The 65,580-nt window shown below is 45.4% G+C and overlaps 2 protein-coding genes across 2 annotated transcripts; one reads left to right on the top strand and one right to left on the bottom strand.

The window, feature by feature from the left end:
* Positions 1-25,186: 25,186 nt before the first annotated feature.
* On the top strand, positions 25,187-36,008 carry GGT1 (gamma-glutamyltransferase 1; the record flags this gene model as incomplete). Its single annotated transcript, XM_080628828.1, has 12 exons — positions 25,187-25,350; positions 25,993-26,120; positions 26,353-26,442; positions 27,467-27,659; positions 28,899-29,056; positions 29,927-30,076; positions 30,567-30,703; positions 31,576-31,763; positions 32,569-32,696; positions 33,549-33,661; positions 34,743-34,856; positions 35,865-36,008. The coding sequence occupies 12 exons, from the start codon at positions 25,187-25,189 to the stop codon at positions 36,006-36,008; spliced, it is 1,707 nt and encodes a 568-aa protein (XP_080484954.1).
* Positions 36,009-37,688: 1,680 nt separating this feature from the next.
* Positions 37,689-53,801, bottom strand: GGT5 (gamma-glutamyltransferase 5; the record flags this gene model as incomplete). Its single annotated transcript, XM_080628302.1, has 12 exons — positions 37,689-38,873; positions 39,070-39,177; positions 39,721-39,830; positions 40,237-40,328; positions 40,739-40,941; positions 41,531-41,664; positions 42,070-42,219; positions 42,652-42,809; positions 43,043-43,232; positions 44,333-44,422; positions 45,994-46,124; positions 53,641-53,801. 12 exons carry the CDS (start codon positions 53,799-53,801, stop codon positions 38,727-38,729), a joined length of 1,674 nt encoding a protein of 557 aa, XP_080484428.1. The 3' UTR covers positions 37,689-38,726.
* Between the last annotated feature and the right edge of the window lie 11,779 nt (positions 53,802-65,580).

Raw genomic sequence — 65,580 nt, 5'->3', positions numbered from 1 at the left:
TCTAGCAAACTGGCAAAACAGCCATGGGGATGCAGATGCACCCTGGAGCTACCCAATAGCAGTGAGGTTTGTGGTTTTGCTCTGTCTCCTAGCACTCACTTTGCCTTTTTGATTGCTTTTGAGCCCTGGGCTGATGCTTTCGTTGACTGCTCTTGGCTTGCTCTTGCCATTGCACAGCATGCTTAGCCCCCTGTGTTTCACTTGGCCTGTCAGTAGACTGGGAAGGGCACAGTTACTGCTCACTCCTTACGAATTCACACTGGCAACCATGGTCAAAGGTTGTCAAAGCCTCTCATTTTTTTACTGTCTCATCCCTGTAGTCTCTGTGGTGTATGCAGTGTAGGCTGGGAGCTGGGGCTCATGTGCTATGGTGGGGCAAGTTGTGGCTTCCTCCCTGACACAACTGGAGGGTTGCCTTGAGTGTGCACTGTATAACATGCCACCACCCTGCCTGGGGAGTGCTAAGCAGAGCACTGCAGAGCTGGATCGCTGCAGCCAGAGCTCTGTCACTGCCCTCTCCCTTGAAATAAATACCCTGTGGTGCTCCCAGTGTGACCGCAATTCCCATTGCCTCTGCCTGGGAGGAACTGGCTTCACTCACACACCTGCGTGCTTGCTGAGGCTGTTCTGATTTGTATGCTGCTCAAGCTGGATTCGAATCACAATCCTAATTATGTTTGCCTTGTATATGATGAAGGTTACATTTTTGACTGTTGTTGCTGGGTTGGAAATGTAATTGATTAATGTAGTACTTAAGAAGGGAAAGAGGATTAAGGCAGTGGTGAGGCTGTGCTGCCAGACTGCCTCATACTTTCACAGCTTCAGCTTTTGTTTGCCTGCTTGTCTGAGCTCCCAACTTGTTATTTCTCATGGCAGATCCCTCAAAGCCAAGCCTCCTGCAGGGAAGGGAGCTACTGCCCTAGAGAGTTACATGCAAAGAGCTAGTCCCCAGTCTAGGTTTAATTCCCCTATATACAAAGGCAAATGCACTTGCTATTTAGCTGTGATCTGTTCAAGGGGAAATGTATGTAGGAAGCTTCATAGCCCAGATACCTGTAAATTATTGACTGAACAAAGCAGCACAGCCTGGAGAAGGTCCACCTGTCGATGACACTGCAGTTTTGGGGAAGAAATCCTCTTAATGCTTCTGCAGAGTGCATGGAGGTGGGGAGATAAAAGATGAACACAGCAGGCACACAGACAAGCACTGCTGAGACTGCACTTGATGGAGAAATGTCAGCAATAACCCATGCAATATTAAATAGGTCTTAAGGCTTTTGTTTCTTGCAGCTGAGGCTCTCTTTACAGCCCATGAGGCACCTTGGTGGTGGTCTGGGTCTGAGGCACGCATCTGTGCAGGGATGTGGCTTAAAAATGGCAGAGTTCTGCTAAGTAACTATGGACACAGGTCCACCATTACTGGGGAAATCAATCAAGTTCTAGCAGGGCCCATAAAAGCAGATTTGTTGGCCTGTATGTTGCCTGAATAGAGGATCTTAACAGCTTGTGATCTTGTGGTCACAGATAAATTGGATAACATTGCTGGAAGCACAGGGAATGTCACCAGTCCACTCAGTGACACATGACATTAACTTGACTTCTTAGCACAAGAGAATTCTGAGCTTCCACTGCTTTCATGATGAATTAATTCAGAGTCTGAGGTACATGGAAGATTTCTGTTACCTCCGTTCTGGAAGCATGCTGCACCTATTTCATTTAGATTAATTTTATCTTGACTAAATGAAGCCATGTGTAAAACTAGATATGTGAGGTTTGGACACACAGTCTTGCACTGAACCACTGCAGAAGCTGCAGTGCCCTGCAGAAAGGCAGAATTAGCAGATCTGAAAGCACCACCAGAGACACCCATCACCGCTCTGGAAGCACTGGGGCTAGCCAGGCTCAGCACAAAGCCCTTACCTTCCTGACTTGTCCTGTGCCACTCAGGAAGTGTATCACACCTCCAGCATGGGGTATCTCTTCCAGCCCTGTGCTGGCTTTCAGAGGGAGGTGGTGGGAAGCCCTGACTCTTCCCTGCTCTTTCCTTCCACCTCGTCCACTTCTCTATTGCTGCCTGCTCCTGTGCGTGCTTTCCAGACACCTTTTCTGACCTCCCCAGCTCTCTGCTTTCCCCTGGCAGACACACAGACCCTCAGGAAACCCTACAGAAAGGTAAGGGAGAGTTACTGTGACTGGCAGGAGGCCTTTCAAGGCAGCAGCACAAGGTCCCCTTTGTACCCCCCTGTGCTTTTGATCAGTCCGTAGAGGGGGACAGTACAATTAAAAAACAAAGGCAGAACAACTGCAGTTACTGAAGCAAACGCCAAGAAGTGGCACCTCCAGAGACAGTCTGTGGTCCCAGGCGGCAGCTTTACTGTTCAGCCACCTGCCTTTGGGGCACAGGGGTGGCTGCTTGCCTGCTGATGCTTGCACTAGGCTGATGGGAGGTGTAGCAGAAGGCCCTGACACCTCTCCTGGGATTACCATACATTAGACCATTTGAAAGGATGGTTTAAGGCAGAAGAAACAGTGGAGGAAAGCTGTGCAAGGACTTAAATTGTATCTTGCTATGGGGCTGTCACATTTCCAGCCTTCAAGAAGCAGAAATATTTGATATATTCTTCAGAGATATATATATATTATATAGATATATATTTCTTTATATAACTTTGACATATACATATAAATTGATATGTTTATAAATTTTATAATATGTCCCTCTGGGATCCCTTTTTTCTTTGTGTCTCATAAAAATATATCTAAAGAACTTTTAGAAAACCTGGCTTAGAAAGTACCTTCACAGTTTCAGGCTATGGGCTGCAGTTACAGTTCATAACAGAATTAAGCCATCTTAAACCCATACAGGAGAGGCTGAAGGCAGCTCCTGATGCTGCTAAACTGCTTTTTGAGTTTGAAACCTGTAAGTGCACAGATTAAGCTCTTAACAGCAGTGCTAAGCCACTGAAAGCAAACACAGGCCTCCGGGGGAGTATGTGGACAAGACAGCCAGGCTGTAAAGGTATGACCTGAGCAGGCATGGAGCATGACAGTGCTGGTGGCTCATTTGAATGGTGTCTGCATGGGAAGCTCGGTGCTCTCCCCATCACTGCCTCTGGCAGAGTGAAGTGAGTGCAGCCATCAGGATGACACATAAGAAACCCTCCTGCTGGGGAAGCTGACTCCACTGACTAAGACTTTCATGTTCTCCAAGGATCTCAGTACTTTTAAAACCTTGTTTACAGTTCATGGCAAGCCTGGCAAAGTGACCAGCTGATTTTATTTCTTTCCAGCTCGACTAGTTTTTCTCCATCTATATCCAAAGATAGAAAGACATCTCTCACCAAAAAAACCCCAAGTACTTAAAGGCTAGTAGAAGAGTACAAGAAGCAGGGCTTAAAGTGGGAATTGGAGCATAAAAGCATTCTCTGAAGCATTTCCTCCTCTGCCAGGAGCCTTTCAGAGCCAGATTGTTACACACCAGTGACACAGCATTTAGACTTAGATGGGTGATAAGAAACAGGTCTCTAAGTCTGTGGGTGAATACCCAGTGTTGAAGGGCTTCTCTGGCTGTTCTGTCCTGCTCAGCTAGCCTCTGGACACTGGACTGGAGCTGCCTCCTGGAGCTAGCATGAGTCTCCCTCAAGCTTGTGCCCCAGTCAGCAGTGTCACCCACTCCAGCCTTTGAAAGATAACAGCCACTGTGCCAAACTGACCTACTGTCCTGCTACACCATAGATGAATTTGGATCTTAAACTTCTGGCATCTGATTTATGTTTTTTCTCTCACCTAAGACACCCTGAGGGATTTGCCCTGAGGGATTTGAACTTAGGAGATCCCCAGATCCACTTCAGTGTGTAGGGCAGTGCCACGAGCAAACAGGAAAGGGCAGTACTGCTCACCTCGATCTTTTCCAGAAGGCTGCAATGTAGCCTGTCTGGTGCTACTGGAAAAGCAAACAGGCTTTTCCTAGGAGTCTTGTCTGTGTCACCTGGCACTACCGAGCTGCTCCGCACAAAAGCTCTTTTGGGCTTTGCCAAGGTCAGGTTTGGTTTGGATAACACCATGTGTGCCGCTTCTGCCTTGTACACAAAGCTTGCTGCTCACCTCAGTGCCATCCTGCACATGCTATACCTTGTGCAGTGCTGCAGATGGAGCCTTTCCAGATAGGCTGTCAGAGCATCATTAGAGATATTAACCTTGTTAACCTTTGAAGCAAAGTGAATTTCTAATGTCAGCACAGCAGAGGCCAACATACAACCTTCCTCCTTCCCCTGCTTTTTGTCTCGACATAAAAAATGTTTTGGCTTTTTCTGTGCTTACCACAGCAGTTCTGTGTGGCTTAGCCCATGTTTGCCTCATTGCGTCATTCTACACAGTTCACTTGTAATGAATTTCATCCACACCTTAAAGAAATTGAGGAAGATGAGGTTGTGAAGGCTTTGGGGCACAGGTCCTGCGTCAGTGATTGCAGGCAGCAGTGCTGAAAAGGAAGAAAACCAGAGGGAAGAGTGGACTGCTTTAGAGGAGCTACCTTGTGAAAAATGCTTTGAAGAGCAGTGACCAAGTGCCTCCCTGCTTTGTGCCATCATCCCACAGGGCAAAGGAAAGGTGCCGGGGTGCCATCCCCAGACCTCCCCTGAACCCAGAGGGACGGACTGCTGATGGGGTACTTGGCCCTGCACTCACTGGTGTCCAGTGGTATTTATTACTCTGCAGACTGATGCCCTGTTCAGGCATCAGTCTGGATGATTCCAGGACAGTTGATTCCAACTAGGAGGCAAGGGCATGATTCCTTTTAGGATTATCTAGCTTCAGCGCAGCATAGGCGACACTTTGGCTGAAAGGGACAGGATGGAATGCTGAGGGGATGCAGCAGGGCAGTGGCGAAGGGAGCACCCCATGCAGGGGACACCCTCGCGGGACGCTGCTGCTGGCAGCGCATCCTCATGGCAGCTTCCTCCTTTGGGTAACTGGCAGACCCCCTTGTCCCAAACGCCACAGATCGCAGGCTGGCTACCTTGAATTTCCTCCCATCTGTGCCATCTAGTGCCCAGTACAAGAACTGGGACTGACCCAGCCTCTCACCCACAGGGGAACAGCCCGGCCGCTCTGGAGAAGAGGCTCTCCTCTCCCTGGGCCAGGCAGGGATGTGCTGGGAGGACCCCTGAGATGCTGCACCGCCTGCATGGAAAATCCCACTTAGTTCCAGGTAGGATCGCAGCGCGCAGGTGTGTCTGTGGGGCGGATGGAGCGGGGAGAGTGACTCTGTTCCGAGGCTGGAGGTGAGGTGAGGCTGGGTGATATTATGCTGTCAGAGGCTGCAGGTAGGGAGAGGAGGGCTTGAAGCTCTCGGGAATCCTGCCTTTGCTTTTCAGGCATTGCGTTCCCATGGCATGCTCTGACGCTGCACACGTGTTTTAAGGAACAAAAGTACTGACCTCTCACTGGAATTCTCCTTTTTGGATAGATTTCAATGCTGTTCCAAGAGGAGCTACAGCTAGCTTTACTTAAGTGAATGCCCTAGATTGTAAAACACTCTTTTTTTTCACCAATGTAAGTATAGGTTGTTTGGGCATAATCTTTGTTACGCCATTTCTTAGGTAAGTTCCTTCTACTAAGTTGCTATTTTTGTCAAAAAGATTCTATAGCTGTAGCTTGGTTTGCCAGCTTTGGTTCTTAACTGTGCCCTGTCCTCTTTATCCTTTTCAAAGGAATACTCTTCCTCTTTACAGACCCAGTTTATATAAGCTCTAAATAAGAGGGGATAAATCAGGAGCTAACAAATTCTTGCTTCCTTCTTGCTGCCTTTTTTTTTTTATTTTTTCCACAAATCTGTATAAGAGAATTAATGGTGTTGAAAAGAGCGGCTAACTCAAGCCCATCAGTATCCTTCATATTGGTTTATCACAGACAGACTCATATTTCTCGATATTGAATTTCATCTACTCTTATTTGCCCTGTTTCTCAAATATTTTCAAGTTTTTCACAAGCTCTTAGAAATTTTCCTGATGTCCTTTGCTACCTCCATGTTATCTTCTGCCGCTTCATTACTGGGCCACCAGTATATATTTATTATCTATTATATATTTTATATATATTGACCATGCTGCCTCTAGCAGCCATAGGGTACCCTGCTTAGCTTTTTCCATGTGACATTTTGATCATTCCATTTTCACTGTAACTTGTATTGGATTAAAAATTATTATCTGATACCTGCTTCCCAAAACTTCTTATTAGCAGCTTCTGAAGTTAGTAGTAAAGTCATTCAAGGAGGAGACAAATGTATTTTTGTCCTCGGGATCACATCCAAGAGTCTGTGAGCTCTGTTCCTCTTTGCTTGTGAACTATGTCTGCTGGTTTGTTCCCCATGGAGCTCTGCAGGTTTCCCTCTCCAGGACACACTGCACAGGCAGGTCATGCTGTTTCTGAAATGTAAATTTTCCTACTAATTTACTTTCATGATACTTAAGCAAGCCTGATTGCTTAGGAAGTCTCAGTTGCCTTTTCAAATGTGAAAAGGTTAAATTGCCCCTTAGCACCTGATAAGTAACTGGTTGTAGTGATAGCTCAATGGTTTTGGAACTGGCATGCTCAGAGCTCTCCTGGGGCTGCTATTGATCTTGGCATGTTATTGCTTTTTAAGGGACTGATCTTTGAAACCAAGGCTCCAGGAAGTCATTTAAGGATGTGTTTGCATCCTGCTGTGCAGTGAAACTGTGAGGATTTCAGTGGGAAGGAAACTCATCTTGAAACAGATGCAGTGTTTATCAGCTTTCCCTAATTACTGCTCCATCTTCCTGGAGGTGGTATTCTCCAGAGCATCCCCTCACAGCAGGAGGCCAGTGCTGGTGTCAAGTCCCCACTGGCCCAAAGCTTACTTGGTCCCAGCTGTGCTCTGGACAGCTCTTTTCTGAGGCTCTGGCCTCGGGCAGGTGCTGGGCTGTGCTGCCTGCGTGGCTGTTTGCACACCTGCACTTGCTCTTTTCCTGGGATCGAGCGCTGTGGGGGTGCGGTTGGTTCTCCAGCGAGCTCCTGGTTTCTCACAGGTCTGTAAGCTCCTTTACTGCTGTCTTTGTTTCAGACTAGGGCTTCATGCCTTCCTCTGTGTAATTCACTCTCAAGTCTGCTGGTGTGCCACAGTCTACATAGGCTTTAAAGTGTTTGTGTGATATGGGTGTCAGGAAGAGTCCTTTCTGGAGTTTATCACCAGAGCCTCTTGACAGGGAAGCCCAAACTCTGTTTTACTTGCAAGGAAATGGAGGCTCAGACAGGCAATGTGGTTTATTGCAATAATTTAGCAGTAGAAAGAGGAGTAAACCCCTGTTCGCCCCCCTAACCTCAGCACTATAACCCCAAGGATACATGTTTCCCTTCCCCAGCCCCTACCCATGCAGCAGTTGTAACCCAGGGAGGTTGGTTCAGGGGTCTCATTCCCCTGTGCTGAGGAGATGCTTGGCCTTACATGCATCATCTTCCTTCGTGGCATGGCAGCAGCTGTGCCGGGAATGTCGGGGGCCGAGTCCTGGGCAGGGCTGAGCTCGTTGCTGTGGCTAAGCCTGGCTCTGGCTGGCCTGGCTGGTTAGAGTGGTGGAAGGCAGGGGCTGTGTGTGACAGCTGGGCTCCCAGCTCCCCAAACATGCATCCCAGCCTTAATTACAGTGGGTGTAATTAGCACTTGAGAAACTATGAGTGTGATTTTAATAAGCTGAGAGTAATGCAGTTTGTCTATTCTGGAAGAGATGCTTTGCAAACAAAAACTGTAATTAAAAAGCACATGCAGAGAGCAAACAGCAACTCTGCATTTAGTGCCTTACTGCTCTATGTGCAGCACATCTGGCAAGCGATCTGACCTGGCACCTGAGTCCCCCTTTGGGTCAGTCTTCATGATAGGGTTTCTGGGGGACTAACATGTGAAAACTACAGGATTTGGCTCAATTGTGGGTTTTATAAAAGGCTCTTCCCTGTCTTCACAGCTCCCCTTTGATATAATGTTGTTACTTGATAAGGATGAGTCTCCTGAGTGTCATTCACTGCCTTTCATTCCTGTCACCATTGTGTTTCTGTGTTCTCTCCCATGAGCCCAAATTAGCTCAAGGCTGGTGGAATCTCTGTGGCAGGGGCCAGTGAGGCATCCAGGGTGGCATAGGGGAAGGCAGGAAGCCCTTTCAAGAGCAGCCAGTGTTTCTGGTAGCCTCAGATCTGAACAGCCAGGCTGAGCCCTGAACTGATCCCTTCTCCTTCCTGCTCTCTTAAGAATACAAAAAAGAGGTCTCTTTTATCTAGTCTTCTGTCTCTGCACAAGCCTGCCTGGCACCACTGGATTTCAAAGTTGATTTCTGGCCAAGGGAGCTCTCATGGGAGAGCAGCTTCATTGAGTCCACAATATCTGTTTCACCCAAACCCCATTTCACACCAGACTGACCTCACCAGAAAATCATCCCTCTTTCCCAATTCTGAGATGGAGGGGCGAGGCCACTTGCCCCCCTGCAAATGTCCATTTGGGCCTGATGGCACTGGCTGCTGCAGCTCTTGTAATATAAGGGGTGCCTATGTTTGTAGTACACCTCCTCTTGACCTGTGGGAAACACCCTGACCTTTGAGAGCGCAGAGCCAGAGGAATGCCTGTTATTTCCTATCTGTTATTTCTCTCTGCCTGGGACCAGTGGTCAGGGGTCCCAGGTTGATAAAGGATGGGGTAAAAGCAGCTTGCTCATTCATACCCTTTGTGCTCTGCTATGCAGGTGTGACTGGCCTGCTGCCTGCTCTACCAGCTAGCTGCAGCCCTGGCACATTGGGAAAACAAACAAAGCCTTCCCCAGGGATCAGGTTGAAATGTGGTAAAGGGATCTGTGATTCCCACTGGAGTGGAAAGGGCAGCAGGTGTGGGCTCAGCAGATGGGAAAACACCAAGCATGTGGCCTATCCCAACAGAAAGAGGCTGTGGCGAGAATTCAGAGCAGCCCATCTGTGTGGGTTGGAGAGGCCGAGTTCACGTGCCAGCTGGGCCTCTGTGCAGCACTCTCTACCCAGCCTCTGTGGCATGCATGCTGCTCCCAAAGCCATGGCAAGTGGGTCTTCCCTGGAGCCATGATGGTACAGCCTCTGTCTCCAGCCCACTTGGATGTTCACAGTTTCCACAACAGGTTGCTAGTGCTTTGAGGCAGAAGCCTGTGATTCTGGTACCTCAAAAGCAATGGCCATTTCTGTGTCCTTTGCAGCACCAAAACAAACAAGCCTAAAGAGCAGGGGCCAGATAAACCAGACAGGGACTGTTTTCTGACATCTAGGGCTTTGGAACCTGTACTTGAGATGTGAGTCTTGTTTCTCTGATAGCAGGTTGCCTCTCTCAGGATGGGAGACCTGTTGGTATTTGAGCACTTATCCATTCCAATGTTATGCTCTGCCCAGAGGAGGAGATGCTGTGAACATCAGACCTGCCAGGTTTCTGCACTCAGATGCAGAGGCCTTTCCAGTCTCTGTGGTCCTTTTGGATGTAACCATGTGACCACCATCCTGGGAAAGCACAGACTCATCTAGGGATTTCAGTGTGTACCCTTGAGCTGGTGGAAGGTGAACATGCTTGACTGCTTAGCTGAAGCATGGGCTGTGACAGAAGCCATTGTATAATAGTGTCCATCCCACATATGGGCTGTGGCTCAAGAAAGTTTTTATCAAGATTAAACCTGTACAGTATGTTTTCCTCTTAAAGTCAAAACTACTGGGTTGCAAATGGGCACACACAGATGAACTGTTACTGAAGTCTTAACTGTGAGCCTGAAGGACTAGGAGAATACTCCGAGCTACGGGGAGTGACATCTTTAGAAAGGAAAATCATTTCTTTCTCAAGGCTGTCATTTTGGGGAGCAAATGGAGTGTGAGGTGCTGAGAACTGCTGAAATTAAAAAAAATGCAAGTCCAGATTCTCCACTATGGCATGAGCTGTCTGGCATGGATGAGACCTTCCTGTGTAGTGCTATGTGAATTACCTGTACTGCTGCTCTGTGTCCTCCTCACCTGCCCACAGCAGGAAAAAGGGCCCTGGTGTAAATCAGAGCTCCCCTGCCCATGAAACTCTTTTTTTTTTCACGTGATGGTTTTGGCCTCTGGAGGCTGGCGGAGGTGCAGTCAGAAAGTACTTAGCTGCTGCACACACTGGGTGCAAATTAGCTCTTTATCTAAAGCCTTCTTGGGAACTCAGTAGAAATTCTTCCGACAGAGTAATTTAACAGCCATCAGTGTCTCTTTGCTCCTGCAGCACCCTTGGAAGATGGGTTGGTTCCCACTGCCACGTCACCTGAGTGCCCCAGGCAGGCACCAACAAGCCTGGGGATGCGGATTGACAAGTGGGGATAACAAATCTGGGGATGCTGCACTGCTTCTGGCCTCTGCTGCTTCTCCCTCTTTGGGAGGTTCCAACCCTGCCCCTGCTATGGGGCAGGAGCTATTAATTGGTCCAGTTGAAAACTTGCAATACTAAGGTAACCCAGGGCTGATTCTGGCTTACCAGGATGTGCTGAATTTTATGCTGAGAGGTTTCATTTATTGTTCCGACACTGGCAGAGCTGGTTCTGCAGCAGAAACAGCTGAGAAAGGGAGAAGTTGTGAGACTTCCTAAGAATTGCAGCTCTTCTAAGGTGAAGTTTGGGTGGGCTGCACACACAGATCTCTGTGGGGCTGAGCCTCGGGTCAGTGTTCGTTCATGTCCTTCTGAGCCTCGCTCCTTTGAATCCCACTGATTCTTAGGCAGAATGGAAAAAAGATTTGTGAAGGTCTGTATAATGGACCTTGGCTCTTCCCGGATGAAGCCCTTGTTCCTCTGTTTTCAGGGACCTCTTGCTTTGGTTAGACTTTAACAGCAATTAGTCACACAACAACTTTCTATAATAATCCACACGTTTTCCATTAAAGGGCAAACACTTTGAACATCTCTCCAGCTCCTCTCCTGCAATCTAATCTGCTGTCATTTTTTACAAGGAGACAGAGTTACCTTCATGTTTTATTCATTTCCTGTTTACAGTGAGGGAAAAACCAAAGCAGTGAGAATATGTGAAAACAACAGCCCACGCTGCTGCAGGCGCTGTGGAGTTAGATCATTGTCAGCCTCTGCACTTGTCACTTCCAACTGTGTCGGGATTTATTAAATATATCAGACACATGATAGGGAAGAGAGGTGATGTCTAGCAACATCATTAAAAGAATCTGGGGGGAAGATTCCTTATTCCAGCGTCAACACTGACATGCTCTTACCCCTGTGGAAGACTGTTTGTTGCCATCTCTCTAAAGTGGGGACATGAATGTTTTTGTCATGTTGGCCTGTAAGATTCCCTAGCCCTGTTAGTAACTTCAAAATGTTCTTAAGTTAGTAAAAATTCTTGTGGTGATGGTTGGCAACTTTACACAGCCTCCCTTGTGTGTTTCCCTCTTATATCATGAGTATCAGTGGAGAAATAGGGGAAGGCACCTATTATGACTTTTCTTCCTCTTTGTGCTTACAACTTGGTTAGAGCTCGCTTTGCCACCCGCATAGTATGTTCAGGCTGTCTCCAAACTATCCTGTGCAGGACATGCTGCACCTTGAGCAAATGGGCTGGAGTGGTTTGGTGCAGCTGTGGTTGTACTGCACCATGCCTGCCAAGGGTGCAGATTTCTTCTTTGGATAACAATATCACAGCAATTCAGTTGTTTCTGGTTTAATCCCAACAACTCCACAGCCAGCCCTCTTCCAAAGCAACAGAACAAGAGGGAGATCATGTTTATGTAATTTGCAGGGGAATGCAAATATAGTCAACAAATTTTATGTATGTAAGAAAAAACTAGTTTGTCCTAGATCTGGAAAAAAAATCTTTTATGCAGCCTTCCAGCAGTTAGAAGGGGGTCTAACTCACATATGTATCTGCTTTTGAGTACCTTCACGCTTTCAAAGCAGACCCATTCCTTAAGGAGATTTGGACCATGATTTGGTATACAGGAACACTCCTTGCAGTATTTTAGATAGCTCACTTACTCTAAGCTGGCACAATGTAATGTGAAGAGGACAGGGGAGATCTCTGGCTGAAAAATAACATGGGAAGGGGCAAAAGTAAGATGGTTCTCCAGTCCAGTTCACTATGCATTGCACAGGCAGCTGTGTTTGCAAGAGTCATTGCCACATCTCCCTTCCCCACCCCAACCTAAGAACTAGCCATGGAAGTTCCTGCTGGTGAAGGATTTCAATTCTGTGAGCTGGTGACATTTATTTGGCTGCTCTTGCATGATCCTGCATGAATCCCATGATCTGCATGATCCTCTATGAATTCCACTATGTGAAAGCCTGGGCTGGCTTCTTTCTTTTCCAGTTGCCTCAGCTGAGAACACATGGATATCTTCTGTTAGCCTTGGCATCTCCTTTATACAGCTATCCCAGAGACAATCAGTAATTTATAGCTCTGAATCAGGCAAACCTTGTCCTAATTCATGACGTAGTTTTTCATGGTCAAACCCTTCAGTGAAAGATCAACAAAACTATAATGGAGGAAGCTGAAAGGGAATAATTTTCCCTTTGGAGAGCCATGGTACATCCTTGAGAGATTTCCACTCCATTCACAGGCTACAAGACTTCCTCTGATGGAGAAGGACAGGATATGCCTCTTGAGCTGCCCAGGTCAGTGTCCAGGACACCACCTTTTATGGAATACACATTCTTTCTCCTTCACAGAGCTCCCAGGCTGTATGGCCATGGAGCAGGGCAGTGTTCCAGCATCAGCTAACTTTGAAGAGTGCAAAGAGTGGGCTTTTCCCTGACCGGGTGAGTGTGGGGGCAACACTGCTGTAACATTTGCTGTCCGGCCTTGTGCCACAGGCAAAACCAGCAACAGCAGAGTTATTGTTTGATACGTGAAGAAGAGAAAAGAAACAACTTTGCCAGAACAAATTCACTCCTGGGAGTATCTAACATCAAAGTATTGTCTCTCTTCAATTCTGGTCTTTCCTTGATCTCCACCCTCTATGCTGTTCCCTATCCCATGAGAAAGTGCGGCACGGAAAGTGTCTGTCCATTCTGTTCTCAGCTTGCCCTGTGAGCCAGCAATTCTTCAGGGACAGGGAGGGGGAAGGGTGGCATGCCTTTACTGCTCAAAGATATATCACCCTCTCTTACCACTCCCATATATAAAGACTTGCTGCCACTCAGCACTGTATGACCGATCTTGCTTTTGAAATCCCTGCTTCCGGGAACCATTGAAGAGTAAGGGGAAGAGAGCAAGGCAGAAGCCTTTTGGTGTCACTAGCTGAAGGTGAACTGCATGCAGGGAGAACGGAGCTTTTAAAGTAGTGAGTAAACAGCATGATTTTATCTTACCATTTCCTTATTTTGGGGTGTGAAGTTGAAGAGTTGTTTCTTTCACTTTATTGCATGCCTTTCTAGCTCTTTAATCATAGTTATTAAAGCGTACCTTTCTTTCACAAGCCTTCAGGCTTAGGTTTGAAGACCAAGTGTTTCTCTTTTATAGGGATTGCCAGGTTTTGATCTACTGTGTTGACTTTGGATTCTCTCAGTTAATGAAGGCCAGGTCACGGGCAGCAGAGTCTCTGTCCAGGCAATCTGAACACCCCCTAGGGTTGTTGCTTAACACTGCGACTTGATAGGATCAGCAGTACATTAACTGATTGTTTCCAGAGGAATTCAGTTTTCTGACAGAGGCTGAGATCAGCGAAAGGAGCTGGGAGTCTAGTAACCAGGGATCTTGTTCAGGTCAGTGGGCAAGATATTTCACCTCTTCATGGCCCATCCAACCCTTTGCAAGGTATCTTATCTACCACCCTACTTGATGGTGGTCTTCACTGCTTATTGGGTTGAAAAGGTCTATGAAAAGTTGGTATGTAGGGTCATAAGGCTGAGTCACGATTTGACCCTGGTTTTATATTTAGTACAGCGTGATTAAGATAAGTGCTTATCTGACAGAGGAAAGACTCTCAAACTGCTACAGAGGTCAGAGCTATACAAACACTGAAAGGCAGATTTCCTAGTTTCTTAAAGATGAAAAATTCTTACTTAAGTCAATGTCCTGTTGAAAAATAGTCCTTTTCAGAGAAAGCTAGTTTCTGGGCTGAAATCCACAGGTCTTGCATAGCTCCTCTTTTCAATCATTCTGTGCTTTGGAATGTAACCTAGAAAATGCAAACCCTATTGGGACTGGAGATCAAGCGCTGGCAGGTTTCTTTCTTACCCGCCAGCAAAGTGGAAGGCCAGGAAGCAGGTGCAGAGCCAGAAAAGCTGCCAGGACAATGGGATGATGCTGGGGGTGTCTTTGAGAAGTAGAGTGGAAGGGCAATACTGTGGGAGAGAACAGAGCTCCTGATGCAGAGCAGGGACAGCACTCAGGAGGGCACATGTCAGGGATTAGTTGAGTATGGGGAAACTGGCCTGTGAAACAGAAAGAAATGTCCTGAACTAAACCAAGCAGGTCACATTTAATTATTTGTAAAGAAATTCCTGTTGTAAGGAGCTATCAAGGGCAACTGTATTTGTGTGAGAAGGAGCAGATTCTGTCCAGGAAAATGAATATTTAGACACATGGAGGACCAGAACATCATCCAGAAGGCTGTATGCTCATTACCAGAACAAAAAGAATGGCCCTTTTCTACTTGTGCTTGGAAACCAAAGACCTGGTCCTGCTCTTGGCTGTTTCTTGTGCTGTGGTATCTCCATCTCATGCCAGTTACCGAAGCTGAATCCAACAGCTCTGGTTACCTCTCTAGTGGAAGAGGTACACATCCCTCACTAAAAATCCACTCAGTCCCTATATAGCTATTTTGTTTGTGCTGATGCCCTTCTAATACGTCAAAGGCTTGCCTCCTAGGACCAGGGCTCTTCTCTCTAATCCAACACAAGGTCCCAGTCCTTGGGCTACATTTCCTGATCTAGAAGTCTATGACAAGCAGGAGTCAGACCATGGCTACTCCAGGATAAGCAAAGTTATTCAAACCAGCTCCATGGCAGTTAAAAGACTCCTCAATCTGTAGAGCCTTGATTTAGCAAAAGAAGGTGAATTTAAGCAGGTAGCTCCACTTTTTTCAGTTGGAAACTCAGCTCTTTTCCAAGTTCTGCTGAAGTCTGCTTGATTCCTTTTCAGTGAATACAGGCTCGAGTTCATTAATTATTTTGGAATCTAGGTTTTTTGTTTGTTTGCTGTCCAGATGCTCTACAGTCTATGAAATAAATAGTTGCCTGCTATGACAATAACATTAAGTAAACCCTTCTGCAGAGCACTAAGAAAGTCCAGACTTTATCTGTAATCTGAGAGCTTCAGCGTGTATGTGAAGGATAGATCCAACTGCAGCAGTCAGGCTAAACTGAAGAAAACATCTAACCTTGAGAACGGGCATTGTTTGTTGCTTCTTCCTTTCCTTACGACTTTTTTGTCCTCCTACATGCCTCCTTCATTCTCCTTTCCTGTTTTTCCCTTCTACCAGTTTAGGTTTTCTTCTTTACCCCACATTATTCTCTCTTCCTTCCCCTCCCTTTCTTCAGTAGCCCTCTCCTCCCTTTTATGCCAGGATGTTGAGTTTGAGGGGAAGCTGTTTGGGATTGTGTTGCTGATTGTTGGCTGTTGTGGGAAAGGCAGGTCTTTTAGCTGCAAGTCCTTGATGGCCTGGCAGAAAGGGTTTGCAAAGATGAAAGGGCTTCATGAAGCTGATAAATAAACAGCACAGGTTGGTGTAGGCTTTGGAAACTTTGGAGCTTGACACAAATACACATAAAATTTATGTGTAAAGACTGAGTCTAAGTAGCAGAAGGAAAATAAATTGAGGAAAAGTCATAAGACAAACTTTGAACAGAGGACAGACGCCCTTTTCTGGAAGGGATGAGCGGAAGATCTGCATTTATTGTCAGATAAGACTTGAAATTAGATAAGGCTTAATAAATTTGTCCTTGTTACTGACGTTATGCTCACTTTGGCATACCGAGTTATTACAGCCAGTCATTTAAACAGAAAATAGGAAACAAGGGTTAACATCCTTTTTTATCAAAATCAAGAAAGTGCTCTTACAAAACAGAATGCCACTACTAAGCTGTTACTTCTTTCATACATACATCCTCTGTCTGGCAGAACAAGATCACACAAGATGTAGAAATATCCTTTCTAGGACAGCTCAGGCAATGTGCTGACCCTTCTTGTCACCTAAGCTGTATAATCTATGTATCAGTCGTAATCCATTTGAAGATCTTATACCACTGTCTAATCATCATCTCCTTTAGATTTATCTCTTTTCTACATCTGGAATATCATTAGGATTATAGTAACTTTACAAGAATCAGAACCCATTGGGATCATAACAATTTTATTAATATGCCAGTGGCACAAATCCTTGATGTCAGAAAAGTACAACCTCAAAAGGCTTTATCAAAACTTTCTCCTATTAAGCACATCCCAGTTTTCTCAATCAAAAGTGAATCGCTGCTCCTTCTGCACAGCAATCAATAGCCATCAAGGAGCCTTGTGAGCTGTCACACTGGAAGTTCCAGTGACACTACTTCAGCTACCTATGTGCGTAGAAGAATGTAACCAGAACTGGGCTATGTGGCTGGCAAGAAAGGGTAATAAATCTCCCCATTTTCCAATTATCTCTTCATTGCTTACCTTTGCACCTACAGATTATTATCAGAAACCAGACTTCATAAAATGAGGGTATGTGGGTTTAGTGGGTTCCTCCTCTTTGAGCAGCTGTGTTGTAGTGGAAGCAACTCTCATTGGAGGGGAAGGAGGTGCTTTGGTTCTGAACCAACATCTGCTTATTTAGTTTCAGCTTTGAAAGTCAGCTGTTGTGCCCATGCTCTTAGTCAATTTGACCTACTACACACTAGGCAACTTTTCCAGTTCCTATAGTACCTTTTCTCTTCAGAGTCTCCCCTAGTCACTTGTTTTCCAGGGCTTTTTCAGCAGTGATCTTTTTTGCATTAGTGGTTTTTATGTGGTGTTCAGCTTAAATTAGGACTGCCTGCTACCCACATAGGTGGTACTTGACTTCCACTGGGGGCCCTAAAGGTGGAAGAGTGGAGCAAGGGATCAGAAAGGCAACTGTTATTTAGTAGGAAGAAGCTTTGCAGGCTTATTTACATCTCTGTGTTACTGGACACTCAAGATACTATTTGATGCTTCTGTTCAGGTAGTATTGGAATGCAACATTGCTGTATTAGAGGGGAAAGACTTCCTCATGGAAAATTAGCTAACCTGCAAAATTAGGGCATCTTGTAACAGCTTCTGTTCCAATAAGGCATTAGTTAAAACATCAGGAAATGGAGGATTGGATTGCATGTCCTGCCATAAGAGGAATCTTAACAGTAGATGTGATTGTGTGATCTGTGTTGTGCGAGTTGTTGCTGATGTTGCTTCATGAAATTCCCATGGAAAAAAACCATGGGGGTGAGGGAAGAAGCAAAAAGGAATATTACCCAGAAGTGCCTTCTGGTTGCCTGGTGGTTTTCAGTATCTGCAAGTTCTATTACTAGAGCTGTGAAGGCATTGCTTCAGATGCTGACAGATGCATTCCTTCAGAAGAAACAAATGGAGATTTCACTCTGTTCATGTTTCAGTGTAGTAGCACATGCTAATTTTTGGATAATTTAAAGCTGACCATGCCATGAGCATCACAAGTGGAAAGAGGTGGCAAGCCCTGCAGGAGATACTTTTTCTCTCTTTTTGTAATGGGTTCTGTACTCCTATGTTGAGATTAGCAAGGCAGCCATGTAGCTGCATTAAACATGGTGTTACTCTGAGATGTGGCTTTGCTTCTTGAAATGTGCAAGGCTGAGTTATAACAGGTTTATCTATTGTATTAATGCCTACTCAGAGATACTTGTCAGTTCTCAAAGACCATGTAAACTGAAATGAGGTAGTTGTGCATAGCACAACCTGTATGTAGCAAGCTATTTATCTATCAGAACCAGAAACACTAACTTTAGGTTTCGTAACTTCCTCTGACCCTATCCTCAACTCTACTCATACATAAGTGAAAGAGTAACTTGCTGAGGAGCATCCAAGTTACTCCAGCTCTGTGCTGATAAGAATATGCACAGATGAGACTGCTTTGCCCTTGAAGGACATAGGAATTTGCTTCATTTTGTTGGCTTACTGTTCTAAAACTTGCCTTTCAGCAATTGGGATGAAGAATAACAGTTGGATAATTATGATTTAGAACAGGGATCTCTTACAGCTAGCAGCCTTTTCATGTCACCTTGCACCCTCTGATGCAAATGTGCTGACAGGAAGCACTCTTCTGACCTAGGTCTACTTCAGGGACATAGTTTTATAATTCTAAAGTTGAAAGGGGTATTTGAAAGATGTGCACATGCTAAATCCCTTCCAAATATCTTAAGGCTGTAATGCTCTTGTTTTATAGTACTATTTTACCAAATGTAAACGACAAAGAGAACTCATTTTGTTGCTATTAAGAAGATGTGTATTTTGAAGCAGGGAAAACATGTTCTCAAATACTTTTACTTTTGAAGCTAGGCCGAACTTTGTTAATGAGTCATTGTAGTACAGGTACCATCCTTCTGAAGTAAGTAAAGATCTGGTGTATCAAAGGTTGGAGTGGGGCAGAGAGACTGAACATATTTGGAATTGAGACATTAACCAGTTGACTAATCCTAGTAGTCAAAAGATAGCATCAGGCAGTGTTGACTGGCATCCAGGCAGACTTTGCTTCATTCTGTGTTTACAGGACAGCCACCTGGCCACAAGGCATGTGGGCTTGAACCCTTGCTGTGCCCAAGGTTCAGGAAAGCTGTGGTTTGCCCGTGCTGCATTCTGGATGGGCATTCAGCTTTAGTTGCCAAGGTGTTAGAGTACAAAGACAGTTTGTGCAGCTCATTACCTTGAGTCTGGGTTGCTACTGGGGTTTATGCTACACTGTTCTATGGCAGGTGAGCTGCAACCTTTGAGCTGCAACCATGCTTCCAGATATGGCACAAACAGGTATGTAGGATTGTTGCTTAAAAGTCTCAATGAGGATAAGTGATGGAGGGCAGGTTTCTTCATCCCTACCTTCCTGCTCTGCCATCCATCCTGCCAGAGGGTGCTGCTATGGGAGCAGGGTAGCAGAACAGGCATTGCATCTTCTCTTTGCAGCTAGATGACAGGAGTGTTAATCTGAACTAAACCCAATGACAAGTTAAAGCAGTGTGTAGTTGTGATTACTGAAGAACAGGTATCTGAGCTGGTAAGGTGCCCTTGCATTGCAAGCAGTGGCTTACATTTGGCAGAGAGATTATTCCTACCAAACATCATCACAGCTCCATCTGTCTGGGTTTAAGCTGCAAGGTACAGACACGCTTGAAATCCATCTCTTTTTGAGCCACAATGTGCCAGTGGGTTAGGCAAGAGGGGTGTGAAGGTACATGAGATGGGAGCACTTCTACTTAAGATGACCACATATTTGCTCAGAACTTAAGAGCCAGTGATGAGGTGTGGGAAAATTCATGTTTGCACCGTGTAGTAACCAAATTCAAGAACACAGAATGATTCTGCTGGTGATACACAACCTTTGTGGATGCTAAAATATGCATTTTAAAAGGTGTGGGTTCTTGACACTTCACCTAGTCAATGATTACATGTGCATTCCTCTCGTACTGTGAATTCAAACATAATGAGTTTCAATGAGTTGGTCTCCGTGAGTAGAACAGTCCAAATATCAAATGGTACACTTCAGAGAGCTTTCAAGGGAAGATAAGTGGTTACTGCTACAAGGATGTACTGTCCCTAGTAAATGGTTCACTGCTTGAGCAAGGATATTCAAAGGATATCAGTACATAGAGATCTGCACAAAAAGGACAAGACGGACTTGCAAATATGTTTGAAAGGTAAGGGGGAATTAGAAATTACCTTCATTGGGCTATTCCCCTCAGCCTGGAAGTGCTGTGTGGGATCTTATTCAACAGACTTTTGTGACAATGTGACTTTTTTAACACTCAGATGAAAGCTTGCCAAAGAGAACTGATGGGACCTGGCTAACGAGTCTGAATACGCTCAAGTCTAATAAACAAATTCTAATTGAATGTCAGAAGAGCATTTCAAAATATCTTTTGCAACAGTTGGGAGAAGAGAACTATTTTAAGAAGTATTTTGATTTTAAATTGGGAGTGAATGTAACAGTGATATTCTGAATGGGTTTATAAAACTTTATTTTAGTAACTTGCATTTTTGAGATAGAGTTTGACAGTTCTGGATATCTGGAAGGTCCCCAACTAGAAAACGCTGTGAAAACAATGTGAAATGGGGCATTCTGCCTTTATTCCACCATTCTGCCTTTTTTCACTTCATAGTTTATGCTGGGTGTCTTAAAATAAAAATTGTTTGATTTGACACTAAAATTTCTGCAGGAAAACATAAAAGGTTTTTTCAAGGGGAAAAAAGTTGCTTCAAGAGGAAATTCTTGTCTCTCAGTGAGCTCAGAGTTTGCTCTACATCGGACAAAATACTGCCTACATCTGAGGAGAAGGAGGCAGCAAGTCACACAGGGTGCAGGACAGCAGGACAGAAACCAACATGGAGTGTTAGTTCTGAGGAAGGCTTTTTAACTGAGTCAAATGGAGTTACTGAGTTTCTCCAAGGACTGCTCTTTCTCCCTGCTCCAGGCAGGACCAGTGCCTTGGTCTGAATTTGGAAGCCTCTTTGAGCTTCTTTATGGCTTGGTTGAACTCTGTTTAAGTTCCCTTATCACTGGTGGAGATGAAGACTGCATAAGACTTCAACTTAAATCTTGTGATGGGTACATACAAGAACTTCATAATTTTAACTTCCAGCTCAATACAAGAATGTATCTCCTGTCTCATTGTGTAGCCTAGAATTTACTAGACTTAAAATATCTGCTCTTTTTGAATTCCAGGTACTTTAGTCTTTGAGTCAGCTTTCTACAGAAATCTGTATCAGACTTGAATTGGGAGTGATATTTTAGATACAAGAGGTGGTTGTTAATAATTTGTTTAAAGTCTCTAGAAGACACCATGTGGACAAGGTAGAAATAGGTACGGAAAAAAATGCCTGCTAGTCACCATGAAGATCAGTACCTTGTAGATGAATCTGTCTGCCTGCATGTGTGCTGCTTGGGGAATGTCTTGAAGCTAATGGCCAAGTGTTGGCTACTGGGTTGAGGCTGGGAACACAAAGAACGATTAGGAGTGGTGCTGAGGTATGCAGCCATTGCATGATGGGTTAAAAGCACAAACCTCTTGGGTTAAAGGTTGGGGTTAAAGTTCTAGATGTTGTTAGCGGATGCTTCCTTCAGTGCTTCATTCGAGAACAAGGCAGTGCATGAACTCCCTTGTTATCGTCTGGTATTCCGCTGTTCTCTCTCCCCTGCTTTCTAGTTGGTTCATCTCCTCTTTCAGTTCTTCTGGTGCTTTCCCTGACCATGGCAGGTTCCTCATCTCCATAGCATACCCCAGCCTTCTTGGCAGAGATGTCAGACTCTGTATTTCCTGCCTAACACTAGCTAGCCTGTTGCACTGGATTCTTCTAATTCAAAAAGTGTGATGTTTAAATAAGGTTATGAACGTTGTGACACATCTGAATACAGCTCATTTGGGTTGCTCATACAAGCATAACTCTAGTATTTGCTGGTCCTTCCTCTCTCCTAATACAAATTAAGACAGATGATCAGACTACATTATAAATTCCATGGCTAGGATTGGCTGTTGGAACTTTATAATGGTGAGAAATAATCATATTGCTTTTAATGGTTTTATAGGCTTCTTTCCTGGAGACCTGTTGCTGCTGCCAAGCAGCGCTGTGTGACTGAAGTGCTAGCCAAGCTTCCAGACAGCTGGATTTGGCAGAGATTTGGAGGTTAAAGCCAGCCTCAGCAGACAATAGCTGGGGAGCCAGCTCATGTGGCGGCCTGCAGCTGCTGCTCCGCACCCAACAATAAATTCTAGTGGTGACTTGAGGCTCAAAAAGATCATTGGTGCAAAATTCCTGCAGTGCACCTACCCAGAGCATAGGGAAGTATGGAAAGGTGTGCTAGAGAATGGATATCTGCAGGCTTCTGATCCATCTCCCACTTGCCGTATAGAAAACAAATGCCTCTTTGGCTCTCTGCTGTGCTACAGCTAAGAAGGCAGTAAGAACTGTGCAAGGGATGTTTCCCTCTAGGGTCAGGCCTGAAATAGGTTAAGGAACTTAAGGGAGTTGAGCTGGCAGTCAAGGCAGAGAGGATTATCCTCAGCTGAATTTTCCTTCTGTACTGTTTAAGAAGAGAAAGCTGCAGATCTTTAGCTCGTACATTTATTTCCTCCTCAGTAGGATCAATCTGACAGATTGCACAGATGCACTTTTATCAAGAGCATTCACTTTTTCTGGCCCCAGTTGGGCCACAGAGGGCAATGTGGTCCCACAGTGCAGTACAGGAGCAGTGCCTGGCAAGCAGCATCTCTTCTTTGTGCAGTTTGTGTGCTTGTTCCTGCTGCCAGTAGTGCATGTCTGAGGGACTTGCAGCAGGCCTGAGCTGCACCTGAGTTTTATGAAGTGGGCTGAAGAGCCCTTTTCAAGGTCTGTGCGCTCACCAGGCAGCTGGACACTCTGCTTGAAGCTCTTATGGGTCTAGGAGATGCTCACAAGCATCATCTGAATCCAGAGAGGAGGTGAAAGATGAGAGCAGAGGTACCAGCTGAGGTTTCCCCTTCTGCTCTCCTGCTCACAGAATATCTTGCCTGACCTGGCAGTGGGCAGGCAGCTGCACAGAATTGCACAGCCCCAGCCAGGAGCCTATGAGTTAACTCACCCACCAAGGCGCTTGAGTCACCCTGTGTTTTCAGAACAGCCCAGCATAGAGCAGCCTTCAGATGAAACAAAGTACCTTCTGCCTGGCTGGGGTGTACATAAAAGATCCCCTGGCGTTTCTTGTGAAGCCTGGAGGAGACTGCCAGTGCTGAAGCTGAGCTCCCTCTGCCAACAAACAAAACTGCATTTAAACTCTGAGGCTGTGTGCGAGCTATTGTTGAGGGCATAACGGCTTCTCTGTTTCCCTGCACAGTCATTGCTCTGCTAACATGCCACTGGTCTCTTCTAAAAGTAGTTGAGTGTAAATCAAGTTCTAGAGCCTGGAAAGAAGTTTCATCCATTTACCTTTTACTGCCCTCAGTTGACATTTGTTTGCAGAACAGCAGTAGATTTACACCCTAGTTTGAGCTGCTTTACTTGGAGACATCGTTAGTGCTCAGAATGAGACTCACAGATACAGGTTTTGGTTAGATACCTCCTAATTGAAATAATAGGAGTGGGGTGGGTGAGAGGGCAGTGCTTGCTGGTCTCCTCCCTGTGAGAAGAGTTTTGGTTTGCCTGGCCTGTTTCCTCTAGTTACCTCAGTGCTGGCATGCTCACTGCTCCCTAATCCTGCTGCTGCTGCAAGGCACCGGGTGCTGCTCTGGCTGCTGGAGTTTGCTCTACTTTGGGCTCTTGAGCATCCACAGAGGGTAGGGTTGATGGATCCACTCTTCACCCACAATGCCATGGATTGGCTTGTCTCTGAACGTGGCAAGATACTTCCAAAAGGTAAAGGACATTTTGCCTATTACACAAGTACAGTAGTCAAAGTGAACACCCAGAGCTGCTCTACAGAGGAGGAAGTCGGTCCCTGAAGGCAATATGATGAATTTAGGTCTTTTTTGATGGAACAACCTTGTAATGGAAAAGGAAATGGGTCAAAGTGTAGCTTTTCAAGATGTATTTCATCAACTGTCAGTCCCAACAAGGTGGTAGTGACTCTCCATCCCCTCAATAGCTCTCAAATCTTCCTGGTGTGTATCTGTAATACACATGCCAGAGAGTTCCTTAGTGTCTTCTGCTCACTCACAGATGAACTGTAACCCTGCGCACCCCAGGAGCAGCTGTGTGCAGGACTGGGAAACATGGACACGTGAGCACTGGCCATCACCCTCTGGAAATGGCAGGCTCATTGGAAGAGTGCTCTGGCCAAAGGCCCTAGACAGGGAGGGATGCTGTGCTCATACTGGGGTATGCCAAATAGTTTGGCCAAGGTTGCTTGCTAATGACTAAGATGTGTTTCGCAGTGGTCATTCATAGCCTTCTGGACAGAGACTCCTTCACAGACATGGTGTTGGAAGCACATTATATAAAGTTAATTTCTTTATTTATTTTTCCTCTGAAAATGATATGACTAACATCAGTTATGTTCTGCTCTTTGAATTTCCCTTCTCACCTATGAGTCTGCTGGTTTTTTGATGTATGAGGTTACCTACCTGCTGTAACCAGCCCAAGTTGCTGGTTTGGGGCCTTTTTCTTTCTGGTAACACTTCAGAGCTTTCAGGTGCTCACTGAAGCAGATCAATTTGCAAACAGGATGGCAGGAATGGGTAAAGGGGAAGCTGATAAAATCTTTGGAGTTGTTAGAATAGTTGTTCCGCACAGTGGTGGCAGGGGCATAGAAATGGTACTGGCAATGCCCATAGAAAAGGTCTTGATATGAATCTGAGTGAGCAGATATTTGTAAGACCCTGTTTGTGAGAGGTTTGGGGGAGAAGGAAGCCATTCACTGCCCATAGCTCAAGGGCTGGAAAGATGGGAAGGAGTCATATACAGACTCACCATGTGGCTAAGAATAGGGAAGAAAAGATCAAATTCAGCCTGCATCCAGGATGTGGGCAGGATGCAGTGCCCAACTCCATCACATTACAAAGGGGGCAAAGGCCTTGCAGCATGTGCAGGAGAAGGAAATCTGGTGAAGACTCTCTGATTGGTATTCCTGACTTGATTTAGCATCTAGATAATATCCAGTCTGACACTGGGCCCCTGTTCTCCCAAGCAGAGCATAACTTAAAAGCTCGCTGAACATTTAAAATCATCGGAGCGTAAAGTCATAAAGAGCTGGGTTGTCCTATCACCATTGAAAGGTAACTGTACCAGGACATCTTGAATGTCCTCTTCCCTCTTGATAGTCCATTTAAAAACAGGACATCACCCTGTTGTCAATGTCAAGGAATACAGAATTGGGCTCACAGCTCCCCTGGCCACTCCTTCCCAAACCACCCTTCCATGTGCAGAACTTCAGATGCTGGGAGGTAGAAGGGGGAAACGGTGGATATGAAAGAAGGCAGATGAAAAGGCTGGTCTTGTGCCTGATCATCTGCTTTCTAGTTCCCATGCACCCCAGAAGCTGCAAGGTTGACAGTTCTGTCTCGTCCCACAGGAAGATGAAGAAGTGCTATGTGGTGATCGGAGTCCTGACTGCAGCCCTGCTGGGGCTCATCTTGTTCCTGGGTCTCTTCTTTGGACTGCCCTCTGACTCAGGGGACACACACACTTACAAGAAGGCGGCTGTGGCGACAGACGCGGGGCAGTGCTCGATAATTGGAAGGTATCTACTAATTGTTCTGTGACTCGCATTAGCTCTGACACCTCTTGCACAAGATAAAACTGTTGTTTCCCCAATGTCCAGGTTCAAGCCTGGCAGTTGACCAGCACAGGTCATCTCTAAACTCCCTGTGGAAAGAGGAGGCCATAATAAAACCTGGGCTTTTACCATTCCTCACCAAAGTAACTGCAGTTGCTCAAAGATATCACAGCAGGCAAAGATCCCCATGATCTTTCATGAACAATGGGAACAAGAGATGCTTTTTGAGCTCCTTTATAAAATCCATTTATCTGTCCTCTAGTCCCAGATGCAAATGCTGATATTTCAGGCTCCTCTGAGTGTTGTCATTTCTCATGTGTAATAAATGTGTCTGGGATGCTTGTCCCCACATGCACTTTGACACATCTTGGTGTTTCCAGGCTAGTCTGGATGTGTCTCTGAGGGCTGATCTGGTCTGGAACTGGACCATTAGGATCTGTTCTCTAAGTTAATAGAAGCTCAAAACTTCTTTTTCCTGAGGAGCCTATGGACAAATGGGCATTAGAGAATCTGTCATAGCTGCTCTGATGAGGTTAATTGACTGCTCACAGATAGCTGAGACACTGTAACATGTCACCATATGATGTCTTCTCTTCTGCTTCACAGGGACATCCTTCAGCAAGGTGGATCAGCAGTGGATGCTGCAATTGCAGCTATGCTCTGCGTAGGACTCATGAATGCTCACAGCATGGGCATTGGGGGGGGTCTCTTCTTTACCATCTATAGCAGCACAGGTAAGAGACAGGGCCATACACATCTGGAACAGTTTGATAACTCTTTACTCAAGCAGGTGATTTATCCTACCTGAATAAGGGTAAAAGATTGATTCTCACAGCCTTTGGAGGAACACACTATCCTCAAAATAATTGCCAAGAAACTGGCTCATATTGATCAGACTTTAACAGAGACCACGCCTGTGTATTGAGTCCAGAGCTAAACATCATCTTCCTTGCTCTGTCATTAAAGGAAAAGTGGAAATCATTAATGCGAGAGAGGTGGCTCCAAGCAGAGCAACGGAGGACATGTTTGGGAACAACACACAGCTTTCTCTGAAAGGTATGGCAAAGGCTATTTCATTGCTTTGAGGGAACCAAATAACTCCAGCATTAGCTACTACTGACATGTTTAAATTAAGAGTATTTCTTTAGATTAGCTTCTTTCCTATCTCCAGGATTTCTCACCCAGAAATGTCCTCTAATTTACACAGTCTGCAAACTCTGTTCTGACAAAGCAAGCTAAAAATAATGCCTTTCAAACTAGTTATTCACCTCAGCACTTCCTGCCTTTCACTTTATGAGAATGCAGGTGAATCCAGAGCACTGAATATGACCTGTTCTATCTTGACACCTTTCTGAATAAATCTTTGTGGATCATCTTAGTTCTTCTCAGTTCAATATCCTCCCTAAACACCTTTTGTGGTGGCTTCAATTAATGGTTGAAGGGCTCCAGAGAAGAATTCATTCGTTTCAGGGCAGTATTTTCTAATCAAAACCAAAAGAAATGCTAACTAGCTCTTTTCATGGTCACTCCTGTAACCAAGGAGGAACAGCATCTTGGAGGGGGTTTGAGAAATGTGTTGAACTTCAGGGAGGTGCCAATAAAGACAGGATCAAAACAAACTGCGGCATCACTGTGCTATGCAGTAGTCAAAATATTGCAGTTATACTTTCAAAGCTGCAAAAAGGTTTTTGGCTGAAGTATGTCTGTGCCCTCGTACTGTAGCATGTTCTCCTCCGAAGGACTGGAAACTGCAGGCAGCTGTGATAACTTCTGTGTTCTGAGCAGCTTTTCTCTGGTACAGAGCCCACTGAGGGGAACTGGCCCAACAATGTGAGTTAACAGGAAGAGGATAGAGGTGTTTCAACCTCTGTCTGGTGCAGTCCAGAATATGTAGGAATATTTATGTCAGACAGAGTAATTCCATTAGCATTGTATGCATAAAATGAGCTGGTAGTATATGTAGTGTAAGTAATCCCTGCCTGAAAACAGGGCTAACATAGAAGCCTGCTCTACCTCCGTACTCTATTAATCACTTTCTTTTCTTGCTATGGAACACTAATACATTCCTCATCTGCTCCAGGAGGACTGTCCATTGCTGTGCCAGGAGAAATCCGTGGGTATGAACTGGCTCACAAACGTCATGGCAAACTGGCATGGGAAAACCTGTTTCTGCCCAGCATCAAGTTGGCAAGAGAAGGGTTCCCTATTGGGAAAGGCCTTGCAGCAGCCATCAAATCAAGAGAGGAGTCAATTGAGAGCAATCCCTCACTGTGGTAGGTAGAGCAGTCTCACTGTAGTAGGTAGAGCAGCTGCTGTTTTTTGCAGAGAAATTTGGGGTAACTGCATTCTAGCTGAAAAGTCTGTGTTTGTGTAATGTAGCATCTGTGAGGAGCGTGTTTCCTCTCCAGTGACTGCACTCACTGTGCCTGATGATGTTACTCCAGCTACCTGGTGGTGCTAAATAATGTGGCCAATTTCAGGAATGTTCAGTCCTGACCTTTAAAGGGAGATAAATTCTGGTCTTTTAAAGTCCATTTGTCTGAGCAAAGGTGGAACTAGAGTACTTGTTGGGATAAATCTGTCAGACAGCAATGTATTTTCTGAATCCTCAGCTTTTCCTCATGTTGTAAGTATATCAAGCTAATCTTACCTGCAGCTGGGGAAATTGCAGTCTCCTTGAACATTTCTCCTGCTGTCAGGCAGTGGGAATTTGGATCATGTCTTACTTTGTAGCCAGCCCTTCCTCAAACAATGCCTCTGACCATCTACTTCTGGCAGTGACTATGAACACAAAGGGTTTTCAGTGCTCCTCCACTTCTTCTTACAGTCAAACCCTTCCTGTCTATGTCCAGCCCTACTAGAGATCATGCTTAAGCCCCTCTTTTCCTTAAAATCTCTGGCAGCTGTAAGTTGGTTTCCAGTCCAATTGTGATGTACAGCCTGGGCCTATCTCCTGTACTTCCATCTGGCAGGTCCACAGCAGCACATTCGTGATCTGTGATGAGGGAGTGTCCTGGGTTCAGGATGCTTAAACCACAACAGGGAGCTAAAGATGAACCTGTCTACCTCAAAGTGCTCTGACAAACTGGGATTGAAACACATTCTCCTGGACTCACTGGAAGCTTTGAGCCTCATAGCTTCATAGTCTGTGCTCTGAACTGAACTGATTGAGTGCAAGGACTGTGGCCTCTCCTGGGCATCTTGAGAGAGATGTTGGCCCCTTGGGCAGCTAGGGGAGGGTAGCCTGGCTTGGTGAAAAATGTCCACACTCCCTCCTCTAGGCTTCACTGAGCAAATTCTGAGCAATGTGGAATCTCAGGTCAGGAGCCACTGTTCACTTTTATGTTCCAGAGCAAGATGTCAGGACCCCTGGGGCATGGCTTACACAGTTTCTGTTCTCTCCAAGAAGCCTCTAGCCTGAACACTCAAATACTGTGTCAGCTGGTACAGATACACATAAGTGTTGAACTTGTCTCCCAGATCTGATCTTCTCAATCTCCTTTCTCTGTTAGCGAAGTGTTCTGCAAAAGAGGGAAAATTCTGCATGAGGGCGATATCATGAAGATGCCTAAACTAGCCAACACATACGAGACTATAGCCAGAGAAGGAGCAGATGCCTTTTACACAGGAAGCCTGGCAAAACAGATCATCGATGACATCCACAGTGTAGGTGAGAAACAGGACATCTGTCCAAAACAGCATGAGTAACCTGACTGCTGCTGCTCAGTACCCAGGGAGGAGCCACTGACCTGCAGAACCTTGGAAGCGGGTCAAGTCCGCTGCCTGAAATGCTGCCTCTGAAAACTGTGGCAACAGGACACTCAAGAGAAGTTCTTAGCGCTCTAATGGATGCATTTGAAACTCAGTCAGAAATGGATAGTGTATGCTGTGCATTTCTGTACCATACAGTCTAGCAAGCCTGTGTGTTTCTGGATGTAGATAGTGTGTTTACAGAGCATGAATCCAACAAGTTTCTACCTAAAACATAACATGGTCCTGTAAACTCTGAGCTTGTTTGACCTCTCGATACCACTAGATGGTGGTAGTATCGTATCCTTACTAGCTAGCACTGGCTAGCTTCAGTGAACCTCATACGAATAAGTCATTTGTGGTGGTTAATTATTGTCTTCCCACTTCTCTTAAGAAAGGCAATAGAACATAAAAGTGATTCTGCTTGTCGGGTAGCACAAAGCATAGGCACCCAAAAGCTACATCCTCCTTCTGTAAACAGGACTCTTAAGGACTTTGTTACCTGACATTGCTGGTGTCCTTTGTAAAAAAAAAAAAAGATGGATGACCAGATTTTTGGCTGCTGTAAATCAGCCCAACTTAAAGCTTAGGCTATCTGAGCCTCAGCTGGATCTATTAAGGAATAAATTAATCTCTTGTGCATCCATCTTTGCTTTTTTTACCTTGCAACTCTTTAGATTTGCCTCTGTTCCCTCCTGTCCTTGCTGTGATGCACAGTGATGGAGTATTGCCTTCTCTTCCTACCAAAGATCACATAAAGACACACTTATAGTTTCCTTTTCTTTTCCAGGGGGCATTGTCACATTGGAAGACCTGCGGGACTACAATGCGACAGTGATAGAAGACCCCATAGCGATCACATTTGGGGAGTTTACCCTCTACACACCTAGTGCCCCTCTAAGCGGCCCTGTGCTTGCCCTCATCTTCAACATACTGAAAGGTGAGTGCCCCTGAGCAGTACCTTACAGGCAGCAGGACTGTGAGGACTCCAAAGACAGCACCTTTATAATTTTGGGAGCTGTGCCTCCCTTGACAGCCCTCTGGCAGGTGGGAAGTCTGATACCCCAGGAGGGATCAGAGATGTAGAAACATTTCTGTTGCAAATTGCTTCCTACTTGAAATACAGGTGTGAGAGGGAAAATATGCTTGTGACTGGGGCACTTCCCTGATACTTGCGTGTGTGGAAACTAACTTGTACTTGAGGCTTTTTTGGAAAACATCTCTGCAAAGTGAAAAGCCTGCTAGTGATTCCCATAGTGCTCAAAACTACCAGAGCTCCTGTGTTCTCTGTGTGGAGATTAGGACAGTCCAGTGATTACATCTCTGAGAGATTGGGCTTCAAGATTATACCATTTGACACAGGTTTATTTGCAATCCATTGACCATGTACTTTGCTTTGTTGCTCACAGTTGTTTGTCTTCTGTTGCCAGGATATAATTTCTCTGCTGACAGCATCAAAACTGTGGAGAAGAAAGGTCTGACTTACCACCGCATTGTGGAGGCCTTTCGCTTTGCCTATGCCAAGAGGACTTTACTGGGAGACCCCAAATTTGTCAACATTACAGAGGTACCTGGCAAAAGTCTTTTCTTTCTGCAACACCAAGACTGGCTGGAGCATGGCTTAAAGTTTATGGGTGACTAAACTTGGTTAGGGATGCTCTGTGACATCTGATATTTGCAGGCACTGTAATATCTCTGAATCCAAATGTGAAGTCCTGTGTGACTCATGGCTGAGTATGAGGGATATAAATGGAGGAAACCTTCCTGATGTAAGGAAAAGCAAAATCCTTAATTTATGAGGAGCATCTGAGTATATTTAGGGGTAACCCTCCCTGTTTTCATAGTGCTTGAAGCCTTATTAGATGACATCCCTGTGGCTCTCTAACCCCAATCCTGCCTAAAGTAAATTGATCAACATATGGGAAGGGCTGAGGCAGGAACCCTTCTTTTCCCATCTTCACACTTTGTGCTTTTACTTCTGTGACTCTGCAAAAGCAGCAGGATCTGAGCCCAGCCCAGCTTGATGCATACCAATTTGCTTTTTACTGAGCAACGATCAGAGCTTGCCTTGGCCTAGTTCTCTCAATCCCTTTCCTCTCACCTTTGAAGCAAGTGTAACACTGCTTGCCTACGCCTTACAGCAGTGTTGATGTACAGTGATGTAAAGTGATGACAGCTTTCCATAGACCTGCAATGGTAGATGCCGATTATCTCCCTACACAAAGGGCTGCATTGTACCAGCTGCTTTTGTGACTGCTTAAAATGATTTTTGGTACAATGTCCATCTTTCAAGAAGGAGGAATGCCCCTGCTGGAAAACTATAGCTTCACTGCTGGGATTTGCCACTCTTCCGTGCTCTGAAGTATTGGATATCAGCCTCATAACTACATGTCTCTTAAACTTAATCTGCTGAGTAACTGCATTGGATTTCTCTGACAGGCGATCAGAAACATGACATCTGAGTTCTTTGCGGATAGTCTCCGAAGGAAAATCACAGACAACACTTCCCATCCAGTTGACTACTATGAGCCAGTATATTACACTGGAGATAATGCCGGTACATCCCACCTCTCCATTGTGGCTGATGATGGCAGTGCTGTGTCCGCCACCAGCACCATCAACCAATAGTATGAGCTCGGACATTACTTCCATGTAGGCCTTTGTCATCTTTCTAGTGGTGGTTCTGTGGTTGGTATAAAACATCACTGAACTGTCACCTCTCTGTCGGGGTAGTGATGAGTAGCACTGTTGATGGGCACTACTGCTGAGCTTGCAGGTCAGTTCTTTACACTGAGACCTATGTGGCTGGGTCAGAGAACAAGATGTGTCCTCTCTCATGTGGAGTTCACCCACCAAGAAAACATGCACTGCATCTGGATCTTATTATAAGCAGTGGTATCACTGCTGGCTCTGACTTCCCAGACAGGAGTTTGAGCTAATACAGCTGGCCTGGAAGTGCAGCGTTTGTCTTCGAGTGCTGGCAGGAAGAGCTGTGTTCCGTGTGTGTAGCTTGAAGCTTGGAAGGGGGGTGAAGGTTGTTTTTGTCCATAGAAAATGTCTCCAGCTTGACACATCAAAGCAAATCCTCAGTGATTCCCCATTGTGGCAGCCTGTGAGTTATGCTGCCTCTGGATGGAGTGCCATTCTGCCCGCTGGAAAGGGAAATAGTTGTATTTAGCTGCTGTGCTGTTCTTCCTCTTGGGATCCTTACAGGGGAGCTGTACAGCAGGGCTCTGGGCTGGCTTTCCTCTTTGTGTACTCATGGTATAAACTGCTTCCTTCCCCCAAGAGGTGACAGAACGTCCTTTACAAGAGGAGAGATTGGAGAGTAATTCCAATCAAATTCCAGGTTTGATATTGCAGTAATTCACCTGAAGCTTCTCCTGGATTTGCTCTAGTTTTGACATATTTGCACCAACTTGTTTTCTCTAGCTTTGGCTCTGATGTACGATCCGAAGTGAGTGGAATCCTATTTAATGATGAGATGGATGACTTCAGCTCACCTTACATAATCAATGGATTTGGAATCCCTCCTTCTCCAGCAAATTTCATAGCACCAGGTATGAACTATAAACTACCTTTCTGACTCCAACTTTTGGCTATGTCTTGCATATTAATGCTGTGGTGTCTGCGAGGTAGGCTGCAGCATGTCTGCCATCAGGCACAGAGCTGGGCCTTTCTGCAGAGGATGGAAAGTCTTCTGGCATCCCTGCCAAAAGCACACAACCAGCCCCCGGTGCAGTCCTGAAGGAGAGGCTGTCTAAGAACAACTTTTGTGTCTGACTCCTTCCAACAGCCAGAAATCCTTTCCCTGGGAGCTCAGCACATGTCAAACAAAATTACTCAGAACTACAAAAGATCTCTTTGAACTGATTTAAGAGGGAGGCAGCAGCAGGAGCTAGCTGTAACGTGTTAGATGGCACTGCTCAGCCTTCTCCCTGTGCTGCCTTGGGAGCTATAAGACAGCTTTGGGTAGTTACAGTTCACATACCTAATCCAAGCAATCTGCCTGCTCCACTACTGTTTCCTGCAGACCCATATAATTGTTACTAAAGCAGGCTGGGATTCTGCTAACCTGTGTTTTGGAGAGGGACAGGGGAAATGAAAGGACAGGAAGGAACATGCCATAGTATATTGGAGGCAGCTGCATCACAGACAAGCCCAGCTGGGACAGGACTGTGAGGAAAGGTACCTTCATCCTCTGTGTGAAGAACCAGGGCTGAGTTTGCATCACAGGCACATAAAGGAGATGGGTACAGGGGACAGTGGGATCTCCAAGGGCTGACAAGACACATGAGCTGAGTCAGGAAGGTGGATACTGAGGCTCTGGGTTCAGACATGGGGGCAGGAGCTGGCAGTTTGTAAGCTGCAGGTGGAAAGCTGAGCCTCTCTTGCATCTCTGACCTCAACAGGTAAACAGCCGATGTCCTCTATGTGCCCCTCCATCTTGGTGGATAAAACAAAAAGGGTCAGGATGGTGGTTGGTGCTTCTGGAGGAACAAAAATAACCACAGCAACAGCACTGGTAGGTGATGATATGGGAGAACAGGTGACACGGCTAAGGCCAAACAAGGTGGGGGAGAGGCAGCATTTGGGGTAAGGGGCTAAAGTCTGCATCTATGCCATGACCGTGGCTGTAGCTCTGCTGTGGGCCAGGGGCTTGAAAGGGAGGTTCCTGCCTGGCCTCCTGTAGGCCAGACCTCCATCTCCAACTCCTGCCACAGCTACAAAGGGTCTACTAATCACTTCCTTCAGGGACTCCAGGTCTTTTCCTTTGGCAAGTTGTTCTTACCACTTGCAGAAGATTTTTGACTTCAGTTTAGCTTTGACTTCTGTTCTCTGGATCTCCATGAACTAGTCTCTTTAGCTACTTTAGAACCATTCCCTTCCAAAATCCTGAACTTTGGATGAAAGTCGCACAGAGAAGCTGAATAAGACCTTAGGCCAGGCATGGTCTCAAGCCATCTGACAGGCAAGGTCTCTGTGGGCTGCTGTGGCAGCCATTCAAATGCCCAGCTAGCCTAGAAATGATTGCAGAAGGCTGTCTCCTGTGCCAGCACACACAGTTGTGCACATCACATCAGGCTGGATCTTGTTTTCTGGCTCAGGTAAAGAATTCTCTGTAAAAACCGCTACAAGCAGCTTTCTAGCCCTTTATCCCAAAGCTGTTTTCATTTGCCAGCGCTCCAAATTGCAATTTAAGCATGTAGCGATGAACCAGGTTTAAGGAAACCAGTTGCACAGTGACAGGAGGCTGTAGCTGTGTTTGCTGAGGCCATTGCTGTGTGTGTCAGCCAGCACTAGCTTAATCATAGCATCATAAATCCAGCTACAATAGCTTGAGGATCTGATCCTTTTACTATGTTAATTTTAGTAATTTATAGTCTCTTTGTGTGGGAATCCTCCTAAGCATATATAAAATGGCTTGCTGTACCTGTGTTTTGGTTAGCTGAAACCATCCAGGACCATAAACTATGCCTTTAAACTAAATTATGGCTTTAATGTTCTCTTATGAACATTCTTCAGATAACTCCGCCTATGTTGCTACAAGGGTCAGGCTTCTATGAAGACAAGTAACTAACACTGAGGCTTTTTGCTTCTTACAGGCAATCATCAATTCCATCTGGTTTGGCTATGATGTGAAGAAAGCCGTGGAAGAGCCAAGAATTCATGATCAGCTGTTTCCCAATATCACGGAGCTTGAGCAGGAAATAGAGGAGGTTTGTCTAGCTGGGGTCTGGGGTGTGTGAACTTGTTCAGGCTGGGTTCCTAGTTTTGGGAAGACATGCTTGTGGAAAATCACAAAGCTTTGCCAGATGTTCCTAGGTGAGCAGTACTGAAGCTGATGTAGGTTAAGTACTGTGCAGAGTGTACCTTTAATCTCAGTCCCATGGGTTTGAAGGGGTGCATTCAAACATGACCTACATCTGAAACTGAGGGGATGTATTTTTTTGTGTTGTTGTTTGGCTCACAAAACTTGCAAAACACAAAACCACATCAGGGCCCCAACCATTCAGCAGTCTAAATCCAGTGACCCTCAGGAAACGCTTGTCCTATTGCACAACCTCCCAGTTGTGCTGGCACAGAGCGCAGGAGGATGCATAGAGGGACTCAAGAACAAACTTGGAAATCTTTTCCCAGCAAAGGTGACTGCGCAGCACTGTTGGTGTGAGAGCCAATGGCAAAATCTGCCTAGCCCTGCATACCACTCACCTGAGCTGGCAGCTTCCTTCACCCTGAGGAATTACATGTCCTGGAGGCCTGAGACTGATGAAGTCTTTGTATGTATCTCATCCCATGCCTCCATATTAGAAAAACCACTCCTACATAAGGCAGTTTTCTTCATCAAACTATGCAGAAGATCCTCCTTTAATAAGCATCTTATTAAGGTAACAGCTGAGATACCTGCCTGCACTGGGGAGGATGCCTGCTCTATACAAGTCCTGTGTTTTCCCCATTCCCAAACAGGATCCATCAGCTTTGGCTGTTTGCATATGAATATCAGAGGCTCCATGACCAGGAACAGTATTGGTAGCTCACACTAAGCACCACAAATGCCACATCTTCCCAATTCCACCTCCTCAAAAGCAGGGCATGCCAGTGAAGAGGAGGAACAGCATGTAGTTTTAGATCCACCTGATACAGGCATTTGAGTAGTCACAGAGGATGCAGGTTGCAGCACATGTGCAGCTCCTCTCCTGTTGTCCTCATTCGCTTCTGCATTCCAGGGTATAGAAGAAGAACTAAGGAAGAGGAAACACAACACCACGCGGGTGAGCGGTGGTGCGGTTGTGCAAGCCATTCTCAGAACAGACGAAGGATGGGCTGCAGCCTCTGATTCCCGGAAAGGTGGCTTCCCTGCAGGCTACTGATGTGGCTCGGCTCCTTTTTTCTGTGGTCTAGTGACACTGAGGTGTGTTTGGGGGGAAGATCCTTTAGGTCTGCAACTCAGGGACTTCTCACAGGAAAGAACAAATTTACCTGTGGTTCTATTGACAGAGCTGGGAGAGTTCTCTACAGCCGTGACTGAAGTGCCTCATGCCACAGCAGTCTGCTAAGACAGGCATGTCATGTCAGGGCGTGCAGTACTTACTTCAAAAGACTGTTTCGCCTTGAAGAGTTTGCTCCCTTTCTCCTCTTCAACCCATGAACTGGGTACCCAGAGTTTCTGAATAAGCTCATTCAAGCTGCAGGAAGTGTTTCCCCTGCACAGTGTCAGCTACCAGGAATGTCCCTGTCACTGCTAGAGAAGAGTTGTTTTCTGTTGAGTAGATGGGAGTTACAGGACTCTGGGGACTGGAGTTTTTTAAGTTACAAACTAATAGGTCTATGCCTTAGCAGGAAGCCCAGCTCTAGACTGGGAGAAACCTTCACAATCTCACTGCTCTTTCTTTTAACTAAAGATGTTTCTGCTTTTCACTTCAGTTGGTTATTGCAGGTGAGTGTGTAAGTGGGGAAATGGCTTCAAACTTTTTTATATTTCTGTTGAGAAGGTCTAAAGGGAAAACGCTACCTGTAAAACTCTGAGCACAACTAAATAAATGAACATGGAGTCACACATTTTTCTTGCCTGCGCAGTTGCTCCTGTGAGCAGGGATGGTGAGAGTCTGTGTGAAAGCAGCTCTCCTGAGGTATTTTTCTTTTCTTCACACCTCTGATGAAACGATGAGTTAAAAAAAGTTAAATCTCCAAAACAAGGTTGTTTTTCTCCAGTTTGCTTCTTACCACATCAAACTGCAGGCCTGAAATACCAGAGTCTGAGGAAATGAAACCTCTAGAGAAGGGCACCCTGCAGCTACTCTTGTTAGAAGGTAAGTTACCATAAAGCAGACAGTGAATGACCTCCCAGAAATCCATATCTGATACGGAACAGCCAAGAGTGTTTGTAACTATGCATGAGGAGGTTTTGGTGTTCACCTACCAGCATGGACTAATACTCAGGCTAAAATAAAAGCCAAATATTCCAGGCTGCTGTCAAGCTCTAGGGATGTTTATAAGTAGCAGTAACTGAACTCAGCTATTTGGCTTGTTGGAACTTCCCGTCAATTTGGAAAAACCTTAAAATACAGAATGCACTGCAGAGAAAATGAAAGGCTGAGATTTTAGAAATCAGGCCTCTCTTTCCCAACAGTTTCTGGAATTGAGGAGAGCCTACTTTCAAGGAATAAACTATATCATGCTTAAAGAGTCATAACTTTAACATGTATATTTGCTTCTATCATTTCCACTAAATGAGAGGCTTTTACCACAGGTTACCCAGGATGTGCTCTGTGCTCCTTTTTGCTGAGCTGTTACTAATGACAGTGTTAGATGCAGCGAAGGCAGTGGCTGTAAATAACCCAAAGTCATTGTGTTCCTTTAAGAATGAGAGTGGTTTGGGGACAAATGTGTACCCTTTTATCACTGAACTGAGCATGCTGAGTATCCAGAATGAACAAGTGTTAGTTCTGGAAACACCTGCATCACAGTCCTCTCTCAAAAGCAGTCCTCTGTTTGTGTGTCAGGATAGGCAGCATTTTAAAGAGAAATTGCCAGATTGGCTCAAAACACTTTATTAAAAATATAATTTAAAGACTTCACCAGAAAATAGAGCAGCTTCTGTACAGCGATGCTTTAACAATCTGTGTAAGCTAAGTACAAAAATAATTCTCTCCTGTTGGCATGAGCATGAATGGTGAGAGACCAGTCTCAGAGGCTCCTGACTCAAGCAGATCTCAGCAGCGGTGAGGAGGTGGCAGAATGAGAGCAGAGATCCCATGGGAGGTGCAGTTCCTCAGCTTCACCAGATGTTTGCTAGTGAGGACTCCAGGACTGCTGCAGTGGGAGATCTGCACTCTCATTCCTTTCCATCTTGCAAATTAAAGCTCTGGTGGGTTTTAAAAACTGCTTAATTGGCTCAGTTTCAGTGTTAGTAGCAAAGTTGTTAAATCGCAGTGAGCTCTGGACTACAGATAATATTCCCACTCTTTCTTGGTGGGAAGCAGCTGTGATATTGCTGCACTGGCAAGGTGATGGGCTGGATTACAGAAGTAATCACAAGTGAGTGTAATTAGAGGCTTAGTTACCTGGTGACTTGTTTTTTTCTGCTATCCAGACATGATGGAGCATGGCCTAAGGCTGCCCAAAGCTTAAAAGGGAAGAATAGTTACTTACTTCACATTGCTGAGTCACAATAATAATAATTAGCTTATTGTGGCAACAGCCTGAAAGAAACCAATTCTACCCTTAACTGGGACTCTCCAGCAGGAATGGAAGATACATCTGGGCCACCACAGTGTTCTCAGTGGGGCTTGGACCAGTTTTCCTTTCCCATTTTGTATTATCTTCCTCTGAGCAGCTGACATGCTCAAGAAATATGTTTTTCCATGTATTAGATAAGTGAGGGAGGGTGTAGCTCTAAGCAAGGCTGGCTGACCTGTTGTATTGCCTGAGGGTGACTTGCATTCTCTGGAATTGGGTTTAAGCACAAGTTTTACCCATGCTCTCAGAGGCATCCTGATGGGAATAGGCAATACTGACATGTCCAAGCCAAAGTACATTCTGAATCTAGTTATCTCCTGTAGTTTTGTGAGTTGTGATGGCATTTCATGCTAATATCCAGCTGATTTTCCCAGCTTCCTTTTATCAGAATAAGCAGAGATGCATTTTCCTTCCTTGGAAATTCCCTGCACAACATTCATTGCAAACTTAACTTTCTTTTCCTTATGTCCTCTTCTCAGCAGGCCGCTTCTAACCTCCTGTAAGGGGGAGAGAAGAGGAAATGGAGTGAATGGGGCAGAAGCCTGAGGTCTTAGCATTGCCAAGTGTGAAAATGAAGGATGTGTACATGGGGGTCAGGTTGAGAAAGTGAGATTTAAGCAACCAGGATTTTTCAGGAGAGTTACAGAAGCAGCGTCCTCACCAAAAGGAGAAGATTCAAATGAGGCCACTCACCTCACTGAAGTGGTCCTCAAACAGGATACTGTCACCTTCAGTATGCATGATGGGAGCTGAAATAGCATGTTCCAAGTCGTAGCCAAACCACAGCTTGTTTATAATCGCCTGCAAGGAAACAAATGCCACCCTGACTACAGATATTGAATAAAAACCTGGGTCACATTCTGCCAGCCTCTGCACTGGTGTTATGCCAGAGCAGCTCTATTGTAAATCCTGCCTGCAGGATGGGGCAAACCTGGGCTGTAAGAGGAGCTGCACTGAACCAGGACTCAATCAGCACTCAACCACAAGTCCTGCTAAAATAATAACAGAGCACATAATGGTATTTCCCAGAATGCTTTCCCTGAGCCAAAGTGCTGTCCTTGAATTCAATATCTACTGATGGATCTTACATCTTTATACTGACAATTGTTCTTTCTGTATTTAGCTCAGCTCCTAGCATGGACTCCTTTCCCTGCTTCTCTCCAGTTTAAGAAAGTTGAAGTAAAAACACTTCTCTTTTTCCTCTTGTGGCCTTACCTGTGTTTTCCTGATTTCTGAACAAGATGTTTGTTAGACTTCAGCAGCAAAGTGATTCCTTTTGTTCAGGACAGGTTGTGCTCCCCTTGTGCAGTGGAAGATATTCCTCTGCGGTACCTGTTCACTTACCATACTAGTAGCACTGACAATCCAGGATCCACCTGCTCCTCCAATCACCAGCATGTCTCCTGTCTTGGAGATGAGAATGGAAGGCACCATTGCTGAGGGAGGCTTCTCTCCTAGAGCAGAAGCAGAGTATTATTCCTCCAATGTAGCTCTTAAGTGGGTTGGAGAGACACACAATTTTAGCTCCCACTCTTCTTGCATTTCCCAAGGAAATGAGCTGCTGCTCATTCCTCAAGAAGCTCACGTCTTTCAGAGAAACCAGTGTCCTTGTGCCCAGACCCCATCTCACAGAAACTGGACCTTAATGGCACAGGCTAAATAGGCAGCATCTCTTGGTATGTATTCAACAAAACCACAAGTATTCAGGTCTTGCTGCAGCACATTCAACTCAGCTGAGGAACCGTGAGCAGCAATCCTGCCATCAGTGTTGATGTCCTCTGTGTTGGCAGACCCAGGGGATACAGAGCCTGCACATCCATCTCCTGCCCTATGTTTTGTACTGGGGGTGATAATACTCACCTGGTTTAATGCTTCTGTTTGCTATGCAGAAATCAGCAAGTTCATTGTTTAGAATGATCCCAGTTTGGTTAGAATACACAAAAGAGCCAAACCTACAGGGGAGAGATGAAGCCTTTCAGTGCCTGGTGCTCTGCTGTTGTGGATGACATTAACTGACCCAAAGTGCCCTGTGGGTTACCACTGTCTCTTTCCATCCCACAATTGCCCCAGATGGGGTGTCCAAAAGGTGCTGCTGTGCTGGTGCCAGAGATGAGCTCCCTGTTACTAGTGCACGTGGGGATTTGCCCAACCCACAGAAACTCTGCAGAGCTCAGCAAGTTGTTACAGCATTGAGGTGATTCTCAAAGACCTTTTCTGCCATATGCAAAAGCTGTTCACAAATGAAGACTGCCTACACCAGCGAAGCCCAAGGGGTTTGCATTTCTGGTAAACAGCTCTTGCAGGTATCCTGTGAACCTGACACGTGGCCTGTGACACAATTACCAGCCCCCTGGCTACTCACGGGTAGTTGATGGTGCTGGTGGCGGACACGGCACTGCCATCTGCAGCAAGCACAGAGACGTGACTTGTGCCCTTGCTTTTGTATCTGTGGCTGTAGATGGGCTCCAACAAGTTGTAATGGGTAAGTGGGTGGTCACCACGGGCATCTATTCGATGTCTGGCAAGCTCAGCAAGCTCGTCAGACAGCATGGGCCCCACAGTCTCCTGCAATGACATCAAGGACACATAGCTTGAGTCACCAAAGGACAGGCACAGGGTCTTTAGGCATAGGGAAGCCTGGCGCATTCAGCCCCAATAGTCAGAGCTTGGGGACCTGAAGTATTCAGCCCCGGCCTGAATCCCCAGGCCACTCTCAACACAGGAAACAAAGCAAGCTCAGTACTGAGGCATGTCAACACTGGCAAGAGCGTGTGCACATCCCTCATCACGCAAGTGAGCACCAGCCTACAGCTGAAGAGAAACTGCAGACAGAGTGAATGGCCTAATCCTGCCTCTGCCTTTGTCAACTGAGCTGCAGTGCTCTTGACTAGCACTTCTGAGTACTTTCTTTCCTTCTGTGGCTGCAAAGCAGGACAGTTGGCACATTGCTTGGTACTGTGTGTTGGCAGGCGGGATAGGCAGCCTGCCTGAAGCCTAAGCACATAGGCTAAAATAAGTTGGTGATGATGCAGGTTTAAAAAAAGAAAACCAGGAGATGGGGTTTCCCTGCTCCTTCTCTGTCAAGCAGCAGTGTAGAAGAAGCTGTCAGCGCTGTGGGTGTCTGTCGCTGCCCCTTTGTACCATGCCAGCTTACCCGAGCCTCAGAAAAGGCTGGGTCACGCATGCTGGATTTTAGCATGTTGCCAAACTTCAGGGCCTCTGCGATGCGATGGTAGGTTTCTATCCTCTCCTCGGGTGTTGCCAGTGATGCTTCATGGAGCTTATACTCTATAGAGCAGGATGAAATAATTTTGTTAGATTCAAGGCAATAGTTTTTTAAGAAGTTTAAAAAAAACCCTGAAAGGCACCTCCTTTTGCCATCCCAGGTCTTATCAAGTTTTCCCTACGCTTTAGCAGGATGTGGATACAGAGGCAACCTAGTACTAATTTCTGCTGTGACTTAATCCTTGAAGCCTTAGACAAATTGTGCATCCTCTGGCCTTTGCAGCAGCTGTGGTGATACTGATACACGGTAAAAATGAGCCAGTTCATCATCCCACTGTATAGCATGGTCATGCTGCTGTTTTGGCACCCATTATTGCTCACCAGCTCCATTTCTGCCCAGAACTTCGCTACTGCTCTAGAGCAACACTTTGCAAACCTTTTTTAATTCTCTTTCCCTTAGGACTTTACCTTCCAGTATCCTGAGGATGAACATGAGCACGGCACCTCCCATGGGTGGTCCAGGAGAAAACACTGTGGTGTGGTTGTTCAGGGTAATGTTCAGCGCTGAGGACACCTCTGCTTTGTATGCCTTAAGGTCCTCCAGTGACATGCTGGACCCTTCAACAGAAAACCAGACGGGTAGCTGGCATTAGCACATTATCTTCTGCCATCTACCTACTATGGGCTGACTACACCAGAGCCTTGGTAAAGCTTCTAAAGAACCATGCCTGTATGCTCCAAAATATCTTCCACCAAGCACAGCAATGTCTTCATGTGTCCTCACCTACCACCAAATTCCAGGACATCACAAAGCCTAAGCTGGACATGCCAGTGCATGAGCACTGTGGGTGAATGCCAGAGCAGTAGCTTTTAGTCCTGCTTCTATGCCCGAGTTATAAGAACTGCAGAAAGGTGGCCCCTTCCCATGCCAGCTACCATCCCAAGTGGCAAGTGAATGGCACATGTTGGCTCTTACCTCATACTGACTCACTGCTAGCCAGCTGCTGGGAAAATGCCTGTCTGTTAGTATTAACTACATCTGGTACCTACCAGCTTTCCTAATGTCCTCCACCAGGGCCTTTCCTATCTGTCCCTCATAAAATGCTGTAGCTCCATTTTCTGCTACAACCCTCAGTGTCTGCTGCAGCACTGGCCACCTGAAGGTCTCTCCACGCTTCAAAAACCTCTGGCCATCACAAAGTAGTGGGCTGTTAAAGAAAAACATCCATCAGTTTTCAGCACATGCTTACTCTGTCCTCAGCACCCGTCCCTTTTTCCTACCCAACGATGTTGTCTTTTAAAAACCCAGTTCTGTTCCCTCCCTCCCCATAGCAAGCATTCACTGCACAGCAGCCTGTGCTCCAAGTCAGCATGCCAGAGGAAGGGTCTGATGCTGAGGGAACAATGGTCCTCGCACTGCAATTTAATTTGTAGGTCTTACCACAGGCTTTTTCCTGGACTGGCAAAGGCTGGGTGATGAATAAATTTCTCCATAACTGGGGAAATGACAAGTGGCTCTGAAAGCACCTTGATGGTTGGTTCAAACAGGGCTTTCCATGGTAAGCGGCCATATCGCTTATGGGCTGCTTCATACCCTCGAAGTTCTCCTGGTACAGCGATCCAGCTGGGACCTGAAAGCAGAACAAATGTCACACAGTAACAGCCCTGAGGTTTCACCTCCCTCAAAGCACTCCAAGGGAAGTGTGGATTTGTAGAGGCAACTGAAGACCTCTAAAAGCAGGCCTGTTTTTTTCACCATCTTTTTCTGTTCATACATTATTCTACCTCCTAATAGAAGGGGTACAGAGAAGCCAGAGCCAGACTCAAAGGAGCACAGTGAAAGTGGCAGCAAGAGAAATGGGAGCTGGACATAAAAGAAACAGCACTGCATGCAGCCTGGTCAAACACTAGAACAAGTGAAGCTGTTAAATTGTCCATCCTTGGAAAAAGCTAAAAAATGTGACAGAACAAGGCCCTGAGCAGCCTGAGCCAGCTCTGACATCCTCCTGCTTTGAGCAAGAGATGGAGCAGAGACCTCCAACTGTCCCTTCCAACCAGAGCTGTTCCTGGGTCCTCTTCTTCTTTCAAGGAGAAGAACATCTCCTCCAGTAGCTAGGGCACACCCTGGAAGAAAATGTGCTACGGAAGAAGAATGAATGCAGCAGGAAATGTAGAGAGATCCAAGATGTGCTGCTCAAGTGAGTGCCTGCTGTGAAACCAGTAGTAGCAGATGGACGTGGAGCTTCCTGGGATGGGAGTAAGGTGGCAAAGAGGTAGCTGAGCTAAGCTAGAGCCCAGCAGTTCCACTCCTGATGCTGCCAGGTTGCTTCCCCAATGTGAAGACATGGGCAGCCACACTAGATTGATTTTTTTTCTTCATTTCCAGAAAGTCAGAGATGCTATTGACGTCCTTTTCTCCATAGGAAATGCTGGGAAATGAGTGCTCTGGGAAATCTGGTCTTCAAATGCAGACTTCCTATGAAGTTATAATGTTACATTCCCATTTCTCCTCCTGTTGTGCTCCCCACACTCCCTGCTGGACAGCTTGCCAGTGCTATGTAACAGGCATTTTATGGACCTAGCATTTTTCTTACTTTTGCAAAAGTAAAGAAGGAAGACTCAGGACATGAACAATCAATTAAACAGAGCTTCACATGGGGTCAGCAAGGTCCTAGGTCCCCCCACCCTGAGCTCTGTGACACAGCCCTCATGGCCCACTCTGTGTCCTTACCAACAGGGAAACCAGCAGCACAGCCGGACAGTAAGTTGGGCTGAAACACTCGTGGGACCGTCTCACGGGCGTTGATCACCTCGACTGTTCCTAGGAAGGAAAGGGGGCAAATACATAACATTGTCCTCCTAGAGCGGGTAAACATCACTTTTCAGCAAGCTGTGGGCATGGCCCAGGCCACAAGGCCAGAGTCCATGGGGCTGAACTGCTCTGGAGCCCTTTGTCAATGGGCCATGCACACTGCAGGGACAGCCTGCAGTCAGCACACAGTCATCTGCATCCACGATTTTAATCACAGCACAGCAGTGCCTGCCTGGAGGCAACAAAGGTACAGAGACAAGGCCAGAGCCTGTCTCCAGCCAGTTAAGTCCCCTCAGAGCTCTTGGGCCTCGGACATGGGTTGGGATGTGCTGCTTCACATCTGATTTGCAGGTTCCTGACTTCCGCTACATGTGGGACATGTCAGAGACATAACATGGGCCTTATGCTCATTATTGGGCCATTTTGCAAGGGATGGTGAGGTATGTCCATCATGTTTATCAGGAGAATGGAGATACCCAAAGATCCTCTACGTATCAGGAAGCTTGAACAGAAAAAAAAAAACAATTCCCCTTGTATTTCAGGTGTTATTTCACCTCTTTCTCTGCCTTGTATTTATCTTTTCCTACCACAGTGCACAGAGGCAGCTATGCTGCAGGAGCCCACAGAGCTACCTAGCTTACCAAGCACCTGAGCTGTGCATGGCCATGTGCAGCTCTGTGCAGCAGGACACTACAGGTAGCAGAAAAGGACTGTTGATAGGGGACAAAGGGACATGGCTCTGCCAAAAAGGAAAAAAGAACAATATAGGTGTTTTGCCAAATGATGTTATTGCATAAGAGCCACACAAGCACTTCCAGACCCGTGACTCTGTGAGGCTCCTTGGCAGTGTTTTTAAAACCACAACATTGTTACTGTGTCCGTCGCTGATTTTACTGTTTAGATCAATAAGCTCGGGGGGCTTTGGGGAGCCAAGACTATTAAAAACCTCCAACATTAAAAACATAAAAGCAAGATCACAACACTAGGAGTTAAGCCAAGCACAGAAAGGCTCCCAGCAGGCCCTGACCATTGCTAGATTGAGATTTCTGAAATGAAAATGCATCTCCTGGGACAGAAAGTCTCACCAATGCTTTGGGGAGTCCTACCCCCATCAGCAAGGGCAGAATGAAGTGCAGCCGCCCTGTCAGCAGGCACTGTTTGAGCTGCTGGTGCAGGGTGGGCCCTGAAGACCCAGCCCAAGGGCTCAACTGAGCCCTCAACCCCTCCGCACACACCTCACCCCATTCCCTCCTGCCTCCATGGAACCCCAGCAGCAGCTCAGCACCACTCACACCTTGCTGCACTGTCAGTTATATGACTTTGAAATATAATTTAGGATTGCTTTGTGGGGGAAGGCAAGGCAAAGTCAGTTCATTTTACATCCAAAGCTCCTTGCCCTCCTGCCATGTTCTTGCTGCAAAAAGAAGACGCACTCCCTGTAATGGATGTTTGAGTTAAGAAAAGTTTGTGATCAGAGAATGCAGCTTTTGTATTCAAAAAATTGCTCTGAGAGAACATGAAGGATTCTGAATTCTCCATGGCAGCTGCGTGTCTGCAAGGGAGACGGGGCTGGCCCATACCTTTGCTGGCATTATAGATGGTAAATACAACCCCACCACCCAGGCCTGAACTCTGAGGGTTCATCACTGAGGTGCAGATCAAGGCAGCGATGGCAGCATCCACAGCTGAGCCTCCACTTTTGAGGATGTCCCTGTGGTAGAAAGAGAGGGCAAAAGGGTAACATTAAAATCCAGGAATGACAGAATGGAGGATTCACACGAAAATGTCTCCCTGAGGCACTCGAAAAGCAGCCTCTCCTTGACAAGAGTAACTAGCAGTTGGAGAAAGCTACTGGCAGCAGTGTGGGGGGTGAGAGCACAGGAAGGCACCTTCCTCTGTGAGAGTGAGAAATCAAAATTAGTGGAAAAGAAGGGGAAGTCCGCAGGGCAGGTAGGGGCCAGACCTGCGCGAGGCTGGTCTTCCTCTGGGCAAAGAGTAATGAGAGCGAGCTGCAGCCACTCACCGATGCTGCTGCCAAAAAGAGACAGCAAGGAGCTCCCAGACGTGGAGGAGAACGCTCTCAGCAGCAGAGACAGCTTTCCACATGCTGGGACACAAACTACTGGTTTCTAGCTTTCCAGCTACCATTTCCAATAAAAAGGACTATGCTGGTCAACAGGACAGAAGCACTGAAGCAGGAATGATGGATCCATGTGAAAAACAAACTCCTGAGACTTTACACATGAATTAGCACAAAATTCAGGCCTCACTTCATTGCTCCTACAATGTGCCTTCCTGGACTTATGTGATATTAGCACAAATATCCCACTCCCTCCCTGTATCCCCAAAGCCAAAACAAAGAAGCACCAAAAAAACAAGTAGGAAAAGCAAACCTCAACTCTATCTACCTAGGCACAGGCACATCAAAGAATAAACTGGCATTAAGGCAACCTCATGAGTTTCTGCTAGAGAAACATGTCTTAGCAAATGCTTCCCTCAAGCACAGCTGAATCATTTCCTCGCAGTGGAAGGACATGGAATCATTTCCTTGCCGTGGAAATGAGCTGGGGTGGGGTTTCCTTGCATAGCCTGCCCGTAGCCAGCACTGGTATTTGCTAGGAAGGTTTCTGACTGAATTGGGATATTACTTAGATAATGCACAGCCAGAAGGAAAAGTGGAATAGTTTATTAATTGCAGTGCAACTGCTCCCAGCAGCTGTGACGGAACACAGCGTGCACATAGGGACTGCTGTTTATTTTACATCCATTGATGCTGCTGGGACCTGCTGGGGCTGGGAACAGGATGCTGCCAGCAGGCACACTGATTATGGCTTTCCTTTGTTTCTCTAAGTGCCTTTGGAACTTAGTTGACAAGTGGGACATCACCAGGCTTCCTGTTTGGTACTTTTGCATGGCTTTCAGCCTCCAGAGCTCCCTGGCTGTAGCTCTGAAAATGGAGACTGAAGCTCAGGCTCACCCATCCATCTCCTCGCAGCAGCGGTAAGAGTCTCAGCACATGAATGCCCCTGGGCGGTGTGTTCCTGAAACTGCAGCTTTTTAAATGTTAACAATAGAGGGGAAGGACACGAGGGCTTCCTAAGAAACTGAGTGACCCTGCAGAAGGCCCAGACAGCACGTTAGAAAGTTGGGGAAACAGGGGAGAAGGACCACTACAGTGGCCCAAGACAGTGCTCCCCAGAGACCCCGGCCTATGTACAAAGCCTGGAAAACCACGGTTCTGAGGTAATCTGCAGTGAAAAACAACTTTCAAAAGAAACTGCAAGACTGTGTAGTATTCATTTCAATGCAATGTACGAAGACCTTAACATGGAACATCAGACACATTTTCTCAAAGCCTGAAAAGCATCAGATGATTCTCACTCAACTTCCCAGCCACAATGCCTCTGAAGTGGATGCCATACACAGCTCATCATGTCGCCAGAAATGCTTGTGCCTGAAGGAGCACTCTCTGATGAAGATCCTCACCCCTTCTTGTGTCATCTGGTGATGGTTGGCTACCTGCTCTGAAAGACGAGTTTTTCCCTCTCCCCCCACTGATTTGCACCAAGCCAGAATGCTCTGCACTGGAACTGCATTAACGTAGCATGTCCTAAAGGGTGGCCACAGTTATCAATTTATTAGTTTAATATTCATACACTTAAATGGCCTGTTTCTGGATGATGCCGAGATATTTTTGTTTCCAAAAGCAACGCTGTGGGCTAAATAACCTTTAACTACTGCAAATGTAGTGCACACACACAAAGCATACAAACCTGAGAGTTTCTGAGCACGACCTTCTCCATGCTTCCGCCCTCCAAAGCTCCCAGTTGGACAAAGAGCCAGGGTAACACAAGCCGTGCGAACTCCAGTTTGTAGCTGTGCCTTTGGCTCCCACTGAGATCAGGGAGGACAAATGAGGTCTAAGTCTCAGCAGAAAAGGAGTATTTACCTGCTAAAGAGCACAAAACCTCTCCAGGGAGCTGAGACATGGACAGTTACTGCCGTTGGCAAAAGGCACACAGATTTCCTGAGAGCATCAAGGAACAAGTGGGAGGAGGACTTTCACCAACCAGCAGAGGGACTTCAGCAACGCTGCCAGAATGGACGCATCTGCCTGGCACAGACGAGGCAAAGCAAGTGCTTCTTGATGAGCAGTGATTGCTCCAGGGTGTTAATCCACCCAATTGTTTTCAGAGGGGTCATGCCCCCAACATTGACACTGTGTATGCCTCAGAAAGACAGGAAAGCCAGCGATAGTCTTTACTGTTCCTGCTCTGTAACCAGCACAGTGGCAACTTGATTCTTGGCTGCTGCGCCTTGGTGCTGCACCTGGCTGCAGTGAGTCCCATCAGTGGGAACAAGCACTTTTCCTAAATCTCTCCCTGGACCTATGCTGGCTTTTGCTTCTGCCAGCTGGAAAACAAACAGAAGCAGAGCAGTGCATGGCAGAGCTCAAACAGCGCATTGGTAGGGAATATAAAGCTTTTTGTGTGGCTGATGGAAAAAGCTTCTTCCACTGCCAGGAGGTAAAGCAGCTAAGGTAAAGGTGGGTTGGGGTACTACTTGCTGCCAGGGCAACCACATCCTGTCTCCTCATGTCTTCCTGACATGAAGACAAAATACTGAGGAGGCCTTTCATACCAAATGCACATCCTTGTGATAAAAACTGCTCTGACTCTCCTTTCAGCCTCCAATCCCTCTTCGTCAAAGAAGTGTTTCACTTCACCCAGAGACAAGTTGTCTTCCAGCACAGGACCCCTGTCTGGACCAGATAACTGCACAATATCGCTTTCAGTTCCTAATCTCCAGCAGGAAAACCATTCACAGCAGAAGAGCCAGCCTTGTTCAGCACTGAATATTGGGCACAGTTGGCTAAGAGCAATTCTAGCACAGGACCTGACAACAAGCATGATAGCACGCTAGAGGGTTCTTGAGATTGCTCACTTCCTGCAGAGAGCCAGAGCCGTGTAAAGATTTCAGAAAGTTGGACCTTACACCACCCAGACTTTACAAACACCATTTCCAGAGCTGGAAAACCCAAACCTGAAGATGACAGCTGAGCATAACTAAAGAAGAAGAGCACCAAACAGGGTCTGTTCCCCATCTCCTGTTTGTACTAAAGAATAACAGAGCCACACAGTTCTTTGACTGACCCTTCCTTCACAGCTGAACTACCAGTAAGGGAAACACATGGGCCCTGGGTGTTTCTCCCAAACCACCATCCCCCTTGTTAAAAGACAGATTGCTCTTTGGGCAAGAAGTCCAGTTCTGCTATTCTGAAGAAGTTCAACTGGAAGTTCTATTAGGAGAGCACTCAAAGACTCTGTCTTCAACAGCAGCATCTTAAACCAACACTGTACCATGTAATGCCCCAGGAATTTCATTGCTGCTAACGACAACTCACAGATCATGTGGTTTGGGTTGCTTTTTTTTTTGCCTTTTTTTTTTTTTTTGTAAAAGAAACAGCATTTTTTAATTAAAGTATAAAATTTGTAAGTAGGTCAGAGATCAGGTGCTACTTTAAGCTTAGACGGTAGGTGCTGGACCAGTGTGATTTGGTTCATGCCCATCCTGCAGTAGAAGTACTCTGAGCATCCCCTGCAGATTCCTGGGATCTGGGGGGATTTGTAGGATAAAAGGGGTGGCTGCAGGGTCCCAGCAGAGAGAACATCTGCAGGGTCAGCAGGGGACAGCAGGGACGAACCAGCACTGTTGGATCACCCTGTGCTGTGCCTGAAGGGACTGGCTGCAATGTGTCCTGCTCTCGCCAGCAGGCAGGCAGGCTCACAGGTTCAGTTACAACATGTGGTTTTCATTTGGTTCCAGCTTTGCTAGACTGAAGCCACCAAGCCTCATTGCTTTCCCACAGTGCTGGAGGCCGTACGCTTCCACTAAAAACACTCAGCAATCACAGAAAAAAAATAGACTGAGAAGATTTGCTGGTTTACCTGATCTTACTTGATTTAAACTCCTCTAGAAAATCTGTTAGGAGGCTCTGCAGTGTGCAAGTACAAAGCCAGAGATGTAGTTTGCCTTCAGTTCAAACAATTCACTCTAATTTAATGCATATGTGTGGTCATCAGTGGATTAACCATTTTTGGTGATTTCTAAGCAGTAATAGTGGAAATGAGCCTGTTCTAATCCCCAGCTGCAGAGGCTAGCACAGCTTCCTTGAAAAAACTGCATCTGGTAACAGCCATGGCTTTGGGACATGGAAAAAATGAGGAAATTCTTATCCCTGGTGTTCAGCGCTCTCCAGGCTGGTCCATGAGCAAGGAAAGTGGCCGTGTCCTGTCTCAAACAGAGAGGAGGTGGGAGAGGAGTGAGGTGGCAAAGCTGCGGAGCAGGATCAGGGCAGAAGAAAGCCCATAAGGTTGAGCAGTTTAGCAGTGGGGTAATGGTGCAATGGTAGGATGAGAAGACCAGAAGCAGTGACTGCACAGACTCAAACACCAACACAGGAGGTGGGTACATGTGAGAAGGAGAAGTCACAGAGCTGGGGATGGGGCAGCAATGAGGCAGAAGAAAGAGAGCAGCAGCAGCAAATGGCTCAGCAGAGACTCAGGAGCTGCAATACAGGTCCCAGTTCTTGTGCCATTGGGGACCTCACCATTCATGATTGCTGTATAACTTCTCAAATCTACAGGATTCCAAGTCCAAACAGCCAGTATAAAAATTTGCAGATTTCTGCATAACTGCAGAAGAGGAGTGACCCGGTGCTTAGTAAGAAACAAAAAAACCCAAGATAAATGATTTTTTCTTGCTTCCTCTCTCCTAACACTCATGAATTTGGGAGTTTATTTTTGAACAACAGAAGTCAACAGCATTGTTGTCATTTCAAACCCACCTGCTGAGTGGCTGGGCAGAAAGAGGCTGGGTCTATGCATCAAGGGACTCTTCACTTTGCTCAGCTCTTGCTTTTTTACTGGAATTAAATTGCAAATAAAGTGGCAGCTCATGGGGACAACAGGGTCTAATGGCTAAGACAACTCTCAGAAAGTGGATTTTATTGCTACAACTGTGGCAAAATTCCTATATGATGCTATAATCTTGTTCAGCGAAGATTAGAGAGGAGGCCACTATATGCTTCTCAGCTCCTGATGCTCCCATCAAGACCTCTGGATCAGGCTCAAGGAAGCCCTCCCCCTGCAGACTCACACAGGAGGTCAGTGCAAGATGTACCCTGAGCAGCACAGACTGCTTTGAAAGGCAGAGACTGTGATGTGGTACCCAGCCAGTACAAGTGCAATGCTACACTTCCTCATTTATACTTATTTATATTGCTTTGAGAATTAATTTAGTGGTGACTATCACGTGCTAATAGCTAAGAACTAAAATGTGACATACAGATCTAACAGCACAGAAATGTCTGGGAGAAATTAACAAGATCACATTGAGTACAGAGCATGTAGGAAGCTTCCTCCATCCACTACTATGGGCCAGTAAGGACAAAGAGAGAAATATGCCAATGACAATGAAAAGGGCAACCATACAAAGTTTCTGACCACAAGCTCTGTTGCAGAGGAACATTTTCATAAATGAACAGTTTTATTATGATCTATTGCAAGAACATGAGCAGATAGTTCAAGCTGGGAGAACAACACAGGAGCTTGGTTCATTCCAAGCAGAAAATGAGCACACAGGTTTCCAGGAATGGCTGGAGGTGAAGGATAGCAGGAAAAGCAGCAGACAGCATGCAGCAATAGCGGAGCAGAGCTAACCACCGGATGGTACAGAGGACCAAGGTGAATAGTCTTGGCTGGGGAGATCCAGGGGGCTTGGAAGGGCAGGGGGAGACAGCTGATACATTTGGAGCAGCAGGACGTGATGTGCAGATGCCCCAGACTGGGGAAAAGGGGGAAAAATGTGTGATGGGAAGTTGGAGCAAGGGCAGAATTTTGTGGAGATCATTGACAAACTATTTGTAGGAAATCTAAGGTGGTCCATCAGGCTGCAGGGACACCATGGACCTTGTCAGCAAGCGCTGGAGGCACAGGTTGAGGTATTGCAGACAGAAGGAAACAGATGACAGCCCAACAGCAGAAGCCAGCTAGCCAAGGCTTATCAGTTGTCCTCCTGATCACAGATTTCTGTAGCTCTCATGTCAGTGCCTTCCAGCTGATTCTACAATACTTTAAGTAAATTCCAATAGCTGCAGAACAAGTGCTGTGGTTTTCCCAGCAGATTCTTCGAGTAATCCAGTAACGTATTTTCCTCTATTTTCATTAATACGGACTTAAAAGACTTATTCTGCCCTCTGAAGAACTAACCTGTAGCTTAGCATAAAAAAAAACCATGTGCAGCCACACGGTACGTTTTCTCCAGCTACTCAGAAATGCCATGCCAACACATCATTGCAAGAACACACATGCGACATGGCAAGCATGGTGTAATGGCACCTCACTCCTCCAGCCACAAGGCAGAGCACACAGCTCTGAGCACACATCCATTGCTGGAGCATCCAGCATGTAGCTTGTGAAGTTCCACCCTTCTACTTTTATGTATAAAAGCATGTAAGAACTGAAGTAATTAATAACATAGGAGACAAAATGTTTGAGAAGGAGATTGCTACACTACAGGTTGCTATAGGTCTTATTACCTGCGCAACTAAAGCATTTATTAAACCTACATATTTCCTTCCAAGAGATGGAAGTATGTCTTTTGTAGTTATACTGTCTTGGCCAAATTTCAATTAAACCTGCTCTGTGCTTTCCAATACAGTGTCTTTTGTCATAGCAGACACACCTGCTGCAGTCTACAGTCCTTACACACACACCCTAAAGGGTGGGATGCCCAGTCCCCCTTACCCTCCCAGCTGCTGCTCTCTACTCGCTCCTTTCATTTCTTCCTTAGTTTATTCCTAATCTGACAGACTTACCACCATGAAGTAAACAGTTCATTTCCTGCTTTCCCACTTAAAAACAACATTGTGTTTGCATATTGTAAATATTTGTACCTTCCAAAAGACCGTGGGGTTGCAGTGCTGCAAATTTTTGTGACATAGGATAATGAAAATAAGGAATAATCACAGAGGCAGAGCTCCATCTGCTCTCTGAGCTGCTCCACTGCAGATGAAGAACACCCACAGAGAACTACTGTTGCTTAGCCCCAGAAGTGGGGACAGGGCAGAAACCCAGCTCACTCCCACAGTTAGTAGTGTCCTGTCAGTCCAAGTCCACGACATACACAACAGATAACCCACAAACCCCAGTGGTCCATGCACATACCGGCCGATGACAGAGCAGGTCTCAGTGTCAGCAGCCACGGCGCCATGCAGGTACTGCTGAGGACCACACCTGGGTTGAGTCAGGATGACCACAAGCGTAACAACCACAGCCAGCACCCCCAGGGTCAGCAGCACCAGACAACAGACCTTCCCCGTAGACATCTCTATTCCGATGCTGCCAGAGGCAGCTGGGAGGCTTTTACTCCTTTGTGAAGGCGCCTGCTTTGCTCAGGGTGGAAGTAGAGGATTCCGGCGGGCTTGGAGGGAGGTCTCACTGAAGTGGGCTCTGCCCTCTGCCACTGGGAATTACATTTGCTTAAAGAATAAAAGCTGCTAAAAAGGAAGCGGTGTACTCCTTCTTTCCTGCTCTCTTACACGTGAGAAGCTTTTTACTCTCTTCTTTAAAGTAAACTTTTTCTGGCATATCCACCATGTGCCTTTTTTTTAAGGCTCTGATGAAAACATTTAACACATTCACTGCTGGAGCACTTTAAAGTGAAAACTCTACACGGCTTACTGGCTTCACACAACTTCCCTGTCTTCACATCCTTACCACATACAGCAGACCACCAAAGGCAGCCTACATGGTGAATCACTGGGAAAACTATATCAATCCTACACTGGGATTGCAAAGTTGGGGAATTTTCTTTCCAGAAGACTACTCAGAGAAGTAAAAGCTAAAGACAAAGCCATAACCTTTGTATTTACTCTTATTTTACTTTACAGTTTGTTATAATCTTGCTTATTTTTTTCATCATTAAATCTTGCCACTGTCCACACCATGGATTTTCTGTAAATGAACATAACAGAATACCCTGAATAAAGCAGCACACCTCTGCACAAAACATTCAAGCTAAAAACTCAGGTCCAGTCTGTACCAGTCAGCAACGACAGCAACCAGGAAGTGAACAGCTGTTAAATAAAACCAGACCCAATTTCTAACAGAGCAACAATAAGCAGCATGTACTGCTACACAGTGCAACTGGGCCCAAGTAGCTCCATAGCCTCTTATAGAATCACAGAATAGTTAGGGTTGGAAAGGACCTTAAGATCATCCAGTTCCAACCCCCCTGCCATGGGCAGGGACACCCCACACTAAACCATGTCACCCAAGGCCTCATCCAACCTGGCCTTGAACACCGCCAAGGATGGAGCATTCACAACCTCCCTGGGCAACCCATTCCAGTGCCTCACCACCCTTACAGTAAAGAATTTCTCTTAATTATACAGTTCTCCTTGCACTTCAAAAGCAAAAGATACGGCTCCACATCTGTGTTCTGTCTTTCTAAAAGATGTTATCTGAAATCCTTTTCCAGCTGGATTTGGGAGAAGGGGAATCACCTGTGCAGATTTAACACCTGTATTTCACTACAGACTGAACTTGTACTCACTAAAATTTGTCATAGCTAAGTAATACCATCTCATGTATCGTATCTCAAGAAATGGATCTGATAGACTAAACTGTCCTTTTGTAGTTGTATCTTCCAGTAAGGTTATGTTGGGGAGCTGAGAATGGTCCAAGAAAAATACATTGGTTTGTCTGAGATAAAACCATGGTCCCTGGGGAATAATGTGGCTTCTCCATCTCTGTCTGACTTGGCAAATATACTTGGCATGTGCAAAAAAGCCTCCACAGCTCTAATGTGGCTCTATTTCACCTGATTGTGAAACACTCTAATCTTGTAAAATGTCTCAATTCCTATGAGACTTCCACATTTTATTTTTGACAAACTACTCTCTAACACTTAAAGAATCATCATTCTGGTGGGGTTTTTTTGGGAGGAAGCTCTTCCCTTTCAATTCACATCAGTGCTGGAAACCCTGACCACTCAGTACCAGCAGACTCAAAGCTCAAGTCGATTTTGCCCATTTACTTTCATCAAATGCCATGGAGAACTCAATTGCAGTCTTTTCCATCAAATTCGGGTTTCAACTCTGCACATCAAACATCTATAACTGGAAAATTAACCCTTGTGCTGTCAAGGAGGAAACCTGGAAGAGGCAAGAAAAGTAAAAGAGAACATCATCTCCCAGACCATGCCTGGGAAAGCAAAGACTTGGTTATGATCTATTCTAACAGATGCTCCCACAGGCAAACCCATTTGTCTTTTAGATACATAAATGAAGACTGAGCCTCCTTATCTCTTTCAATGTGTAACCTTTACAGTCTTGTTGGTGCAACACTCAACTTTGACTATATTATGCTACAGAGTCTACACTGACCCTTCTATGTGAGAGGCTACTTAGCTCTCTTGGGACTCAGGTATTTAATGACCCTTACAGGCCAAGATATACTCAAGGACATTTTAATTAGAATTGTAATTGTTAACAGAATCATCATTTTTTAACTAATAAATAGGCACAGTATCTTTAAATTGTCCTTTATGTTGTTGGGGTCCTGTAACATCTTTGTCAAAATCTTCAATCAAGAAACCAAATTTGAAAATTATTTAAAACCTGAAGTCCAGGCATTGATAACATTGTCATGAACACCACAGCTACTTCATGGAGGGTAAGAAGTCATCAAAGGATAAAGTCCTCAGATTTTAAGAGCAGAGGATAAATTACTATGTGAAGGAGCTGAGAAGAAATTCTCTTTAAGGGTAGGTTATTGCAGAGATATTGAAGAGTCTTGACCATTGGGTTTAGTTGGTGGAGAGAGTACATGGACAGTCTAATCCCATCATCTTATGACTAAAGGGACCAAGACAGGCTTTGGAGGCACCAGGAGCTTCTCCTTCAGCTTTGCTTGGAACAGACTGCACCTTTGCTTGTTTTGGCAGCAGTGCATTGCACTAAGCCAATGTAAATTTTACCTCAAATTCCAACATGTTCTTGACACAGAGCTACTACCTGTAGAACTTGATTCTCTGACATTGAAGCTGGTTTCAGAAGATGCCTGGTATCAGTCATGTTTGAGGAAAAGAAAGCTGGTTGCTTTCAACTGAAAGCCAGCCCTCAAAACCAGCCTTAGGATCCAGCAGGTGAAGAGACAATCCCAAAGAGCACCAGCACCTACATGTGCTGCATGCATGCTTTTCATTCAGCAGAATAAAGATGGAGATGTAGATCAAGGAGCCATCATCTGCAGGATTCACAACAGTTCAGGGCCAGGCTAAAGAAAACAATGTTGCTGCCTTGTTTGCAGCAAAAGAGTAGGTTTGTGGCATGAACAAACCTACTTTTCAAGAACTGTGTTTTCTCCATGCATCCATGCTGCTTTCCAGTGTTTGAGACAAAGAACAGAACATCATTGGACAAAAAGCCAGACACTTGTACTCAAGGAGAAGCTGACTAAGATATTGACCCTCAATTTATCCCTTTCCATCTCATCTTTTAAAAATATAAACTATACAAGAACCCTATGTACACACCAAACTCATGAGGCATTCTCATGCTAGTGTCCTAAACCTCCTTCGCCTTTGTCTGTACAGTGTCCAAATTACATTGCAACATACTCAAGAGGATGCCTCTTGAGAGGAGAAGCACAAACCGGTGTTTGCTTGCAAAGCATTGTCTACAGTCACCAAGCTCTTACTGTAATAAATAAGTGCCTTTCCCAACTCTAACTTTAAACCATTGGACAAGAGTCTAGGAAAGTTTCCAAGAGCATGCAACCAAAAGACAAACTGGATGTATTTCACACACTGTTTGTCTCCTCCTCCAGTCATGTTATCTATATATAGTTATTTATATAGGAATATAGCTTTGTCTCTGGATGATAACTGAATTACAAAAACATAGGAAACATGCTGGGAATTTACTGTTCAAATCTTCTAAGAGACATGGCTGTGAGTTCCACAGATGTTGGTGCTCATGATCCATTTGTCTCAGTACAATCCTTCAGAAATTAGAGAAACACTAAACTTCATGCATTGTTTTCCTTTGCACACAAAGAAGTTTTCTGTATTGAGGGCCATGGGTTTGCTCCCACAAAACTGGTTTGTATAGTTTTCAGACATCTGGAAAAACAGATACTTGGAAACCGGAAGCTCTGGTACTGAAGAATTTCTCATTCATTTCTCTTTCCTCTGTTATTTCTCAGAATTCAATATGAAAGTGAAGCACATAAACTCCTCTGCTTCTTTTATTGCTGAAATCAGAAAATGGAAACATGCTCTAAAATTACTCATGGACGTATGATTCACTGAGATTAACATTCAAGTACCTGCTGAATGAAGGCTTTCTGGTTTTTCTTTCAATTTTAAAGCATGCCCAGGAACAACTCTCCTGGTTCTAGCTGAGAAACTTGGCAGTACTTCATCTCAGATCTTGGAAACACACTTCTAGCTGCTGCTGTAATGGTTAAGCACATTCCTCTTACAATCCCTAAAAGGGTTTGAGGGTGATCACAAGCAGTCCATGTGTTAGGAGACCAGCAGTTGGGCAGTGATGAATAACTTGGAGGGGGCAAGTCTCTGTCTTGAAGAGGACATGTATCAACAACCCAACACTACTCTGGCACTATTTTCCTCAGCCACATTAACTTTCAGTTTGCCACTGTGTGGGATCTCTGCGGGCTATGAGCATAACCAAAGGGAAAGCATTTGAACAGGACAGTCACAGAACATGCACCACTTCTCACATAACTGAAACCAAAAACGGACCCAGCCGAATCTCAGTGACTACTCTATCTTTGTATGATTTTCCTAGGTTAAAGGCAGACCTGCTGCCTCCTCCTTGCTTTCTTGCTGGTTACAAAGTTACGGCTGAAAGAAATGCTCTGTCCAACCCAAACCTAAACATCCTCTATTTTACAATTCTATCAATGTATTGAAAGTCAACTATTTGCATGGCACTGCCCAAGGGAAACTTTTCTCCATTAACTTTATTTGATGAGCATATCTAGGCACAGTTTACTGCAACAGCATCAGCATTTTATTCTTTCTCTAACGGCGCAGCTATGCTCAATATTATGTTAACAGTGAAACCTTCTCATTCAGTCTTTAATTCTTGAGTGTTCCTCTGGAGCAAATCCAGCAGTTTTCTTAAAGACTAAACCTCATTAGTACAATTACTATAGCAGCTGAAAGTATTGACAGTAGAAAACAAAAGGGAGCGTTGTGTGCATCCAACAACATCAACAGTAAACTCTGTCTGAACTCTGTATTCACTAAATAAGGCCAAAGTATTATATTATTCACCCCAAGGGATATCTGTGGGGGCTTTTACCTCACATGAAAATACTAAACTCACAGGAAGTACTAAATAGAACATACTTGTAGTTACATGCACCTGTACCTGTATGTAACAATATATACCTACACAACTGCCATCATATGCTTTATAAGATCTCCATAAACCACCATCAGTGGAATAATGGTTCACTGCCAAGCTCAGTTCAAGTTACTTGGATTGGGATTTGCTCAGTGGGCCCTGTGCAGCTTTTGATCTGCACAGAGCATAGCACAAGGCAGCAGGAGCAGAGGATCTCTTGTGAAGAGCCTGGACTTGCAGCAGGAACCAGGCCGACCATGAGCCACAACGTGCTCACACTGCAAACCTGGCCAGCAGATACTGGACTCCTTGAAAGGTGTGGTCCACACATCAATGGAAGTTATCTTTTTCAGGCAGCACCTGAAATACTGCATCTGTCATAAGAGCTCAGCCCTGAGAGCTCAGGAGGACATGAACAAAAGGAGCCTGTTAAAAGTCAAATTCCTGGTGAGAAGAGGTGCCACAAGCTTAGAGGGGAAATACAGAGGGACCTCCCTGCCTGAGAAGTGATAAATCCTTAGGTCAGCTTGAGCTGAATGCTTTAACCTCACACAGAGACTTTGGAAACTCCTCTGGTTTCAATACACCATGCCAGGGGAGGTTGAAAGACCTGGGCTTGGAGCTGGGCTGGGCTGTTCTTTATGGTGGAGAGGGATACATGTAAATGACTAAAAACCCCATAAGCTTGCCTGTGAGTCTTCTCCCAAGCCCTCTAACTGCTTGTCTAGCCCCTATCACCCTGGTTCCTAACTCCACCTCCACAAAGCAGGGACTCTCCCTCACCAAACATCCCCCCATCTCCAGCCCTCTGCCATCCCCACACACTCCCTGATCTGTGCTCCTTCGTCACACAGGCAGCCGATACATGCCAACACCATGTAGGAGCATGAGGGCAAACACTCCACAGGCTGCATGTACTGAGCCCCATGCAAGCGTTATGCCACATCTGCATTAGGCTATTTGTGTACCTGGTGCTACTTTTTCTGTTATTTAATGTTCTTGAAGTCAGTTAAGGGTACATAGAAATAACAGGGTCTTTTGTCTTAAGAGACAATCTGAAAACAACCTCATCCTCTCAGAAAAAGGAGCAAGGAGGGGAAATACTTTTTAAAAATCCCCTAAATGAGAACTGCAAAGCAAACGAGAGCAGGCTTTTCTGGGATTCCCAGGTAAACGACAGAGCTGTACTGCTGTGCACAGCGAGCCTTTCCAAAGTGCTTAATCACACTGAAATCTTTGACTTGGGAATCAAGACCAGGGCTAGCATCTGGAATTCATCTCGTCTCCAATATGAGCATGAATGCTCAATCAGAGAACAAATGGAGCCAAACAGCTCTCACTTTCCTCTTGAGAGAGCAGGCCCCTTCTCTGCCTACCCTTGTAGCTCTTTCTGAGAAATGAGCGCATTCACACAGCATCCCCATGGGAGTTTTGCAGTTTCCCACCATCTAATTGGAATTCAGTGACATCCACCAGCATCAGAACTGGTGCTGAAATGGGGAGGGAGAACATGTGCAGCTGGTGTAGAAAGGGTATGAAAGCATCAGGACAGGCCTCTGGGAAGTCATAAGCTGCTGGGAAGGCTCACTCACGCTTGCTTTTGACTCTCCTCTCCTGTCGCAGCTTAAACATAGCCTAAGCACTAAGAACCACTGTCCTCTCTCCCTGCTGCACTTACAGCTCTTAAGGACAATAGGTCCTGGAAATACGAGATAGATGTGTCCGTGCTGCAAGTCAACAAGGATCTCACAAGAACCAGCACACGAGGTGCAAGCTGAGTCCCTCTGCAAAGGAAGGAGGGAAGAACAGGTTCTTAACTGCACTTTATGATCTTCATGTCCTTCACAAGCAAAACAGAAGCTGAAAGAAGAGAAGCTGACAGAAGGAGAAAAAGCAGCTCCACAAAAAAGCCCTTGCCATGTCCTGGTGCAAAAAAAAGAGGGTTATTGCTTATTGTGCAAGTACAGACATAGGCTCATAGCTCTGGTTTGGTCCCAGGGAAAACAGCATTGCTTCATCCTGACTTTTCTGAATGGCCCTGGGAGTTTGCATTAATCAATCCTTTTCTTGTGCAAGAATACAAGAAAGTGTTTGCTTTCTTCACCAGGAAGTGGAAGAGCAGCACACACAAAGGGAGAAATTTAGTCTTTAGGAATTTGATTTCTGGCCTTTCCTTTTTCCCCACTCATCTTTCACTGCAGTTTTACTCTGGAAATTCTGCAATGTTCAAATCCTTTAAAGAAATGGTGTTTTCAGGCTCTTGCACAATTCGCCTTGGAGCTGTAGTGTTATTTATTCTTAACCACTTTCCCACACAGTGATCACTCTAAATGGCCCTTTTCTTCCTTCAAAGTTTTACACTCTTTTCTCTAGAGACAGGCCGATATCATGGTCCCAAAATTTACTCAGCTGGAACGTGAGGTAAAAATTGCAAATATTCAACTGCTGCTCATCCATGAGCTCATGAGAATGAGCAATGGGGATGGGAAATAACCCTGCTTTCCCACATTCGGCATTTGAATATCATTTTTCTTGATGCCAAATATGTAGCAGAACAATAGCTGAGCTGAGGTGGGTGAGGGCTACAGACTTTTATTTTGAAAGAGAATAATCTGTTTTCAGGATTTCATGCACATCCTTCTTTTCTACACTGTATATTTAAGACCTTTCTTTGCCATAGCAGAGTAAGACATTTTCAGCTTATCAAACTGGAAAATGCAAGTTACTGTCAGCAACAAATTCTAGTCTGTTACAATTTCCATAAGCAAGTTTTTCGTGGTTTTTCCTTCCTTTTTTTATATCCAAAATCTGGTTTGGCTACTCAGACCCTTTAGGCTGGTGAATGCAGTACGACACACTATACATAGTACTACAGCATTACTAAGACAATGTTGGAACGTGCCCAAAAATATTTGAGCTGACAAATATGTATTGAGTATTCCTTCAGAGACAGCAAGAACCTATACATCTGTTAACTACAGGTAGTACAAATGGAAAAAAGCAGATATGGAAAACAAACATTTAGAGCAGTAAAACCATACAGCTCAGTGCCTGCCCTCCTGTGTGACATAGCTCCTGGAAAGCAGGATGATGCAACAGCAAACATTAAAACACAGTCCTGAGCAAGCCTCCTGTTGGGTAAAGAAATCAAAGTTCACAAAAATGACATAGTCCTTTTCCAAATCATGTGGCAGCAGCAGTACCAGCACTGCATATTTGGTCTCTGTTTTAATTTATGTTTTCTTTGTTGTCCATAAGCTTTATCTGTATTCAGACCCTAACCTACACAGAGTTCCATGGATGTTGTCAAAAGGAAGGTAGTGGCATGAGAAAAAAAGTTGGCTCAAGAAAACCTTAAGATGTTCTTTTCATCTTGGGGTTATTTTGCATAAAAAGCAGAGCTACTAACCACCTGTATCAAAGGGCAGATGGAAACAGCAGCATTTAACAGAGAAATAGCCCAGTTTCTACATGGTGCACCAGGGCAGGGCAGAAAGGACATAAAGTAAACAATGAACACAGAAACATCTGGGGTTTGTCTGCTACAGCTTAAAGGACTTAGAGCAAGTGACTGGAAGTCCTAATGAAAATTAAATTAATTTGGAAGCTTCTGGAGCACAGAAAGAGAACCTCAGTGTGCATCTCCAGGGCTTCCTGCTAGCAGCCAGAACTGTGCTGAAACAAAAGGGAGACAGACACAAAAAGGAGACAGACTTGGTCCTTCAGCCTCACACATCATCCTCTCTGGAAATGAGGAAACCAAAACCATTTGGCTTCCAACTCCAGGTGCCCCAGACACAGGGCTAACTGCAACTTGGCTTCCTTTCTGGCCATCTTCTCCTTCCTTGTCTGCATCAGCAGCTTTCACAATACTTCCACTTCTAGTATGTAATTGAGGCACAGTGTTTTTGAACGCTGTACACTAGTGACCAACCTTTCTGTCACTACAAGACCCAGGAAGAATCAGAGAGTTGAGATCCACAGCTTTCCCAGCAGGCATTCCCATCACATAGATAGCATCTATCTTCTGCTGTGCTGCTTTTCTGAGATCCACATCATGTATACACATCCTTCCCAGCTGGCTGTTTGAGGAACAGGCCAAACTCACTATTAGGAATGTGCTGTCGAGTTTGCCAACACCAACAGTCATGTTCCAGTGCCTGTAAACACTCCTAGTTATGCCTGAATTTATAGAGAAGCAGCCCACATCTTCACTGTGCTGCATCCCTTCAGGCTCTTCAACTTAGGACCCCTGGACTGCTGTTATTCCAACACTGGAATAACAGTGGTCAGTTTCCACTTTATTAAAACAAGACTTGTTAAAGTAGCTGTATTAGACCTGAAAGAAACACTGTCTCTTCACCATTTGTGAGGATTCTCTGCTGCCAGGCCTGTCACCTACTGCTGCACCTCTTGCCAGTCCAGGGCAATAAGGTTACTGGGAAAGAGCCACTCTCAAAGCAGGCAGCACTAACACTTCTACTGAAACCCACTGCTAATCATCTCCCTCTTAACACACTCCTGTCTGCAGCATCTTGATACCCGAAGTCCCAGGGAAGCACCCATGCGAGGATCTGGAATAAAGGCTTTGGGAATGTTACTGTAAATGAACAATCAGAGAGAAAGAAACCCAGTGAGATTGAAAGAGCTGCCTTGTCTGTGAAGGACCCTTTGGGTAACTGAGCTAACTTTTAGGGGGTTTTCTGCAAAACAAGTTGAAGTACAGTCCCAGCCCAGCAGGAGTCCTGGAATATGAACTAAAAAGGGATTTATAACATGAAAGAAAAAGCGAGATTTGAGTAAGCACTTACTCTTATCCAAAACACAGGCTTTATCCATTTAACTATGACCCTGCACCTACAGCCAATGTTTAGCTTAGGCCTCATGGATGTGTTGGCTAGTTGAATGGCATCTCCTGATAAATGCAAATATGCTGTGACAGAAGAGTTCAACATAAACACAGAAACATCTCAAACCACAGCTTATGGATTATAAACTTAATTTCCCAAGACCCACTAGAAACCCAAAAGCAAGTTCCTATCCAAAAATCATATTTATGTTAATACTTGAAGTCAACTAAGGTTAAGGGTGTTAACTGCTGAACTGACAATCACAACAGAAGCACTGACAACCTATCCATCTCACTGAAAACAAGTGATGGACTGGGAATTGTTTCTAACAGAGAACATGATGGAGAATAATATTTAGGTCAGACTACAGTTAAGAGCTACCGTCCATAATAGCCAGCTTCCACACAAAATTATAGCTGAAACTTGCTTTTGAGCCCAAGCAGTTCCATTGGTGGTTCTTCCATGATTCAGCAAAGTAAGGATTAACAATGACTACTTGCTGCAGAGGGCAGGCTCTACATTTTTAAGCTACTGTCACATTAGTATCCTCAATAACAGGGCCAAAAGTTGGAACTAGTCCTCAGTCCTCTCCTTGTTCCAAGCTGATGCCTATTCATTTGTGACAGTGCAGCATAAATTCTCATCCTGCAAATACGGTTCTTGTAAAAGAACAGAAGTTTTGGTTTTCTTGGGGTTGTAAATTTAGCATTTCTGATCAGCCATAGAGTATCAGTAATAGTAAAACGATGTAAAAGAAATTTAAGTATTTAAAAGATAACTAGTGAACTTGTGATTTTCTTAAGGGCTGACTTAACTCTGCTGTAGCCAAAATGTAGACAAAGCAAAGGGATTCTTGCAAGGCTTTCAAGACACTGCCAGAAAGTCCCTAACAAGGAAAAGTGCATATGACCACAGCTTTACCTACAGTCAAGAGCTACCACTGCAGCATCTCTGCACTTTCTACCAATATACAGCAACATTCATGCAATCAGATGTCAGAGTCACCTCTTCTGTGTTCCTTGGTGCTTAGTCACTTCCTTTTACTAGAAGTAACAGGAACGTCAAATCCAATACTCTAAGAACAGCAGAGACCAGTATGAAATGGCTAGCAATAGGCAAGGAATAGCAAAACTACAGCTTGAGAAGGTGGTGGAGTTGTGTGAATGCCTGAAAGTTAAACTATCAAGGACAGGAAGTAAAGACCCATGGAGCTGGAATCTCTCAGCATGCTGGATATATCAGATATGAATACTAAAGGCTGAAAAGAAGAACATATTTCCTCATTTCTGGGAACAGAGAATAACTAAAAAAAACCAAAAAGTACAGGCTTGAATGTCTGTTGAAAGTTCATTGGAGAAACTGGGAACCCTGCCCTCTCCCTGGACTTCTGGGTAATTCTAAACACAATTTGATAGCAGGGTCCTTTATAAGAATGCAATGAACTTAATCTCTGTTTACATAGGAGAGTAACTGTTCCAAGAGTGAGTGTTGAGGTTGTATTGTGTTAACCCTGGTTGTCCTAGCGAAAATACTCATGGCATGTGCTTCTCCTCTCTAGGAGTGACAGCCCCAATGCTTTTTTAGCTTGGGTGGATCGTCTGCCACGGCACTGAGGACTACTGCGCTGGCACAGTGTATCTCTGGTTCTGGTTACACTTTAGTGCACTGTGGTGCCCCGCTTGGGGCTGGCATGTGCACCATCCACACTCAGAATACGATACACGAACCAGGAGCCAGGGGAACCAGCTGGGTCCCAAAGCTCTGGTTGAGAAGGCAGTGCTGGGTTAACGATTGGACTCAATGATTTTAAAGGTCTTTTCCAACATAAACAATTCTATGATGCCACTGTCCCAGACTTACTGCCTTCTATGAGA

This window comes from Psittacula echo, assembly GCF_963264785.1.
Source record: "Psittacula echo genome assembly, chromosome: 13".
Taxonomy (NCBI): domain Eukaryota; kingdom Metazoa; phylum Chordata; class Aves; order Psittaciformes; family Psittacidae; genus Psittacula; species Psittacula echo.
This window is presented reverse-complemented; position numbering and strand designations above follow the sequence as displayed.